The sequence below is a fragment of the Arachis ipaensis genome, chromosome B3 (genome assembly GCF_059453495.1).
Source record: "Arachis ipaensis isolate K30076 ecotype BB chromosome B3, ASM5945349v1, whole genome shotgun sequence".
Taxonomy (NCBI): domain Eukaryota; kingdom Viridiplantae; phylum Streptophyta; class Magnoliopsida; order Fabales; family Fabaceae; genus Arachis; species Arachis ipaensis.
In genome coordinates, this window is record NC_142438.1 from 31,441,959 (window position 1) to 31,514,047 (window position 72,089).

General features: G+C 35.2%; 5 protein-coding genes across 7 annotated transcripts; 3 read left to right on the plus strand and 2 right to left on the minus strand.

The window, feature by feature from the left end:
- Window positions 1-1,344: 1,344 nt before the first annotated feature.
- LOC107632759 (zinc finger protein-like protein) lies at window positions 1,345-8,966 on the plus strand. The gene is made up of 7 exons (XM_088509506.1): window positions 1,345-1,811; window positions 2,221-2,639; window positions 3,584-3,698; window positions 6,064-6,735; window positions 7,525-7,602; window positions 8,150-8,263; window positions 8,491-8,966. The coding sequence occupies exons 1-7, from the start codon at window positions 1,473-1,475 to the stop codon at window positions 8,752-8,754; spliced, it is 2,001 nt and encodes a 666-aa protein (XP_088365632.1). The 5' UTR covers window positions 1,345-1,472; the 3' UTR covers window positions 8,755-8,966.
- Window positions 8,967-26,308: 17,342 nt separating this feature from the next.
- Window positions 26,309-33,887, minus strand: LOC107630043 (adenylate kinase family protein). Its single transcript, XM_016333063.3, has 19 exons — window positions 33,584-33,887; window positions 33,379-33,480; window positions 32,853-32,981; window positions 32,624-32,758; window positions 32,118-32,264; window positions 31,250-31,324; window positions 31,031-31,151; window positions 30,754-30,800; window positions 30,516-30,644; window positions 29,355-29,390; window positions 29,204-29,284; window positions 28,955-29,093; window positions 28,682-28,761; window positions 28,356-28,421; window positions 27,505-27,534; window positions 27,302-27,411; window positions 26,812-26,949; window positions 26,688-26,717; window positions 26,309-26,605 (listed from the first exon to the last, which is right to left on the minus strand). The coding sequence occupies exons 1-19, from the start codon at window positions 33,782-33,784 to the stop codon at window positions 26,581-26,583; spliced, it is 1,821 nt and encodes a 606-aa protein (XP_016188549.1). The 5' UTR covers window positions 33,785-33,887; the 3' UTR covers window positions 26,309-26,580.
- Window positions 33,888-36,272: 2,385 nt separating this feature from the next.
- LOC107632757 (uncharacterized) lies at window positions 36,273-38,147 on the plus strand. The gene is made up of 2 exons (XM_016336416.1): window positions 36,273-36,302; window positions 36,456-38,147. Exons 1-2 carry the CDS (start codon window positions 36,273-36,275, stop codon window positions 38,145-38,147), a joined length of 1,722 nt encoding a protein of 573 aa, XP_016191902.1.
- A 389-nt stretch (window positions 38,148-38,536) lies between these two features.
- LOC148570206 (serine/threonine-protein phosphatase 7 long form homolog) lies at window positions 38,537-40,238 on the minus strand. Its single transcript, XM_088506903.1, has 4 exons — window positions 40,173-40,238; window positions 38,997-39,739; window positions 38,830-38,917; window positions 38,537-38,728 (listed from the first exon to the last, which is right to left on the minus strand). The coding sequence occupies exons 1-4, from the start codon at window positions 40,236-40,238 to the stop codon at window positions 38,537-38,539; spliced, it is 1,089 nt and encodes a 362-aa protein (XP_088363029.1).
- A 3,554-nt stretch (window positions 40,239-43,792) lies between these two features.
- Window positions 43,793-49,742, plus strand: LOC107634306 (uncharacterized). Of its 3 annotated transcripts, none has more exons than XM_088509555.1 (2): window positions 43,793-44,476; window positions 49,688-49,742. In XM_088509555.1, the coding sequence occupies exons 1-2, from the start codon at window positions 43,988-43,990 to the stop codon at window positions 49,709-49,711; spliced, it is 513 nt and encodes a 170-aa protein (XP_088365681.1). In that variant the 5' UTR covers window positions 43,793-43,987; the 3' UTR covers window positions 49,712-49,742. The 3 variants fall into 3 exon arrangements, with proteins under 3 accessions (XP_088365681.1, XP_016193334.1, XP_020974269.1); XM_016337848.3 differs by lacking the exon at window positions 49,688-49,742 and adding an exon at window positions 49,162-49,322; XM_021118610.2 differs by lacking the exon at window positions 49,688-49,742 and adding an exon at window positions 46,812-47,401.
- The last annotated feature ends 22,347 nt before the right edge of the window (window positions 49,743-72,089 follow it).

Consider the following 72,089-nt stretch of genomic DNA (forward strand, 5'->3'; position numbering starts at 1 on the left):
AATCCTTTTATGTTTCTCCAGAACTACCTCCAATCTGCAATACTATCACCATTCACTTATTGATTTTCGTGTTCTACTCTCTCTCTCTCTCTCTCTATATATATATATATATATATATATATATATATATATATATATATATATATATATATATATATATATATATATATATATATATATAACATCTTGTTTTGTCTTCTCTTTCACTCGATCATGGACTTCTATAGTCTCCCAAGAAGAGAGCTTCAAACCCTCTGCAAGAAGAACAAGATTCCCGCCAACATTACCAATGTTGACATGGCTGATGCTCTCTCGACTCTTTCCTATGTAACGATTCTACTCTTTTCTTCATACTCCATTCTTTTATTTTTCTTAGATCATCTCAATTGTGTGTTATTGCAAAATTTTATTTTTATTCTGTTCAATTTTGATTTTTTTTAATTCCGAAAAACCTTTTTGTAAATACGTAAAGAAGGAACAATCAACCAAAATTTCATTTGATTGTTTTTTGTTAAATAAATTTCTTTTTTTCGATTCGGTTCAAGTTGAAGGATTGTATGAGTTTTTGAATCTAATTGGAGCTAAAAAAGGACCTGAAACACCAAATCATGCGTGGTGCGACTTCTAGAACCGCAACTCGAAAGAAACCTGTTAAAAAAGAACCACAAAGTTCAAAGGTGGTATCTTCGCAAAGGCCTCAACGTGGGACTAGAAGAGTAGGAAATGGTGACGAAGTGATTGCATCTGAGCAAGAGAATAAAGATGCCAATGTTTTAATCATTCTTACTGTGAGGAAAAGGGCTTTTGCAGTTTTTTTGCGCAGAAAGAAGGAAGTTGAGGCAATTGAAGATGATGAAAATAAAAACAAAGACAATAAAAAGATAATTGATTTGACCAAGACTATTGCTACTATTTACCCTGTTTGATGGTATGAATTGCTTATTGACGACCTTAATTATGAGAATCAGAGTCGCCAGGGGACAGTGGCACAGTAGCAGTGATGGTCCGAGGTTTGGCAATGGCGACATGTCTGGGGGTAGACCTTTTTCAAGGACTTTTATTAAAATGACGCAATTTTAGATTTTTATATCAGAGACTGTTTTGTCTTTTTCGCACATGTAGATACTCAACTGTCACGTATGCAAATTTATGTACCTACTCAATATTTTCTATTAGTTATTTATGTTAAAAAATCAACTAAAAACTGTCTACTAAAAAAAAGTTAAAAATTAATTTAGATATTAATTTTTTTAAATATGAAAATATTCACTTTTAAAATTTTAAAAAATGGATTTGGGTAATTATTTTTATTTTAAAAGAAGCCTATGGAAGTATGGATATTTTGCTCAAAAATTAACTCACGCGAACAGCAGCATAAGCTGTAAAACTTTTTGAAGAGTTGATTGTGATACCAAACCAAGCCTTAAGTCACGTTCATTTCAAACTTCAAACTAAGTAGAAGGATACCTGCTATGGCTTCTAATCTTCCAACTATCGCTGCCTCAACGGCAAGGTCCGCTGCCACGACGACGTCGTTTCAGGAAAAACATTACCGTTCGGTCTTCGAGCTCTCACCTAGCGTCTTCGACTCTTGCTACTTTCTACCTTCTACTCACTCTTCGATTTACGAGCCCAACGACAATGATCGTCGCAACGCAGGCCTTGAAACGCCCTCAAACAACGTCGTCGCCGATGGTCCCCAAGACACCGTCGTTTCAGCGCCTAGGTGGACGTGCAACACCTGTAAGGCCCAATTCGATTCCCTCCAAGACCAGCGTTCGCATTTCAAATCTGATATTCATCGATTCAATGTGAGGTTCAATAATTTCTTTAGAATTTTCAGTTTCAAAATTCACTCGCAATTTTATCTTCGCACTAAATATGGGTCAAATTTACCATACGCATGTTGTTTGTTGCTATAACGAACAAAAGTAATGTTCAAACATTTTTTGATTGGGGTACCTGAAATTGCAATTGTGTTATATTCTTGTTGTACTGTTCGGAATTTGTTCTCTTGCCAGTGGAAGAACTAAACTATTTAATAATTAAATATTGAGGTCCTGGAAATGCAATTATTTATGCATGTATCGTTTTTTCTTTTTTCTGGGTGTAATGGAAATTTAATATGTTCTTTTGTAAGTTCACCATTCTAAGGTGAAGGATGTTTTATTTATTTATTTATTTATTCTTATGGATAGCCACGTGAATGTTTGATGACAGGTGAAGCTGACAGTTGCGGGAAAGAATATTGTTAAGGAAGAGGATTTTGAGGTGTTGACATCTGAATTTGTCAAAGACTATGATGTTTCAAGCATATCAGGATCAGAGAGTGACAGTGACAGTGAAAATGAGTCTCAAAATCGCAATGAAGTGCGTGACAAATCAAGAGAAATTCTTAAACAAAATCTATTTGTTGGTCTTCAATCAGGTCAAAGAGTTTCTCTCTGGAAGTGCTTGATTATGAATATGAGTGATGAGAATGGAAGTGCAGAGAACGAAGTGTGTGAGAGGTTGAAATCTCTGACTCTTGAGCCCAGGGATAATAGTCATTTGCGAATCGTACTGCTTGCATCTGGTGGACACTTTGCTGGTTGTGTCTTTGATGGTGATGCAGTTGTGGCTCACAAGACCTTTCACAGGTTAGGAAACAATTAATTCGGCTAAAATTTGAAGTAATAGTCTTTGCTTGACATGTTTGGCAGAGAGAATCTATTGCAACAGACATGCACAATGCACATGCCATTCTAACTGTTCCCATACGCAATGTTGTACTTGGTTTTTATTTTTCCTGGATGTTGTGAATGAGTTATGCTCGAGTTAACTATCAGAAACCTAATGCTTCTTGCTGACCTGTGATGTTGGAAGCCAACATTGTAAAGCTTGCATTACCTTTCGTTTGTAGCACCCTCATTTATCACTCTTGGGAGACTTGATGCAATCTTAATTCCTTACCAAACACTGGTGTTCATTCTGTGTTCTCAACTTCTGATGCATCAGTTATCAAATTGGAGTTTTCCAGATTTAATGCTCAATTATTGATTTATGATGTTGGCTTCTTGAAATTAGAATCTTTTAGAAGGGTTTAGATGCATCATCCATTATATATTTCCTTCTTGAGAACAAGGAAAATGTTTAAAGCTTTCCTTTAGGCATTGCGTTTCTCCAGTGCAAGGCATGGGATGAATTCTTGTTTGGCTTAATTAGATGGAGGGTAACCGAAGATTTAGAGTTAAGTTGAGTCCAAGAGAAAACTATTGGCAAACATTTAAAAAGATTTAGATTTTAATAGTTTGACTTTGACATGATTTTCTATGAGCTCTTCAGAGTCATTTGATCTGTGTTCAACTCTGCCTAGTGGGACAGGGTGTAGTTGTCATTGTTATTTTAGTTGTTATTCATGTTTTAGCTTTTCTGTTAACCATTAGATAAGTTATTATTGAATAGGTACAGTAATTTATGTAAAAATGAAAATAAGTATTTTTAACCTCACCAATTCTTTCTAATATCACTAGTTCTTTTCATTGAATGAGAATTTTTGAATTATTTATTTTTGTGTTATTAATTTCTCATCATTCTTATGCAGATATGTTGTGAGGGCCAAGGCTGGAAAGAAACAATCATCAAAAGATGCTTCTGGAAGGGCTGCACATTCTGCTGGTGCTTCACTTCGTCGTCATAATGAACTTGCATTAAAAAAGGTATTATTGCAAAGATATTTTTTCAGTTTCCTTACTTTATGCTATTAGGTGTTGTTTTGCAGTTTAATGTGGTTATTCTGAAATAGAACGAGAAAAATTGAATTTAATTAAGTCAATTTATACGACTTTGGAACAAATAGAAAATTACAAAAATGAAACTATTCGTTTTGAACAACAAAGAACGATTAATCAAGTCCGACAACGGGTTTTCCAACAAGCCTTACAAGGAGCTCTGGGAACGTTGAATAGTTGCTTGAACAACGAGTTACATTTATGTACCATCAGTGCTAATATTGGCATGTTTGGGGAAATGAAAGATACAAAATAATGCATTAGTCCTTCTTCTTTAGTAAATTTAGAATACATGCATCATTTTTCTCTTCTAGAATTAAATTAAGAAATACTCATGGGAACCATTCGTGCAGATGAAATTAGTAAAATTATCCGCGAACGTATTGAACAATATAATAATGAGGTAAAGATTATAAATACCGGTACTGTACTTCAAGTAGGTGACGGTATTGATCGTATTTATGGTCTTGATGAAGTAATGGCGGGGGAGTTAGTGGAATTTGAGGAGGGTACCATAGGGATTGCTTTAAATTTGGAATCAAATAATGTTGGTGTTGTATTAATGGGTGATGGTTTGATGATACAAGAGGAAAGCTCAGTAAAAGCAATAGGAAGAATTGCTCAGATACCAGTAAGTGAGGCTTATTTGGGTTGTGTTATAAATGTCTTGGCTAAACCAATTGACGGTCGAGGAGAAACTTCATCTTCCGAATCTCGATTAATCGAATCTCCAGCTCCCGGCATTATTTCGAGACGTTCTGTATATGAGCCTCTTCAAATAGGACTTATTGCTAATGATTCAATGATACAGGGCGTGGTCAGTGAGAATTAATTATTGGGGACAGACAAACAGGTAAGACAGCAGTAGCTACAGATACGATTCTCAATCAACAAGGACAAAATGCAATATATGTTTATGTAGCTATTGGTCAAAAAGCATCCTCTGTGGCTCAAGTGGTGACCATTTTACAAGAAAGGGAAGCAATGGAATACACTATTATAGTAGCTGAGAGCAGATCTATTTATAGTTTATCAATTTTGAGGGTGTTGTCTGATGATTGCTGTAACCAGTGACTTAATGCTGTTTAATTCATTTTGGGATATGGGAAGCTTGTGTTAATGGACCTCTAATGATTTCAAATTAGTTCAGTGAAGTATTCGTAAAATTTATTGGATTGATTTCATTTTAATTGAATGGGTAGAGTGCAAGTGTTGTCTGGCGTTTTCGTATATTGAAAGATTATATATCACATAATAAAGTTTAAGAGCACGAAGAATACTTTAACATTGTTATGATTCATGGTTATTCGGCAGAACTATTGGAGTAACTAGACAACAGACAGAAAGATAATATATTACTTGTGTGTAGAACTGTAGATTGTTGTGTGTTACAATAGAAAAGACGAATAGAGAGTAGAGTAATAAATATAAGGCATCTATCAACTATTTTCCATTAGTGCATCATCTAAACTAATAGCCACTATCTAACAACAATATCTCTTCTCATAACAAACATAAAGTATATGTACAGAATGGGTACAGACTAGGTTCTTGTAATTGTAGAATGTAGAATTAAGAATTCTGAATGTCATGTGTGATTCTGTGTAGATTTATAAATTGTTATATAATGAAGTAATATACTCAACAAATTGTTATTCCAAATATGATACTGATAATTGGCCCTAGCAGTTGTGTTTGTATGTGAAAAATGGGATTTGATTTGACTTTTAAATTAAAGCTTGTTTTGGATTGTTAAAAAATAGGAAATGAATTAGGTTTTAAAATTTCTTGGGTTTTAGTGTTTCAAAAATCTGGTCAAATATGATGCCATTTCTCCCAATTTAACTTCAAATAGATGGACTATTTCATCCTTACTTTTGGTTTCTATCTCTCATAGAGCCCATGCCTAACAGACTGGATTGCGGGGTATTTGAGGGTAAAACGTATTTTAAAGTGATAAAATAAATAAATTAATTTCACCTTAAATGCGTATTCCAAATATAAGAATTGATTCTAAAATCAATTCAACTGAAAATTTGTATGATGAATCCTAACATAAGATGATAAGATTTTATTTCTAGCTGTTCTATTCAAACCAAATAAAATCATTTCCAGTTTTTAATGATTCCATTTATGGGTCATGAATTTAACAAATTAACTCGTATTCTTCTTCCTCCAATTTGACTTTGCAATCATTCCTGTTAAAACTAAATGCAGGAAAATGCATGCTTATTTCTTATCTCATTCATGCCATACTGATATTTTATTCTGGATGGGCATTCCAATATTTTAGGAAGTTCAAGAACTGCTTACTTCTTGGAGACCTTATTTTGATGCTTCCAAATGCATTTTTATAAATGCACCTTCAAGTAGTCGTCAATTGTTCTATAATGGAGAAAAATCACTCTTTTCCAATCCGCATTGTGCTATCAGAAATATTCCTTTCACTGTTCGAAGGCCTACTTTTAGGGAAGCAAAACGTGTATATAGCCAGTTGACTCAAGTATCCTTTGAAACGGATGAGAAGGAAACATTACAAAGCAACCAAGAGGGCTTAATATCAATTCCAACTGCTGTAAGAAATACAGACCCACTCTCCAGCAAAGGGGACATGATTGAGTTGGATAACAAAGATGAGGCTAAAGCTAGTTCAAGCAAAAAGGATGCACAACCTGTTTTGAGTGATGAAGAGAGTGAGAATGAGCTACCTGGCATATCAACTCCATTACATCAAGCAGCAAAATCTGGAGACGCTCACAACGTCATGGAACTCCTGGAACAGGGCTTGGATCCTTGCATTAAAGATGAAAGGGCGCGGACTCCATATATGTTGGCTAATGAGAAGGAAGTCAGAAATATTTTTAGAAGGTTCATGGCATCAAACCCTGACAAATGGGATTGGCATGCTGCAAAAGTTCCTAGTGCATTGACCAAAGAAATGGAAGAATCACAAGCTGCTAAGCAGGTGATTCTGATGCTTCTAGAAAGGGTTTTAAATTTTTTTACCCCCTAAATTCAAAGGTGATTAACATGATGTGTTTCCCATTTTGTTCTCTTTTAGTCTTTACTTTTGGTGGCTTGCTGATAAAGATTACTTGTAGTAAAATTGAGACACAGAATAAGTGTATGCAATTTTTTGTGTGTGTGCTTTGTTTTTTTTTTTTTTGTGTGTGTGTGGGGGGGGGGGGGGGGTATGGCAATAAATATGTGCAATTATCTGGACATAGGTCTGATTTCAGATCACATCAGCGAGAAGAATTGATGCCTTTGTACCATGCCAAACTTGATGCCAACAATGGCTTGTTTAGATGGTTGGAAAGATTATGATACTTGTTTAGATGGGAGAGTAGGGCTGCTTTAGTGCCTTGTTTCCCATTGCTTGTTGGTAATTCTCATCATCAGTGTGAATGATACAATTGTACTACTATTTATATTGTGTGTGTGGTTTCTTACATATATACAATGTTAATGTGCTTCATGATCCAGATTTGATGCTTAAATCTTAATGACTTACATGGCATAAGTAATGATTAAACCCCCCAACATAACCTACGGTTTTTTGTAACCTGGCCTTTTATTGGCTATATACCTTTCTTATTGAAACATTTTATCTGTAAAGGAGGTACCTTTGGTTGACTACTTCTGGTGTGCAGTGTGCAATGTTCTTTACTTGATCTAAAATTTTGGTTTTGATTATCATCTAGCAATAACCACCATGCCAGATTAATACTGTTGTCCCTTTGTGCTTCAACAGGCAGAAAAAGAAGCCAAGAGAAAAGCCAGAGCAAAAGAGTTAAAGAAACTAAAGAAAGCCAAAGAAAAGAGGGCACAGGTAAATCTCAACTTGTTTTGGTTACCAACAATTCAAATGTTATGGGTCTGATTCTATTTTACAATGGTTAAGAAAATTAAAACCATTGATTTTATTTTTTATTTATATTTATATTTTTTATTTTTTTGGTATAATCTTAAATCTAAATAACTTCACTTTTTGGAAATAATACCTGTTTCTTTCTACCTCTGCCTTGAATCGTTAACAGTTACACAATAAGTTTGTAATTAAGTCATGAGCAAGTTTGCAGGAACAAATGAGCTTTCATGATAATTGTGAAAGGAAATTTACTAATATAGTGCTTACAGTCACAAGTTGTTTTCTGTTTGTCTTGTTGCTGATGGCCCATTCAGGCCAATACCTCGGCCAGCTACAGAGTTTCAACAGACATTTTGTTGAGAAGATTTTGATTTTTCAATTAATCTGCGATCCTAACTCCCATAACTAGCAATCTAGCATACGGCATATATACTGTTTTACTCAATTAATCTTCATTCTTCTTTTGTCGAAAAACATTGTCTTGACAAAATTTTAACAACTTATTCAGGCAGAAGCTGCGTTGCTTAAGAATGACTCGAAGGCTGCAGAGAAGCAAATGACTGCCCCAGCTTCTTCTAAGGGACAAGCACAATCCAAAAGTGGTGTGAAATTATCTAAAGAGGTTAGAACGTGTTATTTGTTTAGTTATTTTTAAAGCTGAAGATCTAGTCCAAGCCATGTCTTTCTAAAACTTTATTAGCAATGTGGCTAACCATGCTACATGTTTCTGCGATAAAATGACAGTTCCATCCGAGTATTTTATTAATTATTTCGCTATAAAATGCTGATCATGAATAAACAGACATTTACTTTTTTTTCATTATTTCAATTCTCTTTCTATTTTAAAAGGAGGAAATAAGAAGAGCGCAGGCTGAAGAAAGGGAAAAGAGAGCAGCTGCCGCAGAGAGAAGAATAGCTGCCCTCAAAATTCAAGAGAACTGTTCAACCTCCACACATGCCATTTCAGAACCTAAAGGAGGATTAGCTGGTGAAATTTACTGTTCCTGTTGTAATTCATCACTTGCTGGTAAAGTTCCCTTCCACCGCTATAATTATAATTACTGCAGCACATCATGCATGCACGTACACAGGGAGTTCCTAGAAGATGGATGACGTGTTTTGATATTATTTTATAATTTTATGTGCAAATTTAGATTATATCCATTTTTTTCTTGAATAATGGGAAGAAAAGAAATTATTTACCTATAAAGTTTCCCATAGATTATGGGCATTTGTGAGGTGTTGCTGCTTACAAACATTGATTTATGATTAGTTTTCTTATGTTATGATGTTCCTTTTGGTAGCTATATAAAATTTTATGCAAAGTTGCACTACATTAGTTATTAAATTTAAATGAGATTTTATACTTTGAAATCAACCACATCATAGCTAATGAATAGAACAAGCAGGAGAAACATAAGGATCCTGAAGGTTCCAAGTGAGTTAAAAAGGGAGGTTGAATCAATAAACTACCTTTTAAAACAAGTTATGTTGAATTCTGGTTTCAGGAGATTATTTTTTGTTTTGTCTCGTAAGTGCATAACTAATGTGATTTACGTCCAGTCTCTACTACAACAATGGTGAAATTTTTACTATGATCAATTTGATTACAAATACTAATACAAAGAGACTCACACTCTTGTACCTTCACTTAAGCTATCTCAAGCTTAGTCACTCACCTAGGTGCTAACTCAACCTAGTTAAGGGGAACCAAGTGCATTCCAAACCAGCACACTCTTCGAAAGACAAAGCACTCAACAACTCAGAAATTTTGGCTTTTGTATGCAGTGTTCTCTTTTGCCCGTTTTATTTCCCTAAGAAAGCTTAGTTCTAGAACAAAGAGAAGTATGAACACACACTAAAAACAGGAAAGAAGACAAGGTGTTTCATATCAGATATAATTCGAATGGTTGCCTCCTACTTTGAAACAAATCTTCTTTTATAGAGCTTGATGTCATTTCTTCTATTTGGAGAAGTTTCTTTTTTCATCGACTACCCATTGCACTCTTTCAAAGCTCTTAATCGTTGGCTATCAATGAGAAAACCTTCCTTTGTTCTCTAAACTTTCGAGCGGCAGCTCTCCAATCAATTTGAAAGCTGATTTCCAATATGTTAATATTGAAGAGAGGAAAACTTTCCTTCTTGAGTTGAATGTGCAGCAGCTGTCCAATCTTTTATTCTTGGAATGAATATATTGCTGCCTTGATGTGCAACATCTTTTCTAATGTTGGCTTGAGATCCTCTTAATGGTATTTTAATTAATGCGATAGATATGCACATTTTCAGCTTCCTTGATTATCCTACATTGCATATCATAACAATTAGATATAATAGAAAATAGTTAATTGTGTTTGTCATCATAAGGTATCAAATCAAATCTTGACTCAACGGTCTCTCTTTTGATGACAAACATGATTAAACTTCAAATAAAGGAGAGAATGGAATGACTTTCCTTATTTCTAGCAAGCTCCCTATGTTTATGAGCTTTCATCAATCAAAAGCAATAGCACAGAGTTGTAGGACCTGAGAAAAACTTAAGCAGCAAATATAGAACAAACAAAAGCTAGACAAAACTTAGTGCACAAGACAAGAAGATTCAGAGCTAGAGGAATTATTGATTAGCACCTGTAAATCAAATAAAAAAAATATATCATAGATAAAAAGCATAAACCAAAACCAAGGTGCATAGAAAAACCAAAAAAAGATTTAATATCTTTACTTTCTTCCCCTTTTGTCATCAAGGAGGGAGACTAAAGGTACCTGCAGCAAGGAAAGAGTTTTAGCAGTTTATAAAAGGACTGGTTATAAGTCATTACAATCATCCAAAAAAAATTTCAGAACAGGAGATAAAATTGAAAATCTCATAACGAAAACAACAGCGAGAGATATCTTCTAGGCATCAGAATCGGACCCCCCAGCTGAACTTCCCAACTTCCCACTTCTTCGTCTTTCGAAAGGTAGGAAAAGTCGTTTAGCTCCTTGAAGTACTGTTCCACGATGCCGATATGTTGCTTTGACTTTCTAAGCTCCAACTTGAGGTCAACTTCATCTCTGCGTTGCATCTTAGTACGCATGATCATCAAAATAGCTAGGTTGAGCACATCCTTAACAATGCGAGAGAGGACTTTAATCTTGTTCCCTTTGGACTTCCTTTTTGGATCGGTAGGTGAGTCAGGGATCCGGAAGTCTTTTGGAAGTTTAGTGGGTTGGCTGTCAGTTTCTTTTCACTGCACCACCTCCTTTTAAGAATGAATTATGGACTTTCACATTTTAAGCTGAGAGATCAACATTATGAAATGCAAAAATTTTTGTAAGAAATAGTACATATGGTAGTCCATCATTCTTCTCAATTTTCACACATTCATGCATGTGTCTCATCATAAGGTATGCAAGGTATGCAAAGGATATTGGAGTCCCTTAGAGTGTCCCACAAGGTTGAATGAGAGCATACATAACTAGAGTGTCACACAAGGTTACCCATTTTGAGGGAGAATGAAATGGGTAATAATGCGATGGAGTTGCGCATTTATGGGACCAAGAGCTTTGTGTGTTGGTGTAAGTCCGGTACAGAGAAAGTCTTGGCCACAGATAAAGCAAAGGGCTGTGTTTAGGCTAACGTTCAAATTAGAATCCATTTACCAGAAGTGAAAACGTTGATTCCAGTGTCTTGATAACCTAAAGCTTCCCCAATACGGTTTTTATCTAAAATAATCACTTGATTTTTGACATATGAAACAATTCTAGCATCTTGGTATGTCATATTCGCATAAAATTGCCTCACCAAATTAGGATATACCTTGTCACGAATATCAAAGAGGTACCCATCCTTGGTGCTAAAAAAGATGAACAAAATCCCAGCCCTTTTCAGCCAGTGTTTCAAGTGAAATAAGTTTGGGGGTGACAATGGGTCGTGCAACTATATCACTTTGAAAGAAATGTCAGTTTGTCACGTTTAAAAACCGATTGGAATTAAAGTTTACTTTTAGAAACTTGGTATACTTGGATTTGAAGGAAATTGGGTCATGCAAAATAGGTTTAAAAATGGGATGAATAGAGAATCGAGATTCTAAACCACGGGATTGAGGAGGAGGAGGTGGAGAGATTGTACGGATGTCCTCTCCCTCAGTGAGTGGCTGCTTTCCTCACGACGAACTAGGGCAGCGTGAATAGCTGTGTTCAGGGGAAGCAGTAGCGGAACTACGAGGTCTTGGTGTGCGCCATAGAGGTAGCAGGAGAGGTTTGTTGAGGTGGTGAAGGAAGTGTGGTATCAATGAAGATGGTGGTATTGGTAGCTCCTCTCTTAGTGATAATCTTTCTTTTAGGTATTGTGAGGCAGCACTAGGGTATAAGAATGTGTGCGAGAGAACCAGAGTGATCAATGTTGAGTAAAGAGTAGTTATGAAAATGCTTGTGGGAGGCAAAGGGTTTTTATGTTTTTTAAAATTGATGCAATAAATATGAATATCTTTTCTAAATATGGAAAGATTTTGAAATGAATTTGAAAAAGAAATTTTAGGAAAAAAATTGAAATAAATGGAATGATATGTGCAAAAAATAATAAAATCAGTTTTAAAGCAATAACAATTAATTTTGAAATAAATGTAGAAATCACATAATCATTTTAGTGGGGATTAAAGGTTGCAACTTGAAAACTTGAATTTGTTCATCATCTGCCCATAATATCTCGTTTCGACAAAAACTCAAAAAATCTCATCAGTTTAGTCAACATAAATCTGTAGCACTTAGAATACCCAAAGCAGTTCTTAATTTTCAAAATCTATTATCAGATAAAGGTTTAGTAAAAATATAAGCTAATTGATCATCTAATTATCTCTCTTATACGTTCTTATACCCACTAATGCTGTCTCACAATGCCTAGAAGAAAGATTATCACTAGGAGAGGAGGTTATTACTCTCACTGTCACCTACAGACTTCTCGAGCTGCCAACACCACTATTTTCGTTGATACCTCACCACCTTCACCACCTTAAAACTTTTCTCAACCTGCTACTGCTCAAATGGCGTGTTCCAAAACTTCGTCATGTTCTGCTGCTGCCACCCTTGAACCAAGTTCTTTGCACCCTAGCGCTTCACGAGGAAAGAGACTGCTTGCTGAGGAAGAGGACATTCGTGCAACCTCTCCACCTCCTCCTACATCACGCGGTATGGAATCTCGTTTTTCTCTTTATCCCATATCTGAACCATTTTGCATGACTTGATTTCTTTCAAATCCAAATATGCGTAGTTTCCAAAAGTGATTCCAAAGGTTTTAAATGTGACAAATTGTAATTTCTTTCAAAGTGATATTGTTGCACGACCTATTGTTTCTCTCAAACTGATTTCACTTGAAAACCTGGTTGAAAAGTGCTTGGATTTTGTTCATATTTTTTAGCGCCAAGAATGGGCACCTTTGTTTGAGATACACAACAAAGTATATCTTGACTTATTGAGGCAATTCTATGCCAATATGACATACAAAGATGCCCGAATCATTTCTTATGTCAAAGGCCAAGTGATTATTTTAGATCAAAACCGTATTGGGGAAGCTTTGGGTTATCAAGACATTGGAATCCCTGTTTTCACTTCTGGAAAATGGGACTCAAACTTACATGTTAGCCTAAACATAGCCTTCCACATTATTTGTGACCAAGTTTCCCTTTGCATCAGCCTCACACCAACGCACAAAGCCCTTGGTCCCATCAATGCTCAATTCCATCGCATAATCACCCATTTCATTCTCCCTCAAAAGTGGGTCTTTCCAACGAGTAACCTTGTGTGGCATTCTAGATCTGTATGCTCTCATTCAAGAGACTTCAATGTCCTTTGCATATTTTATGATGAGACACATGCATAAATGTGTGAAAAGTGAGAAGAATGTTGGACTATCATATGCTCTATTATTTACAAAAAAATTTGTATTTCATAATGTTGATCTCTTTGTTGAAAATGTAGAAGTCCATAATTCATTCTTGAAAGGTCGAAATACCCCTATTCATGTAATCCATAAACACGGCAGACGCATTATTCAATCCAAAAGACATCATAGTGTACTCGTAATGACCATAACGAATTTTAAAAGCCGTCTTAGGAATATCTTCCTCTTTCATTCTTATCTGATGATATCCAGACCTCAAGTTGATCTTGAAGAAAACTTCAGATCCTTGCAACTAATCTATTAGGTCATCAATCCTCAGCAAAGAATACTTATTCTTCACCGTCACCTTATTTAACTGCTTGTAGTCCATACACAATTGCATGCTATCATTTTTCTTCTTCACTAATAACACCAGTGCTCCCAACGGAAAAACACTTGGTCGGATAAAGCTCTTATCCATCAGTTCATCCAACTGAACTTTGAGTTCTGCCAGCTCCAACAATGACATCCTATACGACGCAATTGAAATTGGCCCTACTCTCGGCACCAATTCTATCGCGAACTATATCTTTCAAGGAAGGAAATATTCGGGTATATCCTCGGGAAATACCTCAGAGAATTCGTTTACTACCGGAATTTGCTTTAAATTCTGTTCGTCTACTGACGAGCTAGTGGCTAACAGCATATACCCTTGACGTGCACTTCCACTACAATTCACTATTACCGAATTCAAGTAATAACCCTAGGCTACAATCGGTCCTTCTAACCTTTCGGACATAAAATGAACCGAACGCTCAAAACAGTCTAGCAACACATGATGTTTCGACAACCAATCCAAATCCAAAATCAAATCAAGTCTAGTTAAAGACAAGCATATTAAGTCATGAATAAATTGTCTGTTCTTTATCCGAAAAGGTACTTGTTGACAACCTAGCCTAGTTATCACAACTTTAGAGGCTGGAGTATGCACATGCAAATTATAAGCTAATTCGGATACTCTCAACCCTAATTCCTCAACTTTGTCAAATGAGATGAATGAATGTGATGCCTTAGTATCATACAAAGCAATTAAGGTCTTATTACCAATTTCACAGTTACCTTGGATCAAAGTATCGGATCTAGCAACATCATTCGCCGTCATAGTAAAGACTCGGCCCTATTGGGGAGCTCTACTGGCATTCTGAGCCTCTTGGCACGGGCAAAACTTAGAGAATTGCCCTGGCAATCCACACTTGAAACATAGACCTAACTCAGCCATGCATGGCTTGTCTGGGTGGTAACCCTCGCATCTCTGGCACCTCAAATGATCGGGTTGATTCCTCGCTTGCTTTCCTTTGCCATGCCCTTGGCGATTGTCATTTCTTTGGTAGTCATTTCGGCCTTAGGTGTATTGAGGTGCATAGCCACCTCTTTTAAAGCCTTGACCTCAGGCATATATCTCTTGCCTTGGTCCTTCTTGTAGAACTCTAGGCAGTCACTCTTTGCCATAGCAGCCTTCCTCGAGCATTCTTCCACTACCTTGCTCTTGTTCACCAACTCGGAAAAGACTCAGATCTCTATAGGCACAACGTCGCTCATGATATCATTCTAAAGTCCACCCTCGTACTTAATGTACTTCCACTCTTCATAACCTTCCGGAGCACCTTGGCAAACTTTCGAGAATCGACACAGTTCCTCAAACTTAGTAGTGTATTCAGCCATATTCATTGAGCCTTGCTTCATCTGCATCAACTCTAATTCCTTCGCCGCCCTAACCGAGTTCAGAAAGTACTTCTTGTAGAACTCAACTTGGAAGGCATCCCAAGTGATCACAACATCACCTTACTACAGTAAATGACGAGCTTATTGCAACCAGAATTAAGCTTCTCCATCCAGCTTATATGTGGCAAACTCCACATACTGATCTTTCGGCACATGTTGAGCCTGCAACACTCTTTCCACGGCCTAAAATTAATTATTTGCCTCATAGGGTTTGTCGTACCCTTGAAGGTTGGTGGATTCACCTTCAGGAAAGCGGCCAAATTCGTCGGCCCTCCGTTGCCTCCATTCGGCCCATTGCCTCCACTATTTGCCTGTTTCCATTCCTGGCCTACTGTCTTAAAATATCCGCAGTAACCTGCATGGCAGCAGCTATGTCCTCCAAAGCTGTCATAAAGTCAGTTGGATTATTCGCCGGTCTGGGTCCCTCATTATCTCCTCGTGGGCGCCATCGTCTATGTCCAGGAGACATCATTCGGGCCCTGTTCACACCAAACAATTGATTTCAAGGTGATCAGTTTCAACATCTCAAGGGAAAGTCCCAAAAGCATGTTCATGAACAATTATGCTATATTTTTCAAGTAGATATCCTAAATAGCACACAAACACAATTCAGAGTATACTCAGAAGTATAGTCAATCCATTCTCCATACTCTATGGGAACGAACTGCTCTGATACGTAACATAACACCCTACCACACAAAGCCTTATGCTATAGTCGTAAATCAGAAGTGGTGAGGCATTACAACATCTAAAAGCAAAATATATACATAGTATACGAAAGATAATAATATAACTAGAAGCTTGTGAAGAAAGGTTATGTAGTATTACCGTTGGCTTAGAATTTTCTTCTCGGTTAGAGGAAATAACTTCGTTGCAAGTATAGTTCCAAACTGACAAGTAACACTCAATCAAAGTTTAATTTTTGGTTGTCACAAGTCCAACCCAGTAAAAGTAACCGAGAGTATTAGTCTCGGGTCGTTCTCCCTAAGAATCACAACCGAGTCCTCAATTATTGGTTATGAGGACAAAGGGGCTTGGGTTGATAAAACAAGAAATTAAAAAGGCAAGAATTGTAAATCAAACAACTAAAGAAAGAAATTACTAAAGAGAGACATTCATGGTAAGGATTGAGAATCTAGGCTTTCTATCCTAGTCATTAATTATAACACAATAATTAACAAAAGCTAATCCTATTTCGTCATCTCTAACATCGGAAGAAGGTACAATATTATTTTCAAGAGCTAATCCTATTGCATCCATATTTTACGATAATTTTTTGTTAGAATTGAGTGGATTTCATCATATAAACCTACACTTATTCCATTAAATAGCATGCTTTTGAGCTTTCTTCCTAAATTGTGCTTGATTATGAAAATATGCTCTTTTGTGTCTAATTTAACCTAATTTTATTCCATTTGCCTTCCATTCGATACCTTGATGTTGTTTGTGAGTGATTTCAGATGTATAAGGTAGGAATGGCTTGGTGAGAATGGAAGAAGAGCATGCAAGAAGGAGGAAGCATGAAGAAACAAAGGAGAAAAGCAAATTGATGTGTGCGTGCGTACAGCCTCTTGTGCGTACGCAAAGGTAGCAAATCAGAGCTAAGTACAGCCTCTTGTGCGTACGCACAGGTAGCAAATCAGAGCTAAGTGTGCGAGCGCACAGCATCTGGCGCATCGCACAAGCATCCTAAGAATCGCAAAGTGTGTGTGCGCACAACCTGTGAATTCGGCCAAGTGTGCGTGCACACACGTCTGTGCGTACGCATAGGTGCCCGCACATGCCTTCATTAAAAATGCACGTGACTCGCATTTTGAGGGGCTTGGAGGCCCAATTCTGATGCTAAGAGCTCATATTGGAAGGGGCAAACCTTGGAGAAACATAGCATATCATTAGGGTAGTTTTTAGAATAGTAGTAGGAGGTTTTAGTTTAGTTTTTCTTTAAGTTTTCTCTCAACACCATTAGGGTTTATATTAAGGTTTTACATTTCAAGTGCCATTTCCATTTTTTGATCTTGGATTTTGCTAGGCTCCATTGTAAGTATTTCTTAATTACTACTCTTTATAGTTACAATTTTGATACTCTTTCTTATAATTAAAGTCATAGTGTTAATATATATATATATATATATATATATATATATACTTTTTACAATTTTGATTTCTTGTTGATGATTTTAATGATTGATGATTGTTATATGCTTGGTTAAGTTGCTAATTGTTGCTTTTGATCATTTGTTACTCATAGTTTCAAGTATTTTCTCAATTTTACCATGATTTGCGTTTTTGCCCACCAAGTGTTTGTAGAAATGTCAATTTTGATTATGTGCTAAATTTCCACCTCTTGACTTGGGAAAAATGAGTTTATGGATTCCTAGAGTTGGAATGTCCAACATTTAGTGATAATTCTTAAATTGTAAATTGTTCTTGTTTCCACTAAAGCTAACTTGTTGTTAAGGCAATTAGCAAGTGAGTTAGGATTTGTGAATTAAGAACAACTATGCTCCTTAACCTACTCTCCGATGTGAGGGTTAACTAAGTGAGATTAATCTATTACAATTGTCATAGTTGTGGTTCCAACAAGGAAAGGATCCCTAGCTCATCCCAAGTCAAGATTCTATTTATGTTTTGAATCACACACACACATACATACATCAATCGCTTTTATAGCTTACTTGTCTATATTACATAACTAGTTCTTTAATTCCTTTATTAGTTCATTACTTGCAATTTTGAATGTTCTTTTATTCCTTTAATTATTTATCTCTTCATTGAAAATCTTGTTGCCTTCACAACCGAAATTGCACACTCATTGATCACTAGTCCTTGGGAGACGACCCGAGAATTCAAACTCCTAGTTTATATTGGTTTTGATTGTGATAATTTGTCCTTTCAAACTTTGATGTTGGTCGATTGTCAGGTTGGGACTATATTTGCAACGCTAATTCCCTCATTTTATTGAGGAAAATTCCTTACCCGCCTTAGGCCAATCACCAATTGTATTTGGTCAAGTGGACTAAAATTTGAATCTTTGATTAACTTAAACTTCCCACCTAATCTAAAACAACATATACAATTCTAATACAAACCTAACTACCCCTTCTTCACTTTTTTTCACACTCAAGCATTCTCGTTTTTATCACAACCCATATGCATTGTTATTATTACTTTACTTTGGGGCATTTTTGTCCCTTTTTTATTGGTTCCTTTTTCTTTTTCTTTCTTTTTCTTTTTCTACAATTTTTTTTCTTTTTTTTTCTCTTTTTTTTTCTTTTTGATGAATTATATACAAAGATACCAATGCATATGGTTTAAACATTTAATGCATGAGTATGTACCCAATTTCCAAGATTGCGACAAAACTTTAAAATACACTTTTATCTCTACCCAATATTCCCAAATTTCCCACAATTGAATGATAAACACTCTCACTAGCCTAAACTAATCAAAGATCCAAACAAGGGACATTTATTATTTTTTGCTTTAAGGCTTGTAATATGCTAAAATTAAGAACAAAAGGGGTTAACATATAGGCTCAAAATTGGTTAACAATGGAAGATAAAAGGTAAGGCCATTTGGGTAAGTGAACTCAATGAAATGAAGATCTCAATCATATAAATGCATTTATACACAAAATAATAGACATATAGAATCAAGCAAATCAAAGATTACAATCATAGAAAGAGAATAATACACACAAGAATGAAAATAGTGGTTATATGATGTAACCACATAATTAGGCTCAAAACTCACATGCTTATGTGTTCTTAGCTCAAAAACATGTTCCACAATGTATAATTCAAGCAAGTTCAATGAAAAAAAAATTTTACTCAAATCAATTGGGGTGCCCTATAGATAAATTCCTTGAAAAATTTCATTATTTTGACTAAGATTATTATATATGCAAATAAAAAAAATGCAACTAAAAATCCTAAAAAGACCTAGTAATAAAAAAAATTAATTGTGAAAAGCGTTGAGATTAGAAATTTATCACCCAAAAATGCCGATTGGTCGGACGACCTCCCCACACTTAAAAGTTTGCACCGTCCTCGGTGCATTTAAAGATGAGCAAGGGGGTACGGCGACTTTCCGGATTGCTACCTTCAGCTGGTGGATCAACTGGTTGCTGCATGTTCTTCCTCCCACTTCCATTTTTGCTTATGATAACTCACCCATAAAAAATAGAAAATAGCACAGTAAGACGAGAATATGCAAAAGCAAGGAAGCGTGAATTGTTGGAATGAGGTAAGAACCACTAGAATGGAGTGAGTGACTCAGTTTGTGACATTAAGGAGCATAATGTGAGTTCTAAGTTTACGCGCGGTTCAGAACACACACACTAGCATAAAAAGCTATGTCACAATTACACAAAAGAAGTAAGCACTTCACTCATTCTAGTGTGATTGAGATACTTCAAAGAAAATTTGTAGGTTAAGACAACCAAACAAGCAATAAAGAAGCATAAAAGTATTCAAGCAATAAATGAACAATTGTGAAATGGATAAGGTATGGACATAGATTGATGTGCAAAGTAACTTTAATGAACAAAATGGAATATGAAACTTACACATCAATCAATGACACACTTTGAATTTTATTTGCAATACTTAATTGAGATAGAAGTGGAAGACATGGGTGCTATGGAACTTAGGAAAAGAAGATAGAAATTAAAATTAATCACATAGCAAGCATGGTCCACAAAGCTTAGAAAGCTCAAAAATATATCATTAGGTAAACTTACGATCCAATTTCACAATTCCAAACTCTTAATGCATGAAATAGATGATGTAAATAAGGGTCAATTATAAACAAGCATCACCTAACAAGAAATGCATCGATAAAACACAAATTGCCTCATCATAGATAATGAATTCAAATCACATGCTAGCCAAAACATGTAATTTAAAAGACTTAAAATGCTTTGAAGGCGGTGTCATACACTTGGTATTCATAAATGTTAAGCATGAAGAGTTCAAAACCAAGTAAAAAAAGATAACCACAATAAAGAGATCCAACAATGAATATTAACAACATTGATGCTAAAATAGCATTCTACCAGTAATCAACAGTAATAAACAGTAAACAAGATTAATAATCCAACACTTATCATGAAAAACAAAAAATTAAACAGAAATTAAACAAACTAACTAAAAGAGTTGGTGATAGATGGTGATTAGTAGTGTTGGATGATGGTCGAAGGGAGGGAAGAAAAGAAGAGAAGAGAGAAGAAGGAAAGAAATGGAAAGAGGAGAAGAAAAGAAGGTGGGTGAAACAGGACAGGGGTCACGCGTACGCATCAGGTCACGCGTACGCGTGAATGGCAGCAATAGGGTGCGACGTGTACGCATCGTCGACGCGCACATGTGATAGCGCAGAGAGAGACAGATAACTCGTACGTGTGGGTCAAAATTGTGCCAAAGGCACAATTTCAACACACTACGCGCACAACTCTCTGGTTTTTATACTGTGCCTGGAAATTTTGGAGGTCACGCGTACGCGTGATTAAGGCGTACGCGTGGGAGGTTTGGAAACTTGGGGTCACACGTACGCATGAGGGACGCGTACGCGTGGCTGGGTGCTCTGTTTTTCAAAATTTTTCAAGTTTTAGCACCAAACCAAGCATTCCAAACATCTAAACAGCTATCAAAACACCATCAAATCTTATTTAACATACTAGACTCTCAAATAAACTCAACTAACTAAACAAAACTTGAAATTAAACTAGTTTACCAATATATACAAAAGGAAAAAGTGAAAAGATTTTATCATGGTGGGGTGTCTCCCACCTAGCACTTTTATTTATTGTCCTTAAGTTTGACTTATGGGGAGCTCTCATCAAGGTGGCTTGTGCTTGAATTCATCCTTAAACTTCCACCAATGCTTGGTTTTTCATTGTACTTCAAGATTCTCAATTAATTGTACCAAGTCTTGATGGAGTTCTTCACAAATCTTGGGCTCCCAAAATTGATCCCCTTTTTGTAATCCAAGATCCCACACTTTGTTTTCATACCCGTCTTCAAGTTGATCATCATGATTCCATCCGGGTGGTAGGCAAGACGAATTCTCATTTAGGCACCAAACTATCCTCCTAGACCCATTCAATTGAGTAGCGCACCAATCCTTGCTCCTAAATTTTGAGCTTCCAACTATAATGAGCCTAGATTTACAACGCCAACCACTAAACATCCTTCTTTTACGCTTCATTTCACAAAGCGTCCTAAGTTGGCCATTCATTTCAAGCAAACTAAATTCAAGTGGGACAATAAAGCTAAGGGATATAAGTTTTTCCCACTCAAATGAAGAGTTAGATGGCAGCTTAGGTAGAGAAGTTTCCAATGACCTTGATAGAGTACATTCCACTCCCGTCCATCCTCTTCTAGGGGCTTCCACCACTTGACAAGGTTCTTCAAGCTCTATCTCTTGCCAAGCTTCCTCAAATTCAAATGCTTCCTCACCAATTTCTTCTAACTCTTCCCCGTCACTCAAATAATATCTTGGAGGTTGAGTGAAATCTATCTCAACATCAATTCCAAGTTCAATGGGGAAGGATTCATCAAACTCAAAAGGATCATATGTTGATGCATAATCATCATAAATAGGAGGACTTGTTGCTTGTCCCACTTCTTCCAATTCTTCAATCACATTATGCCTTGGAGGTTATGCACTAGCCTCCTCAACGTCACTTTCAAACTCCATGGAAGAGGGTTTTACAACTTGAGATTCCCAAGGGCATTCAATATCTCCCAAATCTTCAACCTTGTTGCACTTCCTCCTCTTGTTGCACTTCTTGCTTTAACTCCTCTTCTTCACCTTGAAGCTCCAAATTCTCCTTCTCATTGTTCTCCTCAACTAATTCTCCATATTTAACAATAAGGGTATCTTGGATAGTTGAGCACAATAATGCCAACTGGCTCATCACTTCGATTAAGCTAGCCACGACCTCCCCTTACTTTTGGCAACAAGTTAGAAGTTCTTGTTGTTCTTACATTAGGGATTTGAGAGATTTGTCCAATGAATGTGGTGGTGGAAGAGAGGGTTCATTGTTTGGAGGAGAGGTATCATAGTTGAAAGGTGGTTCATATTGGTGAAAGTCTTGAGGTGGTGTATAAAAAAATGGTGGTTCTTGGGAGTATTGGTGTTGGAAATGTGGTGGTTCTAAATGTGGTTCATATGGCTCGTAAGGTGGTTGGTATGGTAGGTATGAGTTAGGATCATATGGAGGTGAATGGTGATAGGAGGCTTGTGAGTATGGTGGTTGAGGGCTATGTTGAGGAGGAGGGTTATAGGTATATGGTGATTGTGGTTGACAACCATAATGAGGGTCACCACATCTATTAGATTGATATGCATTAGGAGTTGGATTATACCCATAAGAAATCGGAGGAGGTTGTTGCCAAGAAGGTTGTCCATAAGCTTGGGGCTCCTCTCACCTTTGATTTCTAATTCCTTGATACACATTTTCATTGTAGCTTTCATTTCCTACAACATAGTTTGAACCAAACTCATAGTCAAAGTGATGAGAATTCATAGTAGAAAAGAAAAACAAATACAAACTATTAAGAGATAAAGAAACAGGAACCTAACTAGTGACTCAAACAAGCAAACAAACAAAGAGCAAACTATTCACAATATTTACACATATACAATAACCAATAACAAGCACACATTGCAATTCTCCGACAACGGCACCAAAAACTTGATGTAGTATTACCGTCGACTTAGAATTTTCTTCTCGGTTAGAGGAAATAACTTCGTTGCAAGTATAGTTCCAAACCGACAAGTAACATCTAATCAAAGTTTAATTTTTGGTTGTCACAAGTCCAACCCAATAAAAGTAACCGAGAGTATTAGTCCCGGATCGTTCTCCCTATGAATCACAATCGAGTGCTCAATTATTGGTTATGAGGTCAAAGGGGGTTGGGTTGATAAAACAAGAATTAAAAAGGCAAGAATTGTAAATCAAACAACTAAAGAAAGTAATTACTAAAGAGAGACATTCATGGCAAGGATTGAGAATCTAGACTTTCTATCCTAGTCATTAATTATAACACAATAATTAACAAGAGCTAATCATATTTCGTCATCTCCAACATAGGAAGAAAGTCAAATAGGACTAGTTAATCTCAATCCATAAGTTCTAATCAACTTACTAATTGAATTAGCAAGAGATTAGAGTCAATGAAAATAATATTAACTAACAACTCTAAATCACCAACATAAGTTGGGTATTAATGACTTAAGATTGCCTAATTTCTCTTTCCAAACCAAGAATGCTCAAAATCTACTCTAAAATCCAACCAAGAATTTTGTCAAACACTTGGAAGGGGTAAAATAAAAGCATGGTAAAATTGCAAGGAATAATAAAATCTACAACTAACCAATGCAAGAAATTAACAATTAACAACTAAGGAAAGCACGTTAAACATGAAATACCTCCAAATTGCATTAAAGATAATGAAAATTAACAAGAGTGCATGAACATAAAAGTAACCAAAATGAGAAATTAACAAGAAGAAATAGGAAAATCAAGACAATAGAACAAGAAATTGTAAGAAAAACTAATTGAAAACAAGAAATTAAACCTAGACCTAAGAGAAATTAACCTAATTCTACCCTAATTCTAGAGAGAAGAGGGAGCTTCTCTCTTTAGAAAACTACCTAAAGCATGATTCTAAGCTAATCTAATTGCTCTCTCCTTTGTTCCCTCTTCAATTCTGTATCAAATAGCCTCAGAAATGAGTTGGATTTGGGCCTGGAAAGCTCAGAAATCACCCCCAGCATATTCACTTTAATGAGGTCACGTGACCAGCGTCACGCGTGCGCGTCACTGTCGAATTCCCCATCACGCATACGCGTGAGTGACGCGTGCGCATCACTTGGCAAAATCCTCTCTCACGCGTACGCGTGGATGATGCGTGCGCGTGGCCATGCATCCTCCAAATGCTCATTTCTTCATGAATTCTCCACTTTGCATGCTTTTCTCTTCACTTTTTCCATCCAATCCTTGCCTTATAAGCCTAAAATCACTCAACAAACATATCAAGGTATAAAATGGAATTAAAGTGAATTAGATTTAGCTATTTAAAGGCCTAAAAAGCATGTTTTTAACTCTTAAGCACAAAATTAGGGAGAATTAGAAAAGCATGCTATTTCATTGAATAAATGTGAGAAAAGTTAATAAAATCCCCTACATTCAATACAAGATAAACCACAAAATTGGGGTTTATAAAAAAGATATACAAAAGCGATCATCGTCATCACACACTAAGCGTTAAAGGTAAGATAACATCGTATGTAGAAACAAAAGAGTTATATATAAGATCCGGAATAGATACATAAGTACTAGTCTCGACCTACGAAAAAAATGTTGGCTAGAACATAATACAAACCAAAAGTATATAAAATACATCATGTTTTTTCAAAATAAAACTTCTAAGAGGAATATACAAAACAATATCCAAAAGCGGAAAAAAGATACTACATAAAGCAAAATAAACTCCGAAATATGTCTTCTTCGTTTTGCCAAAGGAATCCTACACACTCAGCGAGGTGCGTCATGTCCTGTATCTGCACCAACGGGTGAAAACCCGAAGGTTCTCAGTAGAGTAATAATTCTAAATAGAGACTATGTAAAACTACATGAACCCACTAGGCAATCCTAATCTCAAAACTCATAAAGTTCAACCCTAGGACTTTCTAATCCAAGAAAGGTTTATTTACTAAGTTTCAGCTTTTATCAATTATCTTTAGCCTCAACTCTTTCCAACACCAAGTCATCATTTCTCTCAATATCATAATTGTTCATTTTAATAATTTAGCATCCAATTTAGTAGTGTCAAACACAATTAATGATCAAACACAATTAGGAGACAAGTATAGCAATTAACAGAATATTTAGATAGGCAAACTAAATACAATATGCTCACCCAAACAATGGTAAATAGATGCACATGATGCATGTCAATCCTATCGGCCATGAGGTCACGTGTCGGTTATTATGCCAAATCCAACACAAAAATTCGCTTGGCATCTCACAGATCGGTCTCTCGGTGCGCAACTCCAGAAAAAATATCAAGTCATGATATCATTATCTCAACGAAGAGTGCCGTCTCACTTACGGAGAATGCCGTCTCATTTTAACGGAGAATGACATTTCACCTTGCAACTAAAAGAAAGTGGGGCGGAATAATTTCCTTGAGTGCCAATCATGACTCATTTTAAGCTGTGAGACAAAATGTCTAGTTGCTCTAAAAATTTCAATAAGTATCAACTACCATTTTCCTATTCCCAATACTACCTATCAGATTGAGGCAACTAACAGCTGACTTGAAACAAAGTGCAATTCATTGGAAGTGAGCAAAAATATCACGAATTCGATTATCAAGAAGTTGAAATGCAAAATGAAGAAACAATAACCACCTAGTTAACAATGAAACTAAGCTCCAACCACAAAATCCTGTCACAATCAAATTCTAAAAAATTTTAAAAATCCATCACCAAAAACGTAAACAAATTATAAAACAGAAGATACGCATCGTAACTTTTTTCCAGAAAAATATTTGTCCTCATCTTCATTTTGGTTATGATGCACAACATACAAGACCAACCCTACAATAGAGGATAAGCCAAGGAATACTCAAATCCAGTAAGAGAACCCCCACTAACCAGGTGCTGAAGGCAGCCTGTCGTCGAATCTTTTGGCGGCTGTGTCTACAGTTAAGAGATGAATCTAGGATTATTCATATTGACCCATGAGTTCGATTTGATCGAAAATCCATCAAAATCGATTCTTTTTGAGGCATTAATAGCAAGGGATCATGTGATTGAGTTGCTGTATTCAGAGTGAGTGAGCAAATGATTTTGCCGCCGGCGGCCAATCACCACCTCAGATGGCAGGTCGTTGTTTGATGGGTCAATGATGTGTTTGTCATCTGGTTGTGATTTGTGAACTTTTACCAATACGAGGTTGTTAACAAATTATTAAAAATTTTGTTGTCAATAAATAAATATAAAATTATAAATTGGGACAAATTTATAAATATTTTGGACAGCTCCATTCAATGGAACTTTGTATAACAGATCCATCAAATATTTACTTTGCCATGATTCTTATGAACTCTTCTCGTTCCCTATTATTTGTACAATAGTGATTAATCTTAAACAAGCCGATGCACCAGTAGCAAGTTGCACAGTTCAAGCTCTGACATCGACATTTTCATATAACCAATCCGCGATAATAAATTACATAGAAAAAAACCCGATCATGGAGCCAGGTAAGGATAACCCACAGCTCTTCACTTTGCTCAAAAGATACCGCTCAAAAAACCCCTACAAAACAGAGCGACACTTCAATATACAAGGCTACTGAAGATAATAGCTTTAGAAAAAACGGTTAATGGGTATAACAAACCAAATCCCCGAGCCCTTCCTTGTTTCGTTTCTGCAAACATTTGGGACAAACAATAAAGTCATTACAAAAAGGAATGGTTTCATAACATTCAGCTTATAGAAAAAAGGACACATGTTGTTGTTACCTTGGTTTTCCTTCAAAGGCGTCGTTTATTTCATCGGTAGTAGGCCTTTCAAGAAACGTCGACAAAATGACATACTTCTCCTTCCCAGATGGGTCATCAACTCTCTTGTACAACTCATAACGGTATGGATAAGACATCCTAAATCATAAGTGCATTGCAGCACTATAGTTAGATGTCATACTTCTGCATTCCTTATTCTAATTCCAACAATCGGTTAAAATTTCCAGATAAGCAAGACAGTATATTAATGTTTACTAATAATAGTAACCAGATGATGAGAGTTAAGTCGAAATTTTTTCTTATGGAAAATGTCAAATTTGATTTTGTTTATATCAAGTAAGGCATTTAATAATATCTTCTAGATATAGTTTCGGTAAAACCATCTTACTAATTATACAATCTAATTAGAAGTTCAGTGAAGAAGAATGATGGGAAGCAAGCCGAAACATGTATAAAAGCACAATCATGAAAATATATGCTGCCTGCTAACCTGATAGCTCCCATGATGGGATACTGGGTTCCCGCATAATAAAGAAGCCGGAAAAAGTAGCAACTTTCAAAAGATGCTGCATACTTGAGTCTCTGGTCTCGTCCCATTGTCTAGCAAGATTAAGATGATAGATATATAACCTTACATTTTGTATAATAAATGGTTATCACTTACCACCAAACTGCTGGGCGCTAAGTACTTACTTGCATAATACCACTAGAACCAGGTAAATCCTGAACTCAAAGAAACCCAGAAGTGTGTCAGTTTAAGATTAGAATAATTAAATGTATAAATAATGTTTAGAGAGAGGCTGTTAGTTGCAATACAAACGATAAAGCTATTATGGTCTTGGGGAAGATTTTGAAAGCAAAAATATATTTTGTAATGAATTAAAAAACTATATCTAGTTTGTAACAAATAACTCCCTCGGTATCTTCAATCATAACATCTATTTGCAATGTGTAATTGGTGATTTCGCCACTTAAAAATGTGGAATATCAAATAGCTCAACAGAAAAGTGTGTGGCAAGAACTAATTTACTTAGTTTTGCAAAACTAGATGCAATCTAATACAAAGAGCTCCAACAATCACAACAGATGCTCCAAGAATAATGAAAAGTTTCATATCCACCACCACCATAGTCACCATAATCATAGCCACCATAAAATGCATCTCATATATAAGGATAGGCTTAGCAATTAGTTAGTAGTTTCTATGTTGGTCATATTTTACATATCTCAGCACTTAGTATACTGATTTTCATTTTCAACATTTTCATACCAGTCTCTTTTTCCCAGGTTTTTCCTTTTTTTTTTTTTTTTTTTGCGTGTAAACCACCAGGATTTGGTCATCATCATCATCATCATTATTATACCATTTACATGAGTTGGAATGAGATCTTGCTTTAAGGTGGAAAATGCAAGTGCCAAACCACTTGAACCAACCAATCGTTCAATAGGTAAAAGGTATAACAAAAATAACAGATAACTAGTAAATTGTATAAAATTTCATTGAACAAATTTGAAACTATAGCAAAAGAAACTGAAAGCAGAACCTTAAGCCTGGCATTGATTAGAATAACTGGTCTGTGTTCAGCAGCATTTGTCATTGCTCTCAGATCCTGAACATCCCGTCTCAAAGATATCAGAGTGGAAAATTTGTAAACAGGAGAAAAACATGTACTTCATAGTTCATCCTATTCATAATGAGAGTCATTTTTCCTTTCCAAATACATTAAAAAAATTTGAATAGGAAAAGGCAAAAAAGGAAAAAAGACGCTCATCAGATGTGGTATAATCTATAAAAACACAGGTACACACACAGGCTTGGCAGATGATATCACTAGAACATGTCTGTAAGACTCCGACTCTAGCATCTTACATCAATGATACAATTCCCTACAGCATTTTGAGGAGCAACCAAGATATACAAGTCATCTTGCTCTTCAACCTCTGCAGCACCTGTGTTTGAAAATACAGGAGGAAATTCTATGCTTAGGCATATATCACAAGAAAAAAGGAAGAGTATATCTGGTATACTAATAATCTTTTTCTTCCCACATCATGGCATCCAAACAAGCATCAAGTAAAAGTGTAAAACACAATGAATCTAATAAAAAAAGCAGTGTCACAGAGGTTACTGCACAAATATTACCTATAGAACCAATATTAATGAAGGTTCCTTTTGCACCATAATCACCCCAATCCATGAACTCCAGAATCTTTCTACTTCCAGCAAGCTGCAAAGGCATTCCAGCAAGAGCACCTTCTCCCATTGACCCTTGTACACAGACCTACATGATGATGTAAGAGATAGTTTAAACTTTAAACAACACTAAGTCTAACATTTTATTCTCTAGAAACAAAAGTGTTATATGTTAGAAATAGAAAACAAGTCGTATACCTTAACACGTTTTCCATCATCAGCAAATGAAAGGGCAAGACCTCGAACAAGTTCCATCAAGGTACCTATTCGATAAACGTCCTATACGCCAAACTATATGATCAAATCAAGACATTTAAAGGAAATAAAAGGAGAAAAAAAGTTCACATACCATTTCTGGGTTCAATTCAGGAATGTTTATGTCCACCTGTTTGATGGAGTAACAAATAAAGCAGACATCAGCTGTGGCAGTAGGATATAAAGAAATACCAGCTTTAGCCCCAAGTTATAACATAGTCTCTATATGCATGCTAAAATAATTCAAAATTGAGTCCCGCTAGGGAGACAATGGACTATTTGTACAATGTATACAATGGGCTATTGAGTTACAAAATAAACATCCCCCATACTATCTAGAATAACCATCCGAGTATTAGAGATAATAAATATCTTCCCAAAAGCTTAAACTGATTTTGGGGTTCACCAAGGATCGAACTCTTGATTTTTCGGATCTAACGCTCTAATACCATGTCATGATACAACTCATCCCAAAAGCTCCAGTTGATGAGAAAAGGTAACACTAATGATTATATCTCTAATACTCTCTAAACCTCCATTGTACACATTGTACAAATATGCCATTGGCTCCTCATACTTTCCCTTCAAAATTAATTTCTTTTAGGGTGTGTTTGGAATCCCTAGGAATTGGAAATGATTTGATTTGTAAATCAAATCTCATGTTTGGAATAGATAAAAATTAAGAATTGATTTGATATTTAAATCCATGGAATTTACAATATAGCTAAAATCAAATCTCTTTATTTTTTTAGGGGATTTGATTGGAGTTGAAATGATTTGTTGTGCTAAAAATGTAAAAAGCTATTTTTACCCTTTAGGTATTAGTATAAAAGAAAAGGAATTTGGAGAAGGGAAGAGGTGGTGGTTGTGGGATGTCCAGTGGCGGTCAGCGGTGGTCCAGTGGTGGTCTGGCAGTTGTACAGCGGCAGTCCGGCGGTAATTATTGGTAGTGATGAAAAATCGTATGGTAAATAAAGGATAAAAATGTAAAATCAAATTATTATATCAATTTTTAAATCAAATCAATTCCTATTTTACATAATTACTTCCAAATACAATAATTCATTTCCAATTCAATTTATTTCAAATCAAATCAATATCAAAATTATTTTGTTCTAAACACACCCTTACATTTGAATATCGGCTAAAGAAAGCAGAACTAAGAATGACAAAGTTAAAGTTACTAAACTGGTTACTCATTCAAATAATAGGAAGCACTATATACACTACAAATATTTCTGATAAAGTGCCTTACCTTCAACCTAGTTTTTCCATCATTGACAGCCCGTTGTGTAGCTTTTATCACATCATCGTAAAAATATTGTCTAATTTCTCTTGAGTGGGGAATGTTATTTAGTCTAGTAGGAATCCCTCTCCACTTATCCTATAACAAGCTAAAGCAAAATAAGAAATAACATACAGAGGAGGGTTTCACAGAACATGAAGGAGTACTAATGAAGCCAATGCCTTTTAAAATGTACAACCATATCTACCTGCCTCGAAGACCCTGATCCCTTCTTTGTATCAAGAATCGATTTTTCTGAACAAAAAGAAGTTAGCAAATTATCTTAATTAGTATGAATTTTTCAGGCTTAACTCTCATCAACATTACCAAGTTTCAAATTAATGTATATCCACATTTTCATAAGAAAACTGAAAAACAGAGAGATGGTATCAGCTAGATATAAGTTGATGAATGATATGCAAGCAAACTATAATTTTATGAATTCCCTACAAATATACAGCAGGGTAAAGTTTGATATATGCAACCTAATGTCCTTTGAATCTCCATTTCTCCAGATTTCAATATTTTCCCTTTACTCTGTTGCAGTTGTGATAGTGAAGATTCAACTTCTTTGAAAACTTCCTCCTTTGAACGGCTGCCATCAATCTGAGCATATGACAATAGATTGTAAGTGACAAAAAATCCCACTGGTTCACATTGAGAAATGGAAGCAAACACAGCAAAGAATGTTAATATCAAAAGACCTTCTTTGTTATGTTTGAGTAGGAGGAAGATGCGGCTTCTGCATTTTGTTTATATATTTCTAGGCGTGATTTGACCTGAAAAGAATCAGATTAGTATACATAAGATATTTCAGAAGGATACTACATTGGCTTAACAGCAAAATCCTTAAACTACAGCGCAACAAGAAGCTCAAACAATTCTCTTTCAGAATGATTAACTTTATTACTATGTTCTCTTCATCTAAAATAAGCATAGAAAATGGAAAAAGGTAAGAAAAAGTCTAGAGGGCCAGCAACTTTGTTAAATTCTGGCCAGCATGTAACTAGCAAAGAAAAGTGAGTCATTGGATTAAATCTCACACTAATCTCACACCATTAAAACCATCATTGATGGCTATTTGATGGCTACAAATCACAAAAGTTGCTGGCCCCCTAGCATTCCTCAAAAGGTAATTCAATATAAGCTATCATTCGCAAATGACTTCAATGATATTATACAAGGAAAGGTGATCCCCAGAAAAAATTCGGAAGAGTCATAACTCATAATGTGATAAAGTAGGACAAAGATTTCCAAGTAGTAGCAAACTAGGTAGCAGATACAGTGACGGAGGGTACACACAACATGAACACAATTAAAAATTGTAGGTCATAGGCACAACATATTTTAATTAATTATTTTCTTTTTTAAGTAAAAAAGCCTTTTTATTCATAAGATCATATATAAAATCTCCAAACTCAACTGTCATTCGCTGTAACAGATATGGATCATTTCATTTTGAGTCAATTGTTCATGATTGCATTCCAAAACAGATAAATTTTGAGCTGGTTCATCTTGGTAAGCTACCTACAAACACCAGTAAAGAGAAAAATAAAAGGGTAAAAGTCATACTTTTTCTTCAGTGTCATCAGGACGCATGACCAGCCTGGCTTTGATTTCTTCAGATTCCGGTGGAAAAAATTTTAGATGATAAATTTTCCCTGTCACTGGGTCTAACCTTCTACCAACACATCTGTCGATCAGAATTTCATCAGGAACCTGAGTATTAGAAAACTTACTAACTCAGCGAGGAAGACAAAAATATTTACTTTTGCTTAATACACATGCATGTCATACATATTGATGATAAATAGTATGGCAGGCTCATTTTTTGTTCAATAAGTAAATAACACAGTAGTATCATAATATGGTTATGCATGCAGGTAACATAAAAATTTGAGAAAGGAAGGGAGGACTAAAGAACTTATTGTACTTGCCAAAATAAATAAATAAATAAATGAATATTAACTATACATTTTGCAGAAGGAATCTTGGCTTAAATTGAGAAGATTGTGTAAATTAATAAGAAGCATAGGAAATTAATTCTGTAACAATGTCAGTAGTAAACGTTGGCATACATCTAATACAATATACAAATCAGGTCGTATCTGCATTTTCTCCAGACTCTCAGCTTGGGAAAAAGTCCGAGGGTAGCCATCAAGAAGCCAACCCCTTTGTTTTGCATCTTCACGAGATAATCGTGCTGCCACCATCTGCAAGGAATAAACAGATAAATAAAGCATTCATTTCAGCATATAAATGTAGGGTACAAAATGAAATTGAAAGGGGAAAGGATTTTGAAAATACAGCTGTCACAATTTCATCGGGAACCAAACGACCAGAATTCATGAACTCCTTTGCTTTGTTTCCAATTTCCGTCCCAGCTACAACTTCTGCTCTTAGGAGATCCCCGGTTGATATGTGCACCAATCCAAACTGCACAATAACACAACTTGAGCAACACTACAGCATATATTTCCATTATTACATAAATTAGTAAATAAGGAATTTTTTTATTTAAATAAAAAAACGCAACTACTTGATTTAAAATGTAAAATTGTTTTGAACCTAAATTAAACAAATTCATGAACTTCAGCTAGTACATGTTCAACAACTTACCTGCACACCAATGTTTATGAAAACAAAAAGGTAATGAGTGCCTTAAGAACAAGATCAGTGATCATAAAATATTTCTTATTTAATTAATATACTGAGAAAAACTATTAAATTTTTATAGGAGGCAAAAAAAAAAATTGAAGCAGTGTAATCCTCCCTAACATTACGCCGATGATAGAGAAGAATAACAAATGTGAAACATGGTGAAGTAAAGGACCTTTTGGACAATCAATTCACATTGAGTTCCCTTTCCTGAAGCAGGTGCACCAGATATCATAATCTTCAATGGCTCGCTGGTGGAACAGTTCACTTTCAGCGCCTTATCAAAAGAAGAAATAAGAAGAAAAGAGAATGCTTACGGGTCAGTGAAATAGAAGAAAGCGTGGAATAAAGAGAACTGAAAGAGGACAAAAAATGTTAACCTTGGGTGATGTTAGTGCAAAATGGTTATGAATGTGGAGGTTGTTTAAGCGGAGAGGTCGAGTTTGGAAGGAGAAGTGGCGGAGTGGCAGCCATGCGTGACGGGATGAAGAAGGTGAAGAAGCAGAGAGAAGAGAAGGAGAGGGAGAAGGGTGGAGAGTGGTGGTGTGGTGGAAGGAGGAGGAGGGTGAAGAGTGCAGCATCCTTTTGTTGAGTGTTGAGAGAAGGAAGAAGAGATTTTCTAGAGACTTGGCATTTAGTTTAGTTTAGTTCAGTTGAGTGGCTGAGGCTCACACTTGACCCGCACCAGCAAGAAGCAACAACGGCCACCAACTTCATCAATCTCTAATTTCTGGCCTTTTTTTTTTTTTTTTCTTATATGACATTATATTAATTATCAAAATGTCACCATTTTTGTACTTAACTAATAATAATTTACATCTATATTTACATAGATTTATACACACAAAATACATAGTTTGTTATATTTATCAAAAGTAAAATTTATTTATTAAAGACAATTTAGTATTTATGTTGGCCAATTATCGATTAAAATTACTAAAAACTGCTGATTTTCAAAATTTTCTATTATTTTAGCTCTTCGCCACTGTCGACAATTTATTTTAGTCTGAGATTTATGCAATCACCCAATGTAGTAATTGAGATTCTAATTTCATCATTATAGTCCTCCAGATACAGCTCGACACCATAATGGTCTCTAGACATCTTTTTTATTATGAGTTAGTTATCGCCGTACTGACTTGGCATTACTGTGCCACGCTGGAGGGTGTCAAAACGTTGTCATTTTAGTTTAGCGCCCAAATTTGGAGAAAATGACGCCATTTGGATTAAACAGAAACACTCCACTCGGTTTCTCCACTTTCGAACTCCCTCTCCTTCTTCTTCTCTTCAACAATGGCATTGCCATAGGGTTCCGTGGATGAAGTCAAAAGTTTTGAGAAAAAAAAAGAACATCTGACTCAAAGACTGAGTTAGTCGTTCGTCTCCTCCATTTTTTATTTCTCAAAAACCAAAAGATCACAAAAAATAAAATCAGAACCTGATTTTTCCAATGAGTCAGTCAAAGAACAACACGAATTAATAAATCAGATCCTATCCCTGTGCCTCGAAGACGTAGACCTCAAAGAATGTCACCTGAAATTCGCCGCCACGATTTTCTCCGATGATGATGATGATGACGATGACGAGACCGCCAGAGATTGGGTAACAACTCGTGGCCAGTCGCAGTCGAGGGAACCTCCAATGCCGTGATCGGGATTGAGTCGAAGAACGAGCCGTCGAGCATATGCGGTTGAGAAAGGATGTGAAGCCAAGGGCGACGAGGTAAAGGTCTATGGTAAAAGCGATGGCGACAAAGTAGAAGAGATTGTGGACGAAATTGGGGTTGGAGAAAGAGCTAAAATGGGGGAAGGTGAAGAAGAACCTTGGTTTTTTTTATGAATTGCAAGGTTTGAAAATTGAAAAACCCTAATTTTTTGTTTTCATTATGGCCAGTTTCTTTCTTAATTTGTTATTAAGAAATCGTACTTGTTTATTTGTACTAATAAGGTGTTTTGCAAATTTATGTTATAAATTAGAAACAATAATCAGAAGATTGAGTTCAACCCTTGCGATTATGCGTTTGTGGTGGAAAAAAATGATGGTGGAGGAGAGAGGAGAGGGATGAGATAGTGTAGGAGAAGAGACTAATTTGGATCCAGCGTGACACCTAATAGCACATCAGCATTGAAATAGCTGAGTCATCATCAGAGATGAGCCTAGGGATCACTATGGTGTCCGAAACTGTATCTGAGGAACTACAATGATGAAATTGAAATATGAAGGATTACATTGGATAATCTCGTGAATGTCAGGAACTATTAAGGGAATTTACTCCATCTTATTTTCGTTTTAGCGTTGCTGTCTTAGAAAAGCAAAGTGGCTCACGTCTCCCAAAGAAAGCGTTATGTGTTTAGGAGGCGTGGACCAATTTGACTTCTCTAGACTAAAATTGATTTGCACATTAATTCTTCTATCCCACATCTAATAAGTTAAGTAGACCTCTCTTTCTTCTCTCATTCCATATTTTTGCTTCTCTCTACGAAAATTCACTTTCTTTCTCTAAAATTTTTCTCTCAACATTCTCTTGAATCACATTAAGGTTAGTAATTCCTTCATTTACTATTTTATTTTTAGTTATAATTGCACACATCTATTATGATTATTTTTATGTGTATATTAGTTTATGTAGTTTAGACAATTTTAGAGTTATGAATGATTCTGTATGACTTTTAAGATAGTTGAAATTAAATATTTTACATAGATTAAATTAGAAAATCAAAAAGTATGTTATTGGGCAATTTATGTTATTAAATTGTTTCACCTTCAATATTACGCAAATGCATTGTTTCCAAATCCAATACGCAAATACATTGATTCACTATTTTATATAAACCGCTACTGGCAGTAGCGGTTTAGAGGTGTGCATAAACCGCTACAACTAGCCACGGTTTACGTGTGTGAGTGTGTGAGTGTGTGAGTGTAAACCGCTGCTGGCAGCAGCGGTTTACGTGTGTGTGTGAGAGTATAAACCGCTATAGGCTATAGCGGTTTACGTGTAGTGTGCTGAATGGGGCTGCCTATATAAACCATGGAGGGGCCAAATGTAGAGAGGTAGAGTGTTATTCACAAATGGAGAGGGAGGATAGTTTTGTGGCTCTGGTTCATTGCTTTGGAAAAATTCAAAAGAGCAAAAGGCATGGTGTAAAATTCACAGATTGAGAACCGCTTAGTATTTTTATCCGATCGTCGAATACGTTGGCAGAGATTAAGCTAAGCATATTACGAAAGCTCGGTACCTGTGGGACGAAGTAGGTAAAAAAGTTATTTTACAAGATTTCCATTGCCGTTGTGTCAACTGGTGTGAGATATGAGACCTTCGTGATCGGGTCGGATGAAGACCTGCAGGTCTTGTTTCACTGCAGGCGTAGTTTTCCGGAGGTGAGGATACCTGAGCTGCTTGCGAAGTTGGAAGATGGTGTGGATAGCTCTGGGACATCGGCACCGAATCCTCAGTCGATCCCAGCGGGTGGTGCATCAACATCGATGCCTGTGGTAGCAGCGGCAGTTCCGAATGCTGAGCCCGAACATGCTGGGGCTGTTCATGCATATATTGCTCCTGTTGTTCCTGATTTTGAATGCGATGCCGGACCGGATCGATTTGAGAATGCACTGTTTGACGATGATTCGGATGAGGAGTCTGTCGATATTGGTGGGGACAGTGATAATGATATTCCAAGAGGTGGACGTTCAACCCATGGAGGTTCCAGTTCTGGAACACAAGAGTACCCTCCCCACCTCTCTTCTTTGAACTTGGAAGCCATCGGCCAACACCAGAATGTAGATGCAACATTCGATGGGCAGGGGATGCATGATGGGACACCTATGACTGAATTTCAGATTGGCCAATCGTTCCAGAGTAAAGAGGAAGCCGTGTTGAGTGTAAAAGATTACAGTATTCGGCATGGAGTTGAGTACAAGGTTATGGAGTCCGACAATCTGAAATACCAAGGGAGATGCAAGGAGTTTGGTAACGGGTGCACGTGGTTTATTCGGATAGTCATGCGGAAAAGGAAGAGCACATACGAAGTTAGGAGGTACAACGGTCCGCACACGTGTATGGCCACATCGATATCAAGCGACCACAAGCAGCTTGATTATCATGTCATCTGTGCGAGAATCTATCCATTGGTTAGAGCTGATGCGTCGGTGTCGATTAAGGTGTTGCAAGAGGCAACGGAGGCGACTTATGGATTCAGGCCTAGTTATCGGAAGGTGTGGTTGGCGAAGCAGAAGGCAGTAGCGCAAATATATGACAATTGGGAGGAGTCATATGCTGATCTGCCTCAGTGGATCCTTGGGGTCACATGCACGATGGAAGGTTCCGTTGCTCTACTGAAGACGTCCCCGGTTAGGGTGGGTGACCAAGTTGATGAAGATAGAGTCTACTTTCATCGGATGTTTTGGACATTTCCTCCGTGTATTGAGGCATTCCGCCACTGTAAGCCGCTCGTAAGCATCGACGGAACACACCTCTATGGCAAGTATGGCGGGACATTGTTGTTGGCGATCGCTCAGGATGGTAACTCGAATATTTTTCCTGTTGCGTTTGCACTCGTGGAGGGGGAAAATGCAGAGTCTTGGTCATACTTTCTTTCAAACCTTAGAAGGCATGTCACTCCACAGCAAGGTATTCTCGTGATCTCTGATAGACACAACGGCATCAAGGCTGCACTAGAGTCCCCAGATAGTGGTTGGCAACCTCCCCATGCTTATCGGGCATTTTGTATTCGGCATGTTGCTGCAAATTTTGCCCTCACTTTCAAGGGACAGGATGCAAGGAGGTGGCTGGTAAATGCCGCGTATGCGAAGAGGGAAGCAGAATTCGACTATTGGTTTGATATAATGAGGACAGAGAACCCGGCCTTGTGCGATTGGGCAAACAGAATGGAATATGAGAGGTGGACACAGCACAAGGATGGGGGGGGAGAAGATATGGTCACATGACGACCAACATTTCTGAGTGTGTGAACTCTGTCTTGAAGGGCACAAGAAACCTACCAGTGACGTCTCTGGTTAAGTCGACATATCTCCGGCTGGCGGAGTTGTTTGTTGTCCGAGGGCACACGGCAGAGGCACAGTTAGGGTCCGGGCACCGGTTTTCACAGGCACTAGTTAAGGCCATTGAGCGTAACCTGAAGGATTCGAGGTGCTTCATCGTGACTGTGTTTGATAGACATCACCTTGACTATACAGTGGCTGAGACGACTCCCACCGGCAAATTCTCTTTGGGTAGCTATCGAGTTTCTCTAAGGGATCGCACCTGTGATTGTGGATACTTCCAGGCGCTGCACTACCACTGTTGCCATGCCCTCGCATGCTGTGCGCAGTCACGGCTAGATTGGGTCACTTATGTCGATGAGGTGTACACCCAACTGTGGAACAACCCTATCAACCTGATGCCACTCGATGACCGCAAAGTATATCAAAGTAGTCACCGCTCGCCATATGCGACTATGCTCCTCTGTAAGTATCTCTGGATGGACCACGGCAAGTACATCAAGTGCGGAGTAGGGCTCCCATACAATCTGAAAATTCAGAACTCATCATACATTACCACAACAAGTATATATCTAGTCACGACTAGAGAGCAAACCAAAAATGAAACTCTAACTGGTATAAAACTTACATCATGAGCGGTCAATCGATCCAATGCAAGCCGATACCTTATGACCCTCTGCTCCTTTCTATCGTTAGGAGGTAAGTAGGCAGACCAACTAAATTTAAGTCATATGAGACACAAACTTAAAAAAATGCCCAAGAAATTTGTAAACATTAAAAAAGCATAACACATACCTGGATGCCAGCGGGAAAGAGAAAACCTCAAACCCGGACAGCCTCAAAGACGGAAACCGCCAGAATATCCAACTCTGTAGCAACTGGAGTGGGCCCGCAAGATTAGTCACATTTCTGTTCGCTACCCGACACATGCATCGGTACAGCCATGCCAAAGTGGCCGACCCCCAGCTATACCTCCCCATGTCATCAAGGTTTGCCACAAATGGCAACCACCGTATATGTACCCGGTTCGCACTCTTGTCCCCAAATAACTGGGTCGATAACAGCATCATGATGTAGGCCCATGCGTAGATGCGGACAGTCTCCTCGCTCGCATCTGGTGGTAGCACCCTAAACCTCTCGTGGAACCATGTAAAGTGTACTGTCATCTGCTTGACCTTATTCGGTGGAGGCCGCTCACCGAATAGGTCCTCAAACCACTCCCAAGCTGGTCGACCACCCTCCATGTATTTCTCAAACTCACCAAGGCAACCACTCACAGCCTCCCCATCCACAGGCAGCCCTAGCTGAAATGCCACGTCCTGCAATGTCACTGTGCACTCTCCGAAAGGCATATGGAACGTGTGCGTCTCAGGACGCCACCTCTCAACGAACGCACTAACCAGTGGCTCATCCAACCAGAACCATTGGCTGTTTAGCCTGGCCAAATGGTACAATCCAGCCCTCTCTAAATACGGGATGATCCTTTCATGCATGGGCATATTCTGTTTCCGTCTCACACTGTATATACTCCTAGTGGGCTGCACAGAACAACAAAGAAATACAGAGTCCAATTAAATTCTCCTATCCTTAAAAAAATTCCCATATCTAACTGGATACAAATATCTTAAACCATATTATGAAGCTTTAAAATTTAAAACTTCATATCATACAAATACCCAAACCAAACTAAAATAATTTACTAACGTCAACTATCCCTTTCCCTAAACTAAACCAACACCGTGTAGCATAACATTCATTGAAGGGATTTGAAATTCAGCTAAGTAGTCATATTTATAACTTAACAAGAAAAACTCAAAATACTAAACCAAACCCAGTAAACTAACATCCTAGCATGCGAAGCCTAATTTCAAACTAGAGGGAATAATCTATAAATTCTAGTTCGTCTACCTAACCTACCATTTTTCTGACTAACATATGCAAAGCCTAGAAAAAAAATAAATGTTAACTAACCTTGTCACCAATAGAACCGGCAATATGCGCAACACCGTTCAGTCGGTACAGGGTCCTGCCTGCCATGATAACTCGTCAGAAGTCGCCGCTGAGATACCTCGGACCCGCTCTCAACTTGCTCTGATCTCTCTCTAGAATTTCCTCTCTCTAAAAAACTTCACAAACCCTCTAAATGCATAATCCGTGGCTATAACCACGGTTTATATAGGCAGCACACTACACGTAAACCGCTATAGCCTATAGCGGTTTACACTCACACACGCACACACGTAAACCGCTGCTGGCAGCAGCGGTTTACACTCACACACGTAAACCGCTGCTGCCAGCAGCGGTTTACACTCACACACTCACACACGTAAACTGCGACTGGTTGTAGCGGTTTATGCACACTTGTAAACCGCTACTGCCAGTAGCGATTTATATAAAATAGTGAATCAATGTATTTGCGTATTGGATTTGGAAACAATATATTTGCGTAATATTGAAGGTGAAACAATTTAATAACGTAAATTGTCCTGTGTTATTGTTTGAATGTGTTATTAATTTTAGATTATATTTTTGTTTGGACGAATTTGCATGTTGTCATATAATTTTTAAGTTTGTTATTTAGATTTTATTTTTTATTAAATTAGGTTAATTTAGGATATCATTGTGTTAGGATCGATCTACATGTTATTTTATTATTACTAGCGTTTAGCTCGTACAAATGCACACAGGACTACAAAAATTTTTTCACCACATAAATTTATTTATTCCTAAAAATTTTCTAACTTTTTATCATAAGAAGATTCTATAAAAAGATATTTGAGAACAAGTTTCTATCATCTGTTCATACAAAAATTCGGCAATAACATAAATTTAAATATTTATTTTTTAATAGTATCACTAAAAAAGAATATTAAGTCATCACATGGATAATATTCAGTTATATGCTACAAAATTAGTTAGTCCACTAAATGAAGTCAATAATAGAAACACATATATCCTCCACAACAAAAGAAGTAGCTAGTAAATATGGTAGAAGTTAAACCTAAACACAAAAAAAAAACAAACGAGCCAAATTAAATGCATGCTAATAAACAAAGTGTGATTTGTCCCATCCACAAACACTTTACCATAAGTCCTGGTTGAGGGATGCAATCTTCTTGAAGTAAAGAAGAACATAATTTTCAATTTAGTTTGAAGGATACAGATACATTTATTATTGAACAAGGATAAAGGAAGTTGTTTTAAGACTTGCAATGGCATGTAAGACATAACCAATTGAACTCTTAATTAATAACATCACCAAAGTATTTTTTTTTGTTCTTTATGGTAACTTTCAAATCTCACCACGCAATGCAATAAAAGTGCCCACAATCTTATGAAGAAGAACTGCACCTTCCAATATATATATGAACCATATGGAGATGCCAAGGAACCACAATTGAGCTTAGAAAGCGAAAATGAAACCGAAGTTGCAACATTGATTGTGTCTTCTCATTCAAGTAAGTCCTTAAATGAGATTGGTTGTCAACAACCCATGACCTTGGCTCCGGTTTCACCTCTGACAACAATTGCTATCCACAAAGTGAAATCAAGAGCCTTTGAAAATAACCACTCAATCTCACTCAGTACAGTATCATTTGACTCAATCCCCTATTGAAACCCTAATTCTATTTCCCGAATATCTTTTATTTTCCCGCCAAATCGAAATTTTAATTTTCTATCTCGTCCTCCACTATTATTACCAATTGTTATTACTTTTACTGTCATTAACAAATTCACTGCGTCTAATACAGATCAACTACAACTTTCTCATTCCACGTGTCCATAACTCATGCACCACACATGATATGGTTGCCTTAGCCACCTTAAGTCCTTGGTCACTACAAACGTACCCATATGATTATATGCTTCAGTAAATAGCAAAATATTTTATAAAAACAAGATAAATCTCATAATTTTTGTTTAATAACTGGCTATTGTAAGTGTAATTATTTATTTAAACCTTCAATTTAAATTTGAGCACTCAAAGAACAAAGTATATACTGGATACGTCAATAATTGAAAGAAGAAAATTATCATTCATCTCTATTTTGTAAGTACTAAACACAGTGCCTTAGTCAAAAGGACAGTTTTTAGACTCATCTAATGAGAATGTTGTTAACCATTCGATTTCGAGAGTATGAAAATTCACACTCATAATATCTATAATTTTATACTCATAATATCCATAATTGCATATATGTTTATAATTATCAAATTTTTTCAATTAATATTATCTAATTTTAAATTATGTCTTATTCTATATTTAAAATTATCTCACATGTGTATTAATCAGCCATAATTTTATATTATTTTAATATTTTTTATTTAATATTCATATGTCTATTTTTTATTATTTTAATATGATCAGTTAATAATTATATTTAAATATTTGTTTCATAATTTTCTTTTATAGTTCATTTTTTTATTTGTTATTTTCATCAAAGTTTATATGTAAAAATATGAATTATACCGTAAAAATTGTTAAAATATCTTTAATTTAATATTCATAATGTTATACCTATAACATTTGTAATTTTCCTAATTTTAAATATATAACATCCATAATAAAAAATTGAGACAAATTTATTATTATTTATTATTTTTTTTAGGTACAAACCAATATTTTTTGGATGTTTTTAATTTTTAATAAATCGAGACTAATTAAATTTGAGATGTTTGAATTTTAAATAAAATGTGTTGTGATGATTTAGAGATATTTTTTAGGGTTAATGATATAATGATTTAAGATTTTCATTTGGAAAAAGATTGTATATTGTGTATGTAATAATGAGGAAGAGTTTTTGGGTTTTGATTCTAATAAAATTTGGGACTGATTTTTAATGTAATTAAATAAAAGAAAACAGTTATAAAAAAAATTAATTATGTCAATTAAGTAAAAAAAAAAATTTATCATTTCTTATAAACAAGAGTATTATTTAATATATATTTATTTATTATTTATAATATTTTGGCTATTGTATAAAAAAATTAAATTTCAAATGTATTTATTTTATATTTATTAAAATAAAAAAATAAAACTTTTTACTAATGATATTCTTATTATATAAATTTAAAAATTAATAAAATTTATTATTTTTTATTAATATTTTTAACTATTAATTTAATTCTTTTAATTTAATAATCAAATAATATATTTTTAAATTTTTAGCCCATATCTTAAACGTTACTAGTTATTAATGGTTAGAAAAAATAATAATAAATACTGTCTAGTGACTTGTATCATTTCTTTATATATATGAGAAAGTTGAAGAGATTAGCATTTTTGTTAAAATTTGACCAGCATTTAATCGTTAAAAAAAAATAATTCTATATTATTAGATGTAATCTCACATTGTTAAAAATATTGATAATAATTAAATATCACAAATTCTACTAGCTGCTGGTGCTCTGTATATAAAATACAGCAACCTCTCACTCTCATTCCCAAGAAGTGATGACGACCACAGATTTCCCATGAAGAGCATTTAATTTATTTTGAACGGTGAGCCATATTAGAATTCAACTCAAACAGAAATGGCATTAACTTCAACTCAAACAGCTATGACATTAACTAAGCCCCGCAGGACGCAAGCGTAAATTAAAGTCCAATCTTGGAAACAATTTATCCAGCGGTGGATCTCATATGAAGCTTGCGAACCCAACATCCGCAACATGGACATAGGTAGGGAGGTAGAAAACTAAAACACACTCCTGCATCTCATCTTCATTCTCTGAGTGAGTTCACTTGGTTACACAAAAGTAGAAAAATCAAGCTACTATTCTTCATGGATGCTTTGTGGGACCTAGAAGACAAATTGAAGCTTTCAACACGAGGTGCTATCCTCCTACTAGCCTGTGCAAGCTTTGCAGTTTTGAGTATTTGCGCTGTCATTATTATGCTTAAACTGATGATGGCATGCAAGAATAACAAGATTGTTCACGAAGAGAGTGCTGTACATGAAAATGTGACTGAGATGAAGACTACAACAACTATAAGATGGACAGAGTCACAGCATTGTGGGTGGATTTCGGTGAAGAGAGTGCTGATGTGGAGCAGGGCAAGCAAATTGAGGGGATCACCACTACTGCTTGGTGTTGATGGAAGTGGATGGCAAAGTCATAACTCAGCATCAGCAGTGTGGCAAAGACCGATCCTAAAAGGGGAGAAGTGTGAGCTACCAAGTTTCAGTGGACTCATTCTGTATGATGAAAAGGGAAGACTGCTTCGTGATTCTGATGAGATCCAAAACAATGGCAACCAGACTCCCATACAGGTAAACTGTAAACACATTACCTGTCAGTCTTATTATTATTACTCTCGGTGATGGGCCAGTAAGGTAGTTAGGGAAATATGCTTTTGTCCTAGTGCTTTATACTTGCTAATTGCTATAATGAGTAAAGTTTGATGTCTAATAAAAAATAAATAAATAAATAAAAATCAGTATTAAATTTAAAATATATAAAATAAATACTGTTCGGCCAAATTTGATTTCTTTTGATGTTGGTGAATTAAAAATGGTTTAAGAAAAGAGAAATAAATATTAGAGAATTATCAAAATTTATTATTTTTGGCTAATAATTAGTTTTTAATGTTAAAAAATATGGGATAAAATATGTTATTGGATTACTAGACTAAGGGCTTTATTTGGATGAGTTTTTAAGAAATTTTTTTTAAAAGATCTTATATAAAAGTAAAAGTAATAATTTTATGTTTGTATATCTTATATAAAAATATCTTTTTATTTATCATTTATGATGTTTGGGTATAATAATATAAAAGTACTTTTTAGTTTATTTATTATATGAAAAATAATTTTAAAAAAATCTTTAAAAAAAATATAAATAATACTTTTTCAAAAGATATATTTTTTATTTTTTTAGTATTTTTATTTTTACTACTAGAAATTTACTAAATACGCTAAAAAATAAAAAAATTAATAAAAAAGATCTTTTTCTATTAACTTAATAACACCCAAACAAGCACTAAAACACTAAAAGAATTGAGTTAATGGTTAAGTAATGACTAAAAATAATAAATTCTAACTCCCTAACATTTTGTCATTTTTCGAAAGGAAAAACAATAATCTAATTTGTAGTTTTATGTATTTAATTAATTAAAATAATAATAAATTAATATAGTTATTAATATTTTTATCGTGTGTTAAAATATATCTAAAATTTGGTTTAGAAAAGAAAAATTTTATTTTTTTTATAATAATATTATTAGATTTTGAAAATAAAAAACAATTCACAATAATAAAAAATGTAAGAAAAAAATTAAAATTAAAAAATTTAAGTATTTAACTATTAAATTTAGTAATTTCGTAATTAATAATAACAATAAAAATTCTTTTGACTTATGTCCTAAGAACATAAGTTAAGAATATTTTAAATAAATGTTTCATAAAATTATTAAAAAAATATTTTTTTTATATTTTTAATGTATTGAATACATTAAAAATTTTAAAAGTTTTTATTATTGCATATTTAAAATGTGTCTTTATAGTACAAGTTAGTTAAATTATAATAATAAAAATAAAATATAAATAATACATATATAAATTATTGAAGTAATATAAAATAGCAAAATAAAATTATTAATAATTTCTTTGTCTATTGCCACACATCAAGTCGTTTTTTTTTTTCTATTTTAAACCACTTTTCCTTCGTCTCAATTCAGAATGACTTAGGCTTCTCTCTCATTGTCCCTCTTCATTCTTCTTCTAGACATAAGTGATAGTGGACATACGAGTTACATAAGGCTGAGATAGAAGTCTTACTAAAGTTTTCTAAGAGAAAGTCCGTAAAGTGATAAAATGAGAAATTAATTATTTTTTAAATTAAAATAATAAAATTTATAAAATTAATGATAATTAATCTTTTATTTTATTATATTATTAACTTTTTTATTTTAAAATATTCAAATTCATCGTATTTCTATTCTTTGATGATAGGTAAATTTCTGTAAATATTCGTTTTTCAACAGAAAAAATTTTCATCTATAGTTATAAGACATATCAATTATGATGCACAAGCACTTATTTGGACACACATAATACAATATGACACAAGACTAACCATTTTAAATTTTTGTTAGATACAGAAACATGTTATATGTATAAAATTTGAAGAACTTATGGGATATATTATAATAATATTTTAATATTTTTATTAAAATTAAAGTATAAACTATTTTTTCATTTTTTTAATTATTTAAGACATTTTAAATCATTTTAATTAATAATTAATAATACATACTATTTCATTTCAAGCAAATAAAAAAAGGTTGAAATTGTCTTTTTTTTTTAATTATATTTACAAAAAAATGCATCAAAATTTAATCTCTAAAACATCTTTTAAAAAATATATATTTAACGTCGAATATTTTTATTAAGTTTCAAAATATTTTAAAGATATTTTTACTATTAATAAAAATAAAAGATATTTTTGTCGACACATTTAAAAATTGGAGATGATTTAAGTATTTTACTTTATATATAGCTCTTCTGAACGACAAAAAGAACAATGCATTTCTTAAAAGTTTTACGTTAAAGTTGAAACAAAACCAAATGACTTATCATTTTATGATGAATTCGCAATCAAGAGCAGCTGACAAGAACAAAGACGAAAATGACGGCGGCCATTTGGGATCTGTCAACAGAGGAGTGAATCTTAGCTCTATACTTATAAGCAATGCGTATGTCAATCAAAAGGCAAGAATTTTAAAATTAATGATAACTAAAAGCAAGCATAGAAAAAACAAAACCAAAACCACAATCCCTCTGGAGTGTATTATTAAAGATTGTTCTTTCAGTATACTTTTTTCTAGTATTTTTTGCTGTGAGCTTTGTACTATTTGGAGAGGACTTGTTATTATAGTTTTGGAATTGTGAGTGCAAAGAGGTCATATGTAAAACTGATAATTTTGATGCGTTTGTTCTTGTTTTGTGAAACACAACCAGCATGATTAGGACTGACTTTAATTTGCTTGACAAAATCAAAGAGATGCTCCAGCATAATTGGACAGTTACAGTAGTACTCATTCAGTGCAAACAGAGTAGTTGATTTAATAGTTAAAACTGCTGCTTTTAACGAGCAGATGTATCTGGAGTGGTTGCTGCCCCCTAATAGTTTAGACATTATTATTAGAGAGGAGTCATATTCTTTTTCTTAGGTCATTTTTCTTTGTGTTATTTTCAGTCACCAAAATAAAAAGTGGGAGAAAGGAGAGAAAGAAAAAAATAAAAAAATAACTATATTTTTTATTATTTGATTAAAAAAGTAAAAAAAAAGGTTAATAATGTAAAAAAGTAGGTAGAATTCACTAAAATTTTATTTTCTCTAACATTAAATAAAAAATAAGAGAAAAATATACCGCCTATTAGTATTTCAATAATAATATTATCATCTCATTTTTCAATATATATTTTATAATATATAAGCGTAAAATTATCCTTTCATAATATTGTATATTATTTTCTTTTTTTAAAAATATATCTAAAAAAAAAATAAAAATCACTCGATGAGTATTGAGCTAAGCATCCTTTAAAATTGAATGTCTTGTTGTCGAAGCAGAACACTATTATTGATGGGATTAGCTAGACCCACTTAACATAGAGAACATAAAAAGTAAAGAGGATTAAAGACCTAACTCGACTTCTATCCATTTTCTTGAATGATAAGGGAGAAAATAGGACCGGGACACCTCGGCCGTTAATAATATTATTTTGGAACAATACAAACTTTCTGTTATAAAACACATTAAATAGTAACGAAAAATTTATATTGTGGGAGGAGGTCTATTTGCAATTTGTGTATGTGATTTTAATACTGAGAATGATTAAATGGAGAATAATCATTATTAAAAGTGATGTCACAACAAAAAAAAGTAATTACAATAGAAAGATCTTTCAAAAAGAAAAAATATAGCATGGGCACAAGAAATGAAAAAAGAGAATGATGATGTTGATGTTAATGGTGTTGATGTTAGTATTAACAGTGGTAGAGGAAATAATAATGATTACAAGATATGAAGTAATAGAGGTAGAGATTATAATGATGATGATGGATGTGGTAATGGCGGGATAACTCGTACAATTATTAGAAAGAATTTTGTAGGTTTAAAATTTTTATAAATTACAAATAAAATTTTGACAAAACTAATTTTTATTAATATTTAACAAATTTTTTAACAGATGAATTTATATTATCCCAAAATAATATTGTTGGGAGCCGAAGCAGAAATTGTTTTGGGTTTTGGAAAAATGGATAGGAGTCAAATTGAACCTTTATTCGAATAAGAGAAACTTAACTGTAAGAAAAACAAAATTTAAGTCTCCACCTGGTCTGAGTAGTGTTTGAATTTGAAATGTTAATCCTAAAATTGTTTTAAGTGAGTGGGTCTTCTCTTCACAATGTTTAATTTATATTTTGAGTCTAGGACTTCAATTGTGTGTTTTAGTTTAAATTTGATATTTAATAGTTGAGTCTATTATCATATTTTATATCTTTTATTAGAATTATCTTTATATCTAGTTTTATGTACTACATTCAATTTATTTTAATTCACATAATTAATTATGATTTTTTTATTATTTTCATGTAATATATTTAAATTTAATTTAAAATTTACATTGAAATATTTATAATTTTATATATTATTTTTTTTATTATTTTAGTTAAATTATAGTTAAACTGGTTAAATATTTAAATCGATAGACTAATAGTTAGAATGGTTTAATGACTTCAATTTTTAAAAATTTGACATATGTAGAATGCAGAAATTCCACATCTTTCCACTTGTAATTTAAATCATGTTCTTGTCTTATTTTCATCCAAAATATTCTCGCAAATCTCACAAACGTAATTTATTGACTACTTTTCTTCCTAGTACTATTTAGAAATATGTGCAACACATTTCAACAATTTCTAACTTCGATTCCGCTCAAATTTCTTGCAGGAAAAAATAAATTCTACAGGGAGCAAGACCCTTAAAGATTTGCTATCGTAGTAATTGTGTTATTCGATGTAACAGTTTTTTGTAAGATATGAGGACGGACAAAATTACAGAAATTAAGGCAGTCGAATAATTTGATTTAGCTAGTTTAACTTTGTTCTTGATAATACGTGCTGATGTAATTTTCTTCTCGCGTGTATATATATAGATATAGATATATATGCCATCACTCATTAAAGACAACAAAAACAACATTTTTCAAAGTAAGTTGTTAATTTAAACAAAGTTTAAAAAATACTTTAAAAAACATGAGTTAATAATAAAATGTAAATTGTGAATAAAATTGAATCAACTAGTAAATAAGAAGATCTAAGAAAAAAAATAGACTTCTCTTCTATTTGTGCTTTATTTTTGTTCTTCCTAGAGGCTTCATAGAGAAATAGGAATTTGTGTCATGTATTTTGAGTTGTTTTGGCAATGTATATAAATATATGTAAATGATATTCTTTGGCCGGTTTTGATTTTGCAGGTCGAGGTCGAGTCCAGAACTTGATATTTTATACCTTTGATATTTTACTCCTTATGTACCTTTACTTTCTTCCTGTTTAAGTTTCCGTTACTTGAGCATTGCGTTTTTTTTTCGCGATTTTACTTAAACTTTCCTTCAAGACTCTTCGTTATAAATTCTTTTCAACTGTTACTATATATGTATATTTAATTTTAGAGGTTGTAGTACCTGTAACACCCTCACTAGCTATCAGAATGTCACGCTTTCGTCTGTGTCACTCTGATAGCAAGAAGTATTACAACAACTTCATATACTTAATAATAAAATATGAACCTTTGACTCGAAACTGTATCACTGTTTTCTTTTTAATAAAAATGGAAATACTTTTTAACTAAAACTAAACAAGCATATACTTACAAAACATACAATTCCTATCTCTCTTATAAAATATAATATTAATGGCGAGGGATAAATAAATAAAAGCTAAAATAACATAGAATAAGCAAAACGTAATAAAACTCTTCGTGAGCCTCGTCATTCGTCTCCTCGAATAGTCGAAACTCGAAAGCTACACAGCGCGTCAAAACCCCTTCTTCTCGGCCTGTAACCTCTTTCTTATGGTTATTATATAGTGTTACAATTTAGGATTCTTCTTCATTTTTCTTTCACTCTTATGTCATTTATTTTTTTTTAGGTTACTCTATTTTTTATAGTCTCTTATTATTTGTTTTTATATAAGATATGATATGATTTTAATGTTAATGTTATTTCTCTTTAATAGATATAAATTGAGTAATAAAGCATCATTTATCCTCTTCTTTCATACTTACTCCTTCTTATATTTTTTATATAAATCAACATTTACTTTACACCTCTTCTTTATCTTCTCTTTCACATAATATCATGCTACTTATTTTTTTTCTCTATTTTTACTGATTTTGCACAAATATTTAAAAAATTCAGTTGATAGCCACAATTTTTTGTTTTTAGTTTGATAAACATATGTGTGAAGTAATAAATCCTTAAAATAATATATATATATATATATATATATATATATATATATATATATATTGAATTAGTCTCAATTGATCCTTTATTACTTCTCTTACAATACGTATTAGTAAGAGATAAAGATAACAGGATTTGAAATTTAAAAATGTATTATTTTTGGATCACCAATTTAGTATTCTATTCAAAATATTTTTTTATAAAATAAATAGATTCCAAAATAGATATTTATATGAGTTATAAGTAAAAAATTTTATTTAATAGAATTATTTTTATATAAAGATTCTATTAAAATTAAATAAAAATAATTCTAAAATTCTGTTTCTTTGATATTATTAAAAAATATAACTATTTAAAACTATTTTAGTTAATATTATATACAAATTCTATATTCTATTAGAGAATAGAATCCAACTAATTCAGAGTATTTCAATGTTTGTATTTTTTTATACAATTTTTTTTTAATTTCTCGTAGAAATTGATTGTGTTGATGAATAAGCTTTTAATGTTGTCCAAAAACCTTTTCTATTTCAAAGAATTTTTTGGATTTTCTTTTAAAATCTCGAGGTGCATTTATTTGGAACAGTCATGCATCTAATATAGTGATAGTGATTGCGCTGATGAATAAGTTTTCAATGCTGTCCAAAAATCTTTCCTTTTACAAAGAATTTTTTGGATTTTTTTTATCTCGAGGTGCGTTCTTTTGGAACTGTCATGCATCTAATATAATGACAATGATTGCGCCGTTCAAAAACCTTTCCTTTTACAAAGAGTCTTTTTTATTTTTTTATCTCGAGGTGCGTTTCTTTCCTTTTACAAAGTCTTTTCTATTTTTTTTATCTCGAGGTGCATTTCTTTGGAATTGTCACGCATCTAATATAATGATAGTGATTGCGTTATCCAAAACCTTTCCTTTTACAAAGAGTTTTTTAGAACTGTCATGCATCTAATATAGTGATAATGATAGTGATTGCACTGTTCAAGAATTTTTTTTATCTCGAGCTGCCACGCATCTAATATAATTTTTTTATCTTGAGGTGCGGTCCATGCATCTAATATAGTTTTTTTTTGGATCTCGAGGTGCGATTTTTTAGAACCGTCATGCAACAAATAGTTTTTTATTAGGTTTAAGAAAGAGTCATAATTTTTTTTTTTGAGTAATGGAAATGGCAAATAGTGGGAATCGAACCCGCGTCTTCTCCTTGGCAAAGAAAAATTTTATTATTGGACTATATTTGCATATTAAAATTGCATTTGATACGTAATATATCAATTTTATTTGTGTTTTAATTTTATATAGATTATTCTATGGTTTTAATATTAATAGGATTTTTTAAATATTACTTTTCATATTTTATTTGTAACAGCCCAGACCACCCGCTAGTACGATATTGTCCGTTTTGGCACACAAGGCCTCACGGTTTTGCCTTTGACGATAGGGATGATAGCCCAAGCCTCCCACACTCACTCGTCAAAATGCGTCATGCTATGGAGAGGTATCCACACCCTTATAAGGCATGCTTCGTTCCCCTCCCCAACCGATGTGGGACCTTACAATCCACCCCCTAAGGGAGTCCAGCACCCTCGCTGGTACATCGATTCGGGTTTTGGCTCTGATACCATCTGTAACAGCCCAGACCACCCGCTAGTACGATATTGTCCGCTTTGGCACATAAGGCCTCACGGTTTTGCCTTTGACGATAGGGATGATAGCCGAAACCCTCCCACACTCACTCGTCAAAACGCGTCATGCTAGGGAGAGGTATCCACACCATTATAAGGGAGTCCAGCGCCCTCGCTGGTACATCGATCTGAGTTTTGGCTCTGATACCATCTGTAACAGGCCAGACCACCCGCTAGCACGATATTGTCCGCTTTGGCACACAAGGCCTCACGGTTTTGCTTTTGATGATAGGGATGATTACGCATGCATGATGTGTACGTATCTCATGCATATATATGCATGATGTACACGCATCTTGTAACTTCGTCAATTCTTCGTTTCTTTATGAAATTACTACTTTTACATGATTTTCTTCCATCTTTTCAAGCCATATATCTTTGCCTCATAAACTTTAAACAATTTGAACAAGTATATCAAGACATCAAATAGAATAAGAGTATAATCAATTTGAAATAAAAAGCATGTTTCAATCAATTAAGCACAATTCGGAGATAATTCACAAAATATGCATTTACAAAGAATAGGTGCAAGTTAAGTTGATAAATTTCATTTTTTTCAATCCAAAAATAATCATCAAATATAGATTTATCAACTTTCACTTTTACCATTTTAACCTCATAATTTATCCAAATAATTTATTTATCTCTGAGACTCCATATTTACCTATTTTATCCTTGTCTTTTATCAAAATAATAATTTTACCCTTTATATCTTTTAAGTTACCAATTTACCTTCAATCTTTTTCTTAGTGATCATTTTATCCTTTATTAGTCCTAATTATATTTTTATCCTAAATCTTCACATAATTACAATTTTATCTTATTTATAATTTTACCTCTATACTTTACTAAAATTATTATTTACGTCAAAAACTTTATTTTAATTATATTTTTGGCCAAAATATTTTATATATTTACATTTTTACCCTTAAACTGTCTATATTAATATTTTTAGCCCGAATATTTTATTGTTCACACTTTACCCACTTTTTACCCTAAGTTATCTAATACTCATATTTTAAATGCATTATACAAAATCCATATTCATCCATTTATCTTTTATGACACTTTTAAATTCTTTTAAGCTCTTTTCTTACAATCTTTCATTCTTTTACTCACGTAGCAATTATGATAATCATCACACACTTTCTTCACTTGTTCTTCACTTTTATAAAATTTTATTTTAGTCGCAAGCTAAGAGCATCATAGTCAATTTGGCTATCATCATACAACTTTTAATTTCAATTAAAATTATTTCAATCATTCATCATCATACATTTCAAAAATGCTCATTCATCATAAAAAACATATATATGTATCCAATTTCATCAAGTCATCACCAAAGCATCAATTAGGATTGAGTTATCTAATCCAATTATAACCTTTACCTCACTTGTGAAGCTTTCCAAATCACTTCTTTAAGCTTTGTAACTACCAAATCCTCTTTAATCAAAATCAAAACAATTTTTTATCATTTTAAAGACTTTATGGCCGAAGTGATATTGAAGGAAAAGGGAGAGATTTCTCTCCCTTTGAAACTTGAAATTTGGTGTGTGACTCCTTAAGATTTCTAAGACATTTTCATGAATAAAACATCTTCAAAAGAGTTCTTTGTTTTCCAAGAAATTAAGGCCAAAACTCATAAGGAAGAGGAGGAAAATTTTTTTCACCTTCGAGCTTGAGATTAATATTCTCCTTTACTCTTTTATAAGCTTTAAAGATGACTTCCTATACTAGAAAAAATGAAAACATGATTCCTCCTTGAAGGACCATAAATGGCTGAACCAATAGTGAACAAGGGGGAGAGAATTTTCTTTGCAAAACTTACATAAAATTGTATGAAAGTGAAGATGAGCATGAGAGAAATTGTTTGGTTGGATTAGTTTATATTATTGAAATGGGGTCTTGGTCTCTTAAGAATTGAAGATGAAGATTGTTGAATACAAGAACACCTTTCGTTCTCTTTTTTTTTTTCTCTTTCTCACTTCAGTTATTTCTCTATTTTTTAAACCCCTTTCTTTCTTTTTCTTTTAGTTAAATTAGTAACTATTTTAATAAGGATGAGACGAAAATAATGGTAGAGAAAGAGATATTAAAAGAAAGGAGAGATAAAGGTCAATAATTAAATTTCTTTTATCTTTTCGAGACAGAGAGAGAGGGGGAGAGAGAGAGGGGATAAATTTTGAATTTTATTAAGCTTTATTTTATGTCATACGCATTACGTTAGTTCACCATGTTTTGAATTAACTTTCGATGATGAGATAATTTTTGGTGACTGAAATAAATTAAACAAAGAAAAACAAAAAAAACAAAACAAAGAACTGCTTAAATAGAGGGACAGTCCCGTTTAAGACTACTCTTAAACTCCTCCCAAGGTGAAAGAAGCTCCACATGCGAAAGTTGTAACTTCATCGCCATCTTTGCCATAGTATCTGCCACCGTGTTTGCATCTCTCATAATCAAACGAAAGTCAACACGCCAATTCCAATGCATGATATCTCTTATTTTGAGCACCAGTGGATCAATAAACCCAAAACCATCTTGAGTAACAAGATTAAATGCTTCCACACAATCTGTCTCACAAATAACATCTCGTTGACCCACATCCCAAGCTAAGAGATATCCTCTCCAAATAGCAAACAATTCTCCTTGAAGAATACTATTACTCTCAATCATTCCCAAACACCCCCTTTGCCAGCTCCCATTACAATCTCTAATAACACAAGCAAAACCAACTAATACGAAAGGGGAGATGGATAGGTATTAGAGATGTGAGAAAAATTTTTTGGCTAGGAATTAATCGTAGAGAATAAGGGTTTTTTTATTTTAATAAATATAATAATTATTGAATTAAATAATTTAAAAAAATTATCGAAATCTATGTCCATTGCTTATTTCGTTTACGGTATAAATAAGATAATTTTGCACGTATCTCATTTATAATGTAAACGAGATAAGATCATAACACGTCAGCCTGAAATGTGTATATCTCGTTTCGTTTACAATGTAAACGAGATATAAGAAGAGAAATTTTTACCAGCTATAAAAGGATGTATAACCCTTGGCATTCTTCACATACAATTCATATTTTTTTCTGTCTCGTTTTTCTCACAAAAACAAGACAAGTAGGCAACAAAGGCCAGTAACAGCGTATGCATAGTTGTGTGTGTTTATTCCAATTGTTATATGAGAAATGGCGACAACAGGATGACATTTGAGTGTGAGAATCTGATACTGTTACGCGCTTAGTGTGTAAGCACGTTGTTGGAGTTGAAGAGTTTGATATTGAACAACTTCGGGTGGTACAAAAGCGAGGAAGGTCGGAAGGGTGGGGTATAGGTTGCTAGCACCCATGGGTAATGGAGTTTTTCGGTTTCGACTATTTCGACTTCTAGCGGATGAGCATGTGCAATTCATGTTCGATATCTATGGGAGGATCATGGTGGAATAGGTGATAGAGCTTTCCATCGAAGTTGGAGATATTAGTCGTGGCGATTCTGTACACTCGACCTATATACAGGACAACCGACCTATCGCACCACCACCCGTCCAAGGAGCTGCTCCACCAAAGCCCACGTCTCTGTGTGGTACTACCTACCGAAGTCATGGAGGCACCCTCCAACTGGGGCCCCGTGTGCGCGTAGGCCTAGGTGGTACGCCACGTTCTGCAGGGTGATAGTGACCTCACCCCACGGGCGATGAAACGTGTGCGTCTCCGGACGCCATCTCTCCACGAATGCCGAAATAATCAAAGAATTGTCAAAAGTGAAATCCCTGAGGAGAACCGTGTTGCCGAATCCAGCCTCAACCAGATACGGGGCGATGGCGTCGAGTGGAGGAAGGGTATGACTCACTCGTCCAGGCAGTAGAAGGCGAGGCCTCTGAAGAATAAAAAAATTCAGCCTTATAAAAAAATTTTTACATTTTTTTCGTATTGAATTCTTATGCTTTTTATCAGTTTCGTAATTAGATCAATTTAATATGATATACAAAACATTAAAGTTAAATAAATATTTTTTTCTAACTCACAGCTACTTCTACTTAAGAACATATTTCTATGTTTCTAACTTACACATATTTCTAAATTACATATTACATACCAAACAAAACCTAACTAGAACGTTATAAGTAGTAACAACCTAGCATAAGTAAAACAGAATTCCAAACTAATAATTACGTCGTAACAACCTACCACAAGCAAATAGAGTTCTAAATTTCTACTAGACATCTACTGCTAAAGCTACAAACTATGCTCTAGTTCTTCGCAACTACCCTAAGCATGGCTACATACAAAAAATATTTCCATATGGGATTGAATAGAATTAGACACAACAGAACTAACCTCAAAGTCGGCTGCCTCGCCGTAATGCGACGTCTCGTTCAGCCTGTTGATGTCTCCGTCGTTCTCCCCTGGCGCGCCATTGCAGTATCAGTCGATAATATCGTTAGAAAGGGATAATAGAGAGGAGAAACCCGTTGAAAAGTGCAGAATGGGGTCCAATCAACGTCTGCAAACGACATCTATTTAAAGATGTCACCCAGCCTTATCTCGTTTACACTGTAAAAGAGATACGTACAAAATTATCTCGTTTACAGATAAACAAGGAACACGAATTTTGATAATTTTTTTAAAAATTATTTAATTCGGTAATTATTATATTTATTTTATTTATTAAAATAAAAAATCCTAGAGGATAATTATCAAAAATGATAATTATATGATCACTTATTTTTATTATTTTATCGGATCGAATAAATAATTATACTAATATAAATGATTTTGGTATCATATCTTATCCCAACCCTAAAATATCTCTAAATTATTTTAGTGAAGTTAAATAGATCAAAGAATATTGATAAAACATTTTTAACGGTTGAATTTGGATCCAAAAATAAATATCATCATTAAAAAATATATTTTATCTTATATAAAAATAGTATTTTCATGGAATATTTTTTAATTTAGATACGAATCCACCTCTCTAAAGCCAAGCGAACCATAATCTAAAAATTTCGCAAATTTTAATCATAGAAAGTTCAAAAACCCACTTTATGAAAAAATCGGATTCTTACCCTCTAAGTTTTTATGTACATCTTTTAAATAGTTATTAAAATGTCTTCACAAAAATTCGGATCAAATAATAGATAAGTGCGTAGTTTGTTAGATAAAAGAGTTTTTTCGCCATATATAAAAAATATAATATTTATTGATTATTTGTATTACGTTTTTAAATTATTCGAGGACTTATTTGTCGTTCATATCGTGAAGGATTATTTTATTAACGATATAAACTTTTAGATAATATTTTAGTATTCTTTTTTTTATTTTGTTGCTCCAAAGTAGGGTTGGAAGTGAGTCAAGTTGAGTCGAATTAGACCAATCTCAAATTCGGCTCACAAAAATTGAGCTTGGCTCACAACTCGTCTTATTAACAATCGAACCTATTTCTTAAACTCAAGCTCGGCTCACCGAAAGCTCACGAACTGACTCAAATAATAAGAACATAATCTATAATTCTATATCAATAAATTATAAATTTTTTATTTATGTCCTACATCAAAATTATATATAAAAGATAAACATAAAATTTTAAATAATTAAGATCATTAATATATATAATTCTATATTACTATTTTATATACAAATATGTATATATATGGGGAGTTCTTTGGTGGCTTTAGTTTTGGTGACTAAAGGTGGCATGAATTTGACTTACAAGTAAAATATTGACACATGGCAAGAAAATCAAATTTAACACTAAAATGATTCTCTCTTTCTCTTATAATTTCTTATAATTATTTTTATCAAAATAATTTCAAAAAATAACACTAAAATAAAATTTTTAATTATATTTATAATTATTATTTTATTATTTTAATTTTTTAAAAAAAATTTTATAATTATTTTTTATGATGATTTTTATTAAAATAATTTTTATAATTATTTTTATTTTTTAATTTATTATTATTATTTTTTAATAATTTCTAAAAATAAAATCAAAATTATTTTTTAATTATTTTTATTTTTAAAAAATAATTTTTTATAATTATTTTTATTATTATTTTTATCAAAATAATTTTTTTTATAATTATTTTTTTATAATTTTGAAAAACTAACACCAAAATGATTCTCTCTCTTATAATTTCTTATGATTATTTTTATCAAAATAATTTTTTATAATTATTTTTATAAAATAATTTAAAAAAACTAACACCAAAATGATTCTCTCTCTTCTAATTTTTTATAATTATTTTTATTAAAATAATTTCTTATGCTTCTCACTCGTCTAATCTTGACGAAGGTTGTAATTTCATAAATTTGTCTAAATATTTCCAATCTTATACTTAAAATGAGAAATTATGGAGACAAATTTGTGAAATCACAACTTTCGTTAAAATTGGACAAGTGAGAAGCATATAAAATTATTTTGATAAAAATAATTATAAAAAATTATGAGAGAGAAAATAATTTTGGTGTTAGTTTTTTTTAAATTATTTTATAAAAATAATAATAAAAAATTATTTTGATAAAAATAATCATAAAAAATTATTTTGATAAAAATAATCATGAGAAATTATAAAAGAGAGAAAATATTATTTTAGTGTTAGTTTTTCGAAATTACAAAAAAACAATTATAAAAAATCATTTTGGTAAATATAATTGATGAGTTTGAAAAACTCTAAATTAATATTTGTGATGAATAAACATTATTAAAAGTAATTAATTACAAAATTATTAATTTTATTTTCATTTAATATATATTGATTAATAATTTTGTTGCAGATTTTTAATATTGGGCCAAAAATGAAATTCTGGTGCAAGCCCAATATGCCTATGAACATTTAGCCTTGATATTAATTTATTGTGATCATAATGGCTGAAACAATGTTGTGTTTTATTTGGACCAAATTGATTCATTATTGTCACAAGCCCAAGTTAAACATATTTTGATATTCACTCTAATGCATGATCCAAAAATCCATTAGGAAAGTAAATGCTATCATTTGCCATATGCTTTCCATCGGATCTCATGGATGAAATACCTTTGGGCCAGTTGTGATTATCATTGTTACAAGCCCAAAGATAAAATTGCTTGAAGGCAAGCTTGTTTTGGTCCGAAACCATGAAGCAAAGGAAACAAAGCTTCATTCCAACGGATCCAAGCATTATACCATGTGATGGATTTCAAATTACACTCAACTATCATTTATTGCATGGAAACTATGAGAGAGAAATTGACAAATTGATTTGATTGGAAACACCAAAGCTACACGCTTGTCAGCAAAGAGAAAGGAAAATTGATTCACTTTTATTCTCTATCTTTGTTTCATTAACTATTATTCATAATTTCTCTTTCCTCTCTCTCATCTCTTTCCTTCTCTCATTCGGTCATTAACCAGGAAACCATGAAAGCAAAATGGAGCTACCGAAGTGAAGGAAGAACACTCTACAAGACCATCGCAATGATGGCAAGAAAACATACCAAAATAAAAGTGTGCTGTGGCTGAGATTTTCACCAAATATGGTTAGATTTGGTGAAGTAATCTCGAACTCTTCATGCTCAAAAAGAAGGAAGAAGATTCGGCCAGCAAGGAAGAGACTCTTGGAGGCGTGACTTGTCTTTGATTCTGCTCAACCACCACAGGAAGTAGCTAGAGTGGCGAAGTGATGGTAGAGGCAGAGATTGAAGCAGATGAAGTCATCATCATCATGAAGCATCAAGGGCCAGAAATCCATCTTGGAGAGCAAGCCAAGGATGGAGAGCTCGGATTGATGAAGAATGATGACCAAGGAAGGACTAGAGGTAATTGCATGTTGGGTTTTGCATGGTTATCTCTTCTCTCTCTGTGTGGCCGAACCGGATCTGTTTATTGAAGGAAGAAGAAGTTGGCTTGGGTGTTGGCTTCAAGTGTGAAGGCTTCTCTTTTCTATAAAAAGCGTGAACAGTCACGGTTTGAAGCAAGGAGTTAGAAGTAAGCAGTGAGAGTGCAAGGCACAGGATTCTCAGAGCTACCTAAATTTACAGATTTTCTTCTCCTTCAATGTATTCTGTTTTGTATTTTTTTGTTTAATTTTGTCATGTCTTGAGTCTCATGGAAAAAGGCAAACAGTGAGGTTTGTATGAAAAAGTCATAGAGCGGAAAAAGGCAGAGAGTGCAAAATTAAAAGAAAAAGTCATAGATGTCTTAGAGTTCCTTTGTTCATCTATGTTGTGTTTCATGATTCTGTGGGAATTCCCTTGTAAGTTGGGTTAGCACTTTACAGTCTGTAATCAAGAAGATTATAGTGAAATTCCATCATGGTTGTGATGGAGACTGGATGTAGGCTGCACTGCACTTAACAGCTGAACCAGGATATATCTGGGTGTAATTTTCTCTCTTCTCTACCCCAATTCTGTTTCTATTGCACAGGAGGTCAAACTGAAAAATATCTCGTGCCAAGTGACGAGACAAAAAGAAAAGTCTCGTGTCAAGTGATGAGATAAAAATAAAAGTCTCATGGCTAGGGACGAGACAAAAATAAAAAAGTCTCCTGAGGTTATCTCAAAGGCCAGCCAGTGTTACTAAGCAAAAAGGGGGCTAAGATTCAACCTCCCCCTTCTCTTAGCCACTGAAACCATCAATTGGTATCAGAGCTTGGTCTCAAAGAAATCAAGCTTTGCAACTTGGAGTAAAGATCCTCATGGCAGAAAACAGTGACTCAAATGTGGTGTCCTACAATCTGACCGAAGGACAATCAAGCAACAGACCTCCTCTTTTCAATGGAAAAAATTATACCTATTGGAAGGAGAGAATAAAGATATTTGTGCAAGCAGTGGATTACAGATTGTGGAAGATCATCTTGGAAGGGCCTCAATATCCAACTGTTACAAGTGTCGAGGGAGTTGTTTCTCTTAAACCTGAAGCAAGTTGGACGGATGAAGATAGAAAAAAGGTGGAGCTCAACGCCAAGGCCATCAATCTGCTCAACTCTGCTATCAGCTTTGAGGAGTACCGACGGGTATCACGTTGCACAACAGCAAAAGAAATCTGGGATAAACTCCTAGTTACTCATGAAGGAACAACCATTGTGAAAAAGACCAGGATTGACATGTTAAACAGAGAATATGAAATATTTGCAATGAAGGAAGGAGAATCCATTGATGAGATGTTTGAACGCTTCAACACCATCATTGTTGGCTTAGATGCTATGGAAATCAAGTATCATGAATCTGTGCTAGTGAGAAGAGTGTTGAGATGTCTCACAAAAGAGTGGGAAACAAAAGCTTTAATTATCTCTGAGAGTAGTGGTCTTGACTCTATGACCTATGATAATTTGAGAGGAAATTTACTTGCTTTTGAAAACACCTACTTGAAAAAAGATTCAAAAAAGAAAGGAATAGCTTTTTCTTCTGTCACTAACCCTCTGGATGATGAATCCAGTGATAACTCATCTGAAAATGAATTTGTGTTATTTGCAAAAAAATTCAGAAAAATGGTGAAGCTCAAAGGCAAAGACGGCAGCTCAAGAAAAATGAAGAAAGACCTTAGCAAAGTAACTTGTTACGACTGCAAGGAAATTTGGCATTTCAAATCTGATTGTCCCAAGTTGAAGAAGAAAGAGAAGCCAAAAAGAGGAAAGAAGAAGGGACTGATGGCTTCATGGGAAGATTTGGAAAATGACTCGGATGATGATGATGAGGAATCCGAGACCAAGTCACAACCTCGTCTCATGGCAGATCATATAGATCAGGTAGTCTTTCATAATCCTAACACTAAAGATCTTCATCTTATGATAGACCACCTTTCTGAAAAAATAAGATGCTTTCTGCTGAAAAATCAAGAACTTGAACAACAAATCACCATTCTTAAAGCTGAAAACAGTTTTCTTAAAGAGAAAGTGAGAGAGGCCGAAACTGCTTGTGATCTTGTTGAAGAAATAAGCAGTTAAGAGCCCAAATTAAGAGCTGTGAAAGTAATCATTCCGTTCTTGCATATGTAGATTGTTTTAAAAGAAATGAAGAGTTGCTTAAAGAGGTTAAAAGGCTTAAGAAAGACTTAGCCAAATTCACCCAAAGTTCTGAAAATCTGAATCAAATCTTGGCTAGTCAAAAACCTCTTTATGACAAGGCTGGGTTGGGGTTTTATAAATCTGCTGAAAAATCTCATTTTGAAAACTTTGCATCATCTTCTAATGATACAAGATTTCAAGACCCCACCTACTTTAACAAAACAGCAACTCCAAGATTTTGTAGATTATGCAATCGAAATGGACACTTTCCTATTCAATGTTTTTTTGGTGAAAGAATGATTGGTGATAAAGTCTGTAAAGTTGTTTTTGATTATAATGGCTTAGGGCATAAGAGATGGTTTAACATGAAAGGATCCAAGAAAATTTGGATACCTAAGGTCACTTGAGCTTGTTTTGTAGGTGTGCCTAGCATCCAAATGAAAAGAAAACATGTGGTATATGGACAGCGGATGCTCTACGCATATGACCGGAAAGACAACCTTCTTCATAAAGCTTGATGAATATGATGGAGGACTTGTCACTTTTGGTGATGATGCGAAAGGAAAAATAGTGGCTGTTGGGAAAGTTGGTAAAAGCTTTTCTTCTTGTATAAATGATGTTCTTCTTGTGAATGGATTGAAACATAATTTACTTAGTGTTAGTCAACTATGTGATTTAGGCTTTGAGGTTATTTTTAGGAAGTTTGTTTGTTTAGTTGTTTGTGAGAAAACTGGAGATATTTTATTTGAAGCTAAAAGATGCAATAATGTGTATGGATTGACTCTTGAGGACCTAAAAGAACAAAATGTAACATGCTTTACATCCCTTGAATCTGAAAAATGGCTATGGCATAGAAAGTTGGGTCATGCAAGCATGTACCAAATTTCTAAGCTAGTTAAGAAAAATCTGGTTAGAGGAATTCCAAACATCAAATTTGATTGTGATGCTTGCCAATTGGGCAAACAAGTAAAATCCTCTTTTAAACCTAAAGATGGAATTTCAACCAAAAGGCCATTAGAGATGTTACATATTGATCTTTTTGGACTAACAAGAACTCAAAGTTTAGGAGGTAAACACTATGGTCTTGTGGTAGTAGATGATTACTCTAGATTTGGTTGGGTACTTTTCCTTGCCCATAAAAATGATGCCTTTCATGCTTTCTCAACTCTTTGTAAGAAAATTCAAAATGAAAAAGATTTAAAAATTGCTCATTTGAGAAGTGATCACGGAAGAAAATTTGAAAATCAAGACTTTGAAAAATTCTGTGATGACTTAGGAATTTCTCATAACTTTTCATGCCCTAGAACCCCCCAACAAAATGGGGTGGTTGAAAGAAGGAATAGGAGCCTTCAAGAGATGACTAGGGCTATGCTTTGTGAGAATGAGATTCCTAAATTTTTATGGGTTGAAGCTGTGAATACAGCTTGTTACATTTTGAATAGGACAATCATTAGAAAAGGGTTGAAGAAAACCCCTTATGAGCTATGGAAAGGAACCCCTCCAAATCTTAAGTACTTTCATGTTTTTGGATGCAAATACTTTGTACTTAATAATAAAGAAAACCTTAGAAAATTTGATCCAAAATCTTATGAAGGAATGTTTGTTGGATATTCTACCACAAGCAAGGCATATAGAGTTTATCTCAAGGAACATAGAACTATAGAGGAATCCATACATGTTACTTTTTGTGATTCTAACTTAATTTCCAGTGTTGTGATAGATAATGATTCAGATGGTGAAGAGGCTGGAACAAGTGAAAAAAATCCCAAATCTGCTCAAAACGAAGAATCTGCCAGTCCAGTTTTGTCTCGTCAGATTGGAGGAGATATTTCCATTTTATCTCCTGAGCAGACACGAGAAACTAAAACAGTGATACCACCAAAAACTCATCAAAGCTCAACACCACTTTGGAAGCCTAGAGAATGGAAGTCAATAAGGGGTTATCCTCATGACTTCATAATTGGTGATCCCTCTCAAGGAGTAACAACAAGATTCTCCACCAAAAGGCAATCCGAACCAAGCAACTTTGCCCTCTTGTCTCAAATGGAGCCCAACAATGTCAAACAAGCTCTTGAAGATCCATCTTGGGTCAAGGCAATGCAAGAAGAGCTTGCTCAATTCGACAAGAATGAGGTTTGGACACTAGTACCTCATCCGGATGGTAAGAAAGTTACGGGTACTAAGTGGGTGTTTAAAAATAAACTTGGTGAGGATGGACAAGTTGTTCGTAACAAGGCTAGATTAGTGGCCCAAGATTACGATCAAGAAGAGGGTATAGATTTTGATGAGTCTTTTGCTCCGGTAGCTAGAATGGAAGCAATTAGGTTGCTTCTTGCCTATGCTGCCCATAAGGGTTTCAAAATGTTTCAAATGGATGTTAAATGCGCTTTCCTTAATGGCTTTATTGATAGAGAAGTGTATGTGGCTCAGTCCCCCGGTTTTGAACATAAAGATTTCCCAAATCATGTTTTTAAACTATCTAAGGCTCTTTATGGTCTTAGACAAGCTCCAAGAGATTGGTATGAAAGGCTTAGTACCTTCTTGTTGGAAAATCAATTTCAAAGGGGTACCACCAATACTACTTTATTTATTAAAGCATCTAATGATGATATACTCCTTGCTCAAGTTTATGTTGATGACATTGTATTTGGATCGGCCAATGTATCCTTGTGTGAAGAGTTTGGAAAACTTATGACTAGTGAGTTTGAAATGAGTTTAATGGGAGAGCTAACTTTCTTTCTTGGTCTCCAAATCAAACAAACTCCTAGTGGTACTTTTATTCACCAAGGAAAGTATGCAAAAGAACTTATCAAAAAGTTTGGCCTAGAAAATTCCAAACCAATGGGTACACCAATGCATCCTAACACAAAACTTGAAAAGGATGATGATGGCCAAGATGTGGATGAAACAAGGTATAGAGGAATGATAGGTTCACTAATGTACCTTACCTCCTCTAGACCGGATATTGTCCAAAGTGTGGGTGTATGCTCAAGGTTTCAATCTCACCCAAAAGAATCTCATCTTACGGCTGTTAAACGCATCATTAGATACATTAAGGGGACTTGTAATTTTGGATTATGGTATCCTAAATCTGATGACTTTTTTGTAGTAGGGTTTTGTGATGCAGATTATGCGGGAGATAGAGTGGATAGACGGAGCATATCAGACATGTGGTCAAGCAAGAAGCAAGCCACAGTGGCTTTATCCACGGCTGAAGCAGAATACATTTCCGCATCTGCATGTTGCTCTCAATTAATTTGGTTAAAAACGCAATTGGAAGATTACAAATTAAAAATCAATAGTATACCCTTATTTTGTGATAATATGAGTGCTATAAACATTTCAAAAAATCCTGTGCTGCACTCAAGAACCAAGCACATTGAGATAAAATATCATTTTATTAGAGAGCATGTGCAAAAGGGTACTATTGATATTCAATTTGTAAAATCTGAAGACCAAATTGCTAATATTTTTACAAAATCCCTCTGTGAAGACAGATTCTGCACCTTGAGAAAAAGTTTGGGAATGTTTGATTTAAGTTCCATTGATAACTTGTGAATTTTTTACTCTGTTCAGTTTTGTCTCGTAGGTTTGGACGAGATAAAAATGAGGGCTTGATGGAAAAAGCTATAATCAAGGGGGAGGCAACGCCACATTCAATTTTCATGGGCCCCATCAAAATTCCTTGACCCCACCATGACAGTTTTATTAGTTTCCCGTTTTTGTTTGAAAAATAAACTCACAAAATATCTTGGTTGTCCTATAAAATCTTGTTGGAAGAAGCATGTTGTCAAATCAAATCTTTCCTTCCAACTAATCCCTTGATTCAAGGAAACCCCTTTTCAGTTTTTGAAACCCCTTTGGATACTGTTCATACCCTGGGTCGAGCTACCCGACCTGGGATGATTGGCGACAAAGCGACCGACCTCTTCAGGTCAGGCTACCCGACCTCTTCTCAAAGAGGTCGGCCAAATCAACAGGAGAGCCCAATAAAGGGACCAAATAGAGGAACACGACCCAAATTCACAGGCCATCTAAGCCTATAGAGATAAGGGCGATTCCCTTGAAGATAAGCTGACCTCAACTCAAAAGATAAAGATAAGATAAGATAACTAACTTATCTTATCTAAAAAGGTCACTATCACACCATTATAAATACACTGGAGCACCCAGGTATAACTCATACTCTGATTCTACATAAAAACCTGCTTAATACCCGTGCTAACTTGAGCATCGGAGTCTCTTGCAGGTACCCCCCACCCTCCGGTGACCAAGGATCAGAAGTGTAGCCAGTCCAACAAGTCGGACACAACAGCTCCGGCTGCCACCAGCCAGCCGGACACATCATCTCCGACCAGTACTGAAGACCTCATCCGAGATCGACCTACAGTTTCAGGTAACCCTCGGAACATTGGCGCCGTTGCTGGGGAACCTGGAAGTCATCCCAATATCATGGCGGACGGCCATGACAATGACCACGATTCAGATCTAGAAAACAGAACGCCGCACAAGAACGCGGACACTACACTGAAGGATACTCCGGAATCCAACGGGGACAAAAACTCATCAAATTCCGGGGTAATAGAAGCACTTCAAGATCGCTTAAAGCAACTTGAAAAAGAAACCCAACAACAACGAGAGGTTGGGAAGGATCTTCAAAGAGAGGTACGGAGACGTCGAGAACTGGAAGACAAACTACTGCAATTAGAAGCCGATCTCAAAGCAAAAGCTCCTCGGGCCACTCCTGAGGAAAATTCACGCAAAGAACAAGACCCATTCACCAGGAAAATCATGAAAACCAAAATTCCAAAAGACTTCAAACTCCTGGACATGACTCTGTATGATGGTACCACAGATCCCAACCACCATCTCAGCAATTTCAGAAGCAGAATGTAGCTCACCGACGCCTCAGATGCCGTTCGCTGTAAAGCCTTTCCAACAACTCTCACGAAGACAGCAATCAAATGGTTCGACAACCTACCTCCCAAGTCCATCTCAAACTTTGATGACCTGGCCAAAAAGTTCCTGGCCAGATTCTCCATCCAGAAAGATAAGGCCAAGCACGCCCCCAGTTTACTAGGGATCAAGCAAGGAGATCGGGAGAGCCTCCACAACTACATGGAAAGATTCAACAAAACATGCACGGACATACAAAGCTTACCAACAGAGGCCGCCATTATGGGACTCACCAATGGCCTACGAGAGGGACCTTTTAGCCAATCTATATTAAAGAAGTACCCTACCTCCTTAGACGAAGTACAAGAGCGAGTAGAAAAATATATCAACATGGAAGAAAACGCTCGGTTGGGAGAAACCTCAAAATCTGGGACCCCCTACCGAGATAAAGACAAGGAATCCAAAAGGAAAGAAAATCGACAAGGGGAGAAAATAAAAAATACCATAATTACACTCCTCTCAGGGCATCCCCGGTCGACGTATATAAATAAGTCTGCCATACAGAGAAAATCCCCCCAGCGCGGCCACTCAAAGGCAAAAGGGGAGGAGGAAACCGGAAGGAATACTGTGAATACCATCGAGTCTGAGGGCACTCCACCAACGAGTGCTTTGACTTAAAAAATATCATGGAAAAATTGGTGAGAGAAGGAAAATTAGATCGATTTCTGGCCACCCGAGATGATGACCAAAGAAAGAGACGAAGGGACGAAGATGCCGGACGAACTGAACGATCACCTCAGACACCAGAGAGACACATCCACATGATACACGGTGGATTCGCAAGAGGTGGGATCTCCAAATCATCTCGCAAAAGATATCTCAAAGAAGTATATCATGTCGAGGGAAAGGAGGAAGCACCCGACATCCCTGCGATAACATTCACTAAAGAGGACGCATCCGGCATCATCCCGGGACACAACGATCCTATGGTCATCACTATCATACTGGCATACGCTAATCTACATTGCACATTAATAGACCAAGGGAGCTCTGCTGACATCTTATTCAAAACTGCCTTCGACAAGCTCGGCTTGGAAGAAAGGGAGCTTAAGGCATACCCAAACAGCTTGTTCAGACTGGGAGATACCCCAGTACAACCACTGGGATACGTATCACTGCACACAACCTTCGGAAAAGGGAACCAATCCAAGACGCTCAAGATAGACTACATTGTGGTCGACGTGAGTTCAGCCTACAATGCCCTAATAGGTCGGACCACACTAAATCAACTTGGCACAATAGTCTCGACCCCGCATCTATGCATGAAATTCCCAACTACAGAAGGGATAGCTACGATAAAAGCAGATCAAAAGATGGCGCGCTGCTGTTATAACGAAAGTCTAAACCTCAGAAGTAGAGGAGAAGAGTTTCATACAATTGAACTTGGCGGAGTTCAGCGACGAGAAGAACTCCGTCCGCAGCCAGAAGGCGAGATAGAGAAGGTTCAGATCGGAGACACCTCGGACAAAACAACTAATATCGGAACGATCCTAAGAGGAGACTCAAAAGAATTACTGATACAATTCTTACACGATAATGTCGATCTCTTCGCATGGAAAGCTGCAGACATGCCAGGCATAGACCCCAGGCTAATGTGCCACAAGTTGGCAGTCTATCCAGGATCTCGGCCGGTGCAGCATAGACGAAGAAAACTTGGGCCAGAACGATCCCAAGCTGTGGAAGAGCAGGTACAGACACTACTGAAGGCAGGATTCATAAGAGAAGTCAAGTATCCACTATGGCTAGCCAACGTCGTCTTGGTGAAAAAATCAAATGGGAAGTGGCGAATGTGTACCGATTACACCGATCTCAACAAAGCCTGCTCAAAAGATCCTTACCCACTCCCAAGTATCGACGCTCTGGTAGATGCTTCCTCCGGATATAGATACCTCTCGTTTATGGACGCATACTCGGGATACAACCAAATCCCCATGTATCCACCAGATCAAGAAAAGACATCATTTTTAACGCCGAAAGCAAATTACTGCTACATCGTGATGCCCTTCGGTCTCAAGAACGTGGGAGCTACTTATCAAAGGCTGATGAATAAAGTCTTCTCAGACCACATCGAAAAAATCATGGAAGTCTATGTGGACGACATGTTGATAAAGATACAAAGCGAAGATACATTATTGTCCGACCTGGCTCAAGTGTTCGACACTATAAGGAAGCACGACATGCGACTCAATCTTGCAAAATGCACCTTTGCGGTAGAAGCAGGCAAATTCCTAGGTTTCATGCTCACACAAAGAGGAATTGAAGCAAACCCGGATTAATGCCAAGCCATACTCAACATGAAGAGCCCCACCTGTGTCAAAGACGTGCAGCAACTCAACGGGAGATTGGCCGCCCTATCCAGATTCTTAGCAGGGGCAACGATAAGATCTCTCCCCTTCTATGCTACTTTAAGGAAGGGAAAGCAGTTCGAATGGACGACAGAATGTGAACAAGCCTTCCAAGACTTCAAGGAGTTCTTAGGACGGCTGCCTATCTTATCTCGACCACGAGAAGGAGAACCGCTCATATCATATCTCGCAGTAGGAAGCCGGGCAATAGCCTCAGCACTAGTCAGAGAAGACGAAAGTGGGAAACAACCCGTCTACTTCATTAGCAAAGCGCTACAGGGATCCGAGCTGAACTACCAGAAAATAGAAAAGTTTGCCTATACTCTCATACTAACATCTCGACGACTTCGCCCGTACTTCCAGGCTCACACCATTAAGGTTCGAACTAACCAGCCCATAAAAGGAATATTGCAAAAAATAGATTTAGCAGGCAGAATTTTACAATGGGCAATCGAGTTATCAGAATTCGACCTCCAATATGAAGCTCGGACAGCCATTAAATCACAGTATCTGGCCGACTTTATCGCAAAATTCACAGATGCCCTGGAAATTCCCACAGAATGGAATCTCTATGTGGACGGTTCTTCAAATAAGACTGGAAGCAGCGCAGGTGTGATAATAGAAAGCAACCAAGGAACCCAAGTTGAGCTCTCCCTCAAGTTCGGGTTCTCGGCTTCAAACAACCAGGCGGAATATGAAGCGTAATTAGCTGGTTTGAAGCTAGCTAAAGAGGTTGGAGCTCAAAAACTTAACATCTACAGTGATAAGTAGTCACCTCACAGATAACAAGGAGCTACCAAGCCAAAGATCCCACCATGAAAAAATATTTGGATAAAACCAAAAAACAGCTCGGACTCCTCGGGGAATATAAGATCTGCCACATACCCCGCGAACAAAACACCCGAGCTGACGCACTCTCAAAACTAGCCAGCACCAAACCAGGGGGCAACAATAGAAGCCTCATCCAAGAAATGTTACAGAACCCGTCAATCTCAGAAGAGAAAAAAGTCCTAGCCATAACAAGTCAGGACCAAGGATGGATGATCCCCATAATTAACTACCTCAAAGCAGAAACACTCCCCACAGAAGAAAAGGAGGCAAAGAGATTAAAAAGGGAGGAACAGTACTACACTATTATAAACAACATCCTGTACAAAAGAGGGATCTCAATACCACTGCTAAAATGTGTGCCGACCAACAACACAAAGGAAGTGCTAGAAGAAGTACACGGCGGCATGTCCGGCAACCATCTCGGAGCACGAGCTCTTGCTAAAAAAGTACTCCGAGTGGGATTTTATTGGCCAACCCTATAGAAAGAAGCTATAGAATTTGTAAAGACATGTCCACCATGTCAGAAACATGCCAACTTCCACATCGCCCCGCCAGAAGAGCTCATCAGTGTAACCTCGCCCTGACCATTTGCAAAATGGGGACTTGATCTTCTCGGACCCTTTCCCCAGGGATCAGGACAAGTAAAATTCCTCATAGTCGGAGTAGACTATTTTACAAAATAGATTGAGGCAGAGCCCCTAGCCAACGCCACCGCTCAAAGAAGCCGAAAATTCCTATACAGGAACATTGTCACGAGGTTTGGGGTTCCATACTCCATCACCACAGACGCACTCAATTCATAGACGCAGGCTTCAGGAGACTAGTAGCCGACTTGAATATAAAGCACTAGTTCACCTCCGTCGAACACCCTCAAGCCAATGGACAGGCCGAAGCTGCCAACAAAGTCATATTGGCTGGGTTGAAACGGAGACTACAAGATGCAAAGGGAGCTTGGGCCGAAGAACTTCCACAAGTCCTATGGGCATATCAAACGATGCCACACTCCACGACAAATGAGTCACCCTTTTGACTAGCATATGGAGTGGAGGCAATGATCTCAGTAGAGATCGAGGAAGGGTCATCCAGAGTAGTCCACTACAATGAAGAGGCCAACTCTCAACTTCAGAGGGAAGAACTCGACCTACTACCTGAAATCCAGGAAAGAGCTCGGATCAGGGAAGAAGCACCAAAACGTCGAATGGCTTCCAGATATAATCAAAGGGTAGTGCCGAGAAGTTTCGCGGAGAACGATCTCATCCTAATCCGAAATGATATTGGAACAACTCGACCAGGAGAAGGAAAGTTGGCAGCAAACTGGAAAGGACCCTACCGAGTTGTAAAAGTACTTGGGAAGGGCTACTACAGACTGTCTGAACTCGATGGACGAGAGCTTCCCAGATCATGGCACGCCTGCAACCTAAGAAGGTACTACAGCTAGAAAAAATAAAAGATCTCACTATTGGATGCACTCTTTTTCCTGAAAAGGTTTTTTAATGAGGCACCAAGTTGAGACTCAAACACTATTCGACATAAAGGGATGAAAAATTCCCACATGTATATATTTGCACTTTCCTTTGAATAAAATATATATTTTAGATATTCTACA

What these genes read in the sequence shown, in the direction of transcription:
- LOC107632759 (XM_088509506.1), top strand. Translation starts at nt 1,473, where the DNA reads ATGGCTTCTAATCTTCCAACTATCGCTGCCTCAACGGCAAGGTCCGCT. An exon ending in GCTCACAAGACCTTTCACAG is followed by an intron (nt 2,640 to 3,583) that starts GTTAGGAAACAA and finishes ATTCTTATGCAG; the next exon opens with ATATGTTGTGAGGGCCAAGG. An exon ending in ATGAACTTGCATTAAAAAAG is followed by an intron (nt 3,699 to 6,063) that starts GTATTATTGCAA and finishes CCAATATTTTAG; the next exon opens with GAAGTTCAAGAACTGCTTAC.
- LOC107630043 (XM_016333063.3), bottom strand. Translation starts at nt 33,784, where the DNA reads ATGCTGCACTCTTCACCCTCCTCCTCCTTCCACCACACCACCACTCTC. An exon ending in ATTTGTATATTGTATTAGAT is followed by an intron (nt 32,265 to 32,623) that starts GTATGCCAACGT and finishes TCTAATACTCAG; the next exon opens with GTTCCTGATGAAATTCTGAT. An exon ending in CCCATCATGGGAGCTATCAG is followed by an intron (nt 26,950 to 27,301) that starts GTTAGCAGGCAG and finishes CTTATGATTTAG; the next exon opens with GATGTCTTATCCATACCGTT.
- LOC107632757 (XM_016336416.1), top strand. Translation starts at nt 36,273, where the DNA reads ATGGAGAGGGAGGATAGTTTTGTGGCTCTG. An exon ending in AGGATAGTTTTGTGGCTCTG is followed by an intron (nt 36,303 to 36,455) that starts GTTCATTGCTTT and finishes GGGACGAAGTAG; the next exon opens with GTAAAAAAGTTATTTTACAA.
- LOC148570206 (XM_088506903.1), bottom strand. Translation starts at nt 40,238, where the DNA reads ATGGCAGGCAGGACCCTGTACCGACTGAACGGTGTTGCGCATATTGCC. An exon ending in CCGGTTCTATTGGTGACAAG is followed by an intron (nt 39,740 to 40,172) that starts GTTAGTTAACAT and finishes TGTTCTGTGCAG; the next exon opens with CCCACTAGGAGTATATACAG. An exon ending in TCTTTCCCGCTGGCATCCAG is followed by an intron (nt 38,918 to 38,996) that starts GTATGTGTTATG and finishes ACTTAAATTTAG; the next exon opens with TTGGTCTGCCTACTTACCTC.
- LOC107634306 (XM_021118610.2), top strand. Translation starts at nt 43,988, where the DNA reads ATGGATGCTTTGTGGGACCTAGAAGACAAATTGAAGCTTTCAACACGA. An exon ending in GCAACCAGACTCCCATACAG is followed by an intron (nt 44,477 to 46,811) that starts GTAAACTGTAAA and finishes AATCAAGAGCAG; the next exon opens with CTGACAAGAACAAAGACGAA.